The sequence below is a fragment of the Callithrix jacchus genome, chromosome 20 (genome assembly GCF_049354715.1).
Source record: "Callithrix jacchus isolate 240 chromosome 20, calJac240_pri, whole genome shotgun sequence".
NCBI classification, from domain to species: Eukaryota; Metazoa; Chordata; class Mammalia; order Primates; family Cebidae; genus Callithrix; species Callithrix jacchus.
Genome location: NC_133521.1, coordinates 621,299 through 693,387, shown reverse-complemented (window position 1 = coordinate 693,387; position 72,089 = coordinate 621,299). Strand labels below are relative to the sequence as shown.

At 42.7% G+C, this 72,089-nt stretch overlaps 1 long non-coding RNA gene and 3 other non-coding genes across 4 annotated transcripts; 1 reads left to right on the top strand and 3 right to left on the bottom strand.

Annotated features, from left to right (window-relative positions):
• The first annotated feature begins 7,648 nt into the window (after positions 1 to 7,648).
• Positions 7,649 to 12,758, top strand: LOC144580603 (uncharacterized). The gene is made up of 3 exons (XR_013530526.1): positions 7,649 to 8,792; positions 11,920 to 12,209; positions 12,290 to 12,758. It is a non-coding gene; the product is annotated as an uncharacterized LOC144580603 (long non-coding RNA).
• A 23,471-nt stretch (positions 12,759 to 36,229) lies between these two features.
• On the bottom strand, positions 36,230 to 36,336 carry LOC118151304 (U6 spliceosomal RNA). The gene has a single exon (XR_004739471.2). It is a non-coding gene; the product is annotated as a U6 spliceosomal RNA (small nuclear RNA).
• A 714-nt stretch (positions 36,337 to 37,050) lies between these two features.
• Positions 37,051 to 37,158, bottom strand: LOC118151305 (U6 spliceosomal RNA). Its single transcript, XR_004739472.1, has one exon. It is a non-coding gene; the product is annotated as a U6 spliceosomal RNA (small nuclear RNA).
• Positions 37,159 to 38,370: 1,212 nt separating this feature from the next.
• On the bottom strand, positions 38,371 to 38,477 carry LOC144580619 (U6 spliceosomal RNA). Its single transcript, XR_013530532.1, has one exon. It is a non-coding gene; the product is annotated as a U6 spliceosomal RNA (small nuclear RNA).
• Between the last annotated feature and the right edge of the window lie 33,612 nt (positions 38,478 to 72,089).

Genomic DNA, 72,089 nt, shown 5'->3' with positions numbered 1-72,089 from the left:
GCAATTTAAAGTGTACCGTTCTCCAGTATTTATTTGTTTTTGAGATGACGTCTTGCTCTACCACCCAGGCTGAAGTATATGGTGTAATCTCGGTTCACTGCAACCTGTGCCTCCCAGATTCAAGGCATTCTCCCACGTCAGGCTCTCAAGTAGCTGGGGTTAAAGGCACTCTCCATCATGCCTGGCTAATTTTTGTATTTTTAGTAGAGACAAGGTTTCACCATGTTGACCAGGCTGGTCTCTAACTCCAGACCTCAGGTGATCTGCCCACCTTGGCCTCCCAAAGTGCTGGGATTGCAGGCCTGAGCCACTGCACCAACCTTATGTTCTCAGTTATTCATGGTTTCACCAAAGAAATAGGAAGCCCGCATATTATTTATCTACTTAGTTAATGAGCTTTCTTATAACTAATGTCTCTGTAGATATCTTTTTTCATCCTGTTGTTTTCATCTTAGCTGTGTTTTTGTAATTAAAGGGTGCCTCTTCTACACATTAGATAGGTGGGTCATGTTTTTATTTATGTTTCTTAAAATTCAGTCTCACTATCTGTTTCATTCATTTGGAGTGTTTAGTTCACTTACAGTTCAATGGAATTTCTAACCTATACCATTTGTGTGTGTGTGTGTGTGTGTGTGTGTGTGTGTGTGTGTGTGTGTGTTTGAGACAGTATTGTTTTGTCACTCAGACTGGAGAGCACTTTGGGAGGGATTTGAGACATGTCTCAGCTCACTACAATCTCCGCCTCTCAGATCCAAGTGATTCTCCCACCTCGGCCTCCCGAGTGGCTGGGATTACGGGTGTGTGCCATTGTGCCTTGTTATTATTATTATTATTTTTTTTTGGTATTTTTAGTAGTGAACCAGCATGCCTGGCCTATTTCTCTTTTGTTTTTTGTTCCTCCTTTCCTGCCTTCTTTTGGATAAATGGAGTGATTCTTCACATATCCTTTCATCTCTAGTGGCTTCTTGGCTGTCTTGTTGCTCTGTTTTTAGCTATAGATCCTTTCTTTAGCAACGGTTCTAGGGATTACAACACACACCCTGACTTTTCACAGGCTACCTGCAGAGCTTATGACACCACTTGGGCAATAAGGCAGTGAAAAGGAATGAAGCACAGACATGGGCCACATGTGGGTGAGCCTGACACTTTATGCCAAGTCCAAGCAGCCAGTCACCAAGGGCCACATACAGTATCATCCCATTTATATAAAATGCCCAGAGAGACAGGGAGCAGATAACTGGTTACCTAGTGCTGGGGGTGGAAGGAAGAATTGAAAGGGGTGATGATGAAAGATAACAGGGTTCCTTGTTGGGGAAATAAAAATGTTATAAAATCGATGGTGGTTATGGATGCACCATTCTGTGAGTATGCAAAGAGCCACTGATATTGACACTTTATTTATATTTATTTGTTTGGAGACAGTCTCACTGAGTTGCCCAAGGTGGAGTCCTGTGGCATGATCTTGACTCACTACAACCTACACCTCCCAAGTTCAAGTGATTCTTCTGCCTCAGCCACCTGAGTACCTGGGATTACAGGCATGTGCCACTGCACCTAACTGTTTTTTGTTTTTTTGAGACAGAGTTTGTGCTCTGTCATTGAGGCTGCAGTGCAGTGATGTAATCTCAGCTCACTGCAACCTCTGCCTTCCAGTTTCAAGCGAGTCTTCTGTCTCAGCCTCCTATGTAGCTGGGGTTAAAGGCGCCCGACACCACATTGGGCTACTTTTTCGTATTTTTTTTTTAAAAGACGGGGTTTCACCATATTGGCCAAGTTTGGTCTCAAACTCCTGACTTCAGGTGATCTACTTGCCTTGGCCTCCTAAAATGCTGGGATTACAGGCCTGAGCCACTACATCCGACTCCGTAAGGTCAATTTATATTTACCTTTTAAGAAACTGGCAAACTGTCTTTTGGAGTGGCCATGCTGTCTTATGTTCCACCAGCATGTGTGAAGGCTCCATTTCCACACACCCCCACTTGATATTGATAGTGACATCTTTTTGTTTGTTTTTTGAGATGGAGCCTCACTCTGTCATCCAGGCTGAAGTGCAGTCACGCAGTCTCAGCTCACTGCAATCTCTGCTTGCGGGATCTAACAATTCTCCTTCCTCAGCTCTTGAGTAGCTGGAACTCCAGATGCAGGTCACCATGCCCGGCTAATTTTTTTGTATTTTTAGTAGAGACAGGGTTTCACTATGCTGTTCAGGCTGGTCTCGAACTCCTGACCTCGTGATCCACCCACCTTGGGCTTCCAAAGTGCTGGGATTACAGATGTGAGCCACCACATCTGGCCGTGACATCTTTTTAAGGTTGAACCTTTCTGGATAACATGTGCTGCGTGGCTTTCTTTGCATTCAAAGTGTTTCATTGAACGATTTCTTGATATGGATTGTGTGTGCATATTTTCGCATGTTTATTTCTGAGAGTTTTGTTTTTTTGGGGTGCGCTATTGCAAATGGGATGTTTTCTTTTTTCTAACTGCTTGTTTGTACATAGGAAGATTGTCTGAGGCCAGGCTTGGTGGCTGAGGCCTGGAATCCTAGCACTTTAGGAGACTGAGGCAGATGGATTGCTTGAGCCAAGGAGTTTGAGACCAGCCTGGGCAACCTAAGATGACCCCATCTCTATTTATTTATTTTTTTGAGACAGGGTCTTGCTCTGTCACCCAGGCTGGAGTGCCGTAGTGCAGTTCCAGCTCACTACAACCTCCACCTCCCAGGTTCAAGCAATTCTCATGCCTCAGCCTCCTGACTACCTGGTATGACAGGAGTGTTTCACCACACCTGGCTAATTTTTGTATTATTAGTAGAGTCAGGTTTTGCCATGTTGGCCAGTCTGGTATGAAACTCCTGGCCTCAAGCAGTCTGCCTGCCTTGGTCTCCCAAAGTGCTGGGATTACAGGCATGAGCTGTGCCCAGCCTCATCTCTGTAGTTTAACAACTAAGAAAAAGAAAGGCTGTTTAGTATGTTCCTTTTGTACCTAACTCTTTAGCAGAATCTGTCTGCCTCATTTTTCAGAGTAAATATGACTATTTCACCTTCTGCCTTTTTCTTTAATATCTTACTTTGCTCCTTGCCTAGTTGCATCAGCTAGGGCTTCCAAAATAATAGTGGTAACAGAGGGCATTCTTTTGTTCCAAAAGTTGATGGAAGATTCTATTGCTTCCATCCCTTACAAATGATGCTGGGCTTTGCCTTGATGGGTGTGTGTCTGGGTGTAATTTCCTTTATTGTGTGTAATCTAAGGAAGTATTCCTTTTCTTAATTTGATAAGTTTCTTTTATAAATTTTGTAGTCAAATGCCTTTTGAACTTCTATGGTGAGTATAATTTTCAACATACTAATATAAATGAAAAGAGAAGATGTTCTAATTTTGAGCCATCCTTTCACACTGTACAAGTCTCCCTTGGTTTAGGTAAGTTTTTTTTTTTAGCCCCAGTGGGGTTTATTTGCTAATATATTATTTTGGATTTTCATACGTTGATTTTTATGTAACTGTCTTATCTTGTTTGTTTTAGAGATACGGCTTTGCTCTGATGCCCAGGCTGGAGTGCAGTGATGTGATCACACTTTACTGTAATTTTAAACTCCTGGGCTAAAGTGATCCTCCTGCCTCAGCCTCCTGGGTAGCTGACATTACAGGCACGTGCCACCACACCTGGCTTAATTTTTAAATTTTTGTAGAGACAGAGCCTTGATATGTTGTCTAAGCGGCAGTTCAGTGTACACTGTAGATGTGAACATTTACTGGTCTTTCTGCTGGAATCATTCCCTCTCCCATCTGTTTGTCTTTAAATTCTGGGCATGCGCACACACTCCACCTGCACATCCTAACTGCAAAATACTGATGTTGTCCAACCTGCCTTGGAAAGGGAGAACTGTTTTTCCCTCTTTGTATCTCTGCTGGTGTTCAGTCCACTGCTGTGTTTTTGGTAAATACTTGACCCATAGAGTTTGGGAGGCAGGAAGGGAAGGCTTCTGCATTTCCTTTGTGGACCTGACATCATGAATCCATTAAGCATATTGGGAAATTAGCAGGTCAGGTGGCTGCACACTCTAGTTGCCTCTGACTCTGAATTGCTGAGGGCCCCCTGCATGCCAGTGACTTGCTTTTCTTTGTGAGTTATCTCTTCACTCATATTCCTAGGATGAGTTCCCCAAACAGTGGCTAGCACAGCACCTGTAACAGTTGTGGGTGCATATCTGATCTTGCATGACCTGACTTACAGGGTGATTTGAACAGGTGCTACCTGTTATGGCTTGGGCTATGGCTAAAGTTTACTTGACTTCCTTTCATAAAGTAACTGGTAGAGTATGTGGCATAAGGCTATTATTGCAAAAGCAGAAGTGGTGGGGGGTGATTGAGCTTGGGCAGCATTGGGAGGCAGACAGACTGGCATCAGCACCGTCCTGGCCATTTGTAGGTTATATGACCTTGGGGGAATCCCCTCAACTCTCTGAGTCTTTGTTTCTTCCCTCATTAAGGAGATCATCCATTCCTCATTGGACTATTTTAAGGCTTAAGATCAAACGTCTTTCAAGGCACTCGGAGCAGTGCTGGACTCTGGGTCTTTAGGCTGTAACCATAGCAAACACTTAGATCCCCGCCACCCTCCCTTCTCTTCCCTCCAGTGTGGGGATGTGGAGAACCAACCTTCTCATTTCCATTTACCCTGGAGTTGTTTCTTTTGAACTTCATCTAGTACCTGCTGTGCACCAGGAATTCATGGGTGAGGAGGACAGGGACAGCCAAGTCTGGCATCTGGCCTTCAGCTTGCTTCAGTCCCTGTGGCTGACACCTGGCCCTTTGCTCTGGAATCTGGACCCTACAATCTACTACCAAATTCTCAGCCCAAAGAGGACGCCCCCTATCAGTGAGAAGAATGCATAACTGCCCACGTCTCCCCATCTCCTGAGCTGATGATCAGCCCCAGCAATCCAGAGACACATTCTTGGATTCTGCTAGGTTTATTCTTCAGTTGAAAACTCAAAGGAAAATGTTATGTTCCAAAAGAAAGTAAAAAAAAACTTCGAATGCTGTAGCCTGGGAGGCTCAATTCACAGGTGCCCCTACCAAAACAGGCCTTCAAAAGCCTTCTGTCCCCGTGTGTCTACCCCAGAGAGCAGCTCTCTATCGGGCTTCTGAAGAGCTATCAGTTCCCCTCAAAGAAGCTCCTGCCTCAAGAGATCCCCGGATCAGGCAGGGAAAGCCAGGACTGGGCAGCTGAGAAGCTGACTTCATGTCCTCCTGTGCACAGTCAGCGTTCTGAAGTGGTGGCTTCCCACATGGCTGTTGAATAAGTTAATAAATACCTTGGGCATGAATAGGAGCTGGTAGAGCTCTCTCTGCAGGGCCAGGACTCGCTGGCTACGCTGTCTCTTGGTTTACAGTGGAGGTGTGGAGGAAGGGGGAGAATTAACCAGACCAGTGGGAGAGTTTCGTGTCCTCACAAGTATTTTGAATGCAATGGCAAGCAGCTCATCTTCTCTGCATTTGAAGCATGTGTGGTTCTGAGTTTCCCAGCATTCCATGCTGGTTAGTCTGTCCCAGCCAAGAATCTTGCCCTTGTCAAGGAGCTGGAATTAGAGTAGAAGGTGGAGGAGTTTGAAGTCTTTGGCAGCCTAGTGCTAGCTTAGATGAAATTTCAAACTGAAAAGAAGAGAGAAGAGAGAAGTAAGGCCAGGCTATTGGCCCCAGAGGAGAGGGGGCCTGGCTGTTTTCTGAAATAAATTATGCCAGGGCCCCTAGTACAGCCCCTGGCCCTCCTTATCGAAAGGACAGCTCTCCATCCACTCCTACCCATCTCCCTCTCCCCTTTCTGTAAGAGCATCAGGGATGGGTCGATGAGTCCCGACACCTGCCAGGCCTTTGCAAGCAGTGGTGTTAGGCCCAGCCTGCTGAGTTCCTGGAAAATTGAACAAGCATCTATGGAGCCCTCACTCCATGTCGGGCTCTGCCACCAGCACCCTGAAGACAGAAGACCAAGACATACTTCCCAGCCCAGGGGAGGGCGGAACCTTAGCCCACAATGCATTGAGAGCTCAGGATGCATCCAACCCAAAGTGCAAGCTAAAGGGAACTCTCACTGTGTGGGTAGGATCTTGAGTACAGTTTGCAGTGGAGGCTGCTCAACTGTTTCCCTATCAAGTGTGGTGGTCAAGGGCACAGACTGGACACTCAGGGCTACCAGGGTAAAGAAGCGCTCTTGTAACCCTCATCTGCTAGGAGAATGGTTTAAAAGATGGGCGTTATCTAACTTCTTTGAGATGGAGTCTAGCCCTCTCACCCAGGCTGGAGTACAGTGGCTCACTGCAACCTCTGCCTGCCAGGATCAACCAATTCTGCCTCAGCCTCCTGAGCAGCTGAGATTACAGATGCCTGCCACCACACCCAGCTAATTTTTCTATTTTTATTAGAATATGGGGTATGGTCAGGCTGGTCTCAACTCTTGACCTCAGTGATCCACCTGCCTCAGCCTCCCAAAGTGCTGGGATTACAGGCATGAGCCACCACACCCTGCTATTTATTTTTTTTGAGATGGAGTCTTGCTCTGTTGCCCAGGCTGGAGTGCAGTGGCACAGTATCAGCTCACTGCAACCTCTGCCTGCTGGGTTCATGTGACTCCCCTGCCTCAGCCTCCTGAGGAGCTGGGACTAAAGGCATGAGCCACCACACCTGGCTAGGAAGTGCCCTTCTGTCCCTCATCTGCTAAGAGCAATGTCTAAAAGATGGGCTTTAGGTGGCCTTTCTGCCATCTCTCTCTACTACATTCTGGTTCTTTTTCAGTATGTAGTTTTCAGTAATTAGTAAATTAGCTGATTGCCTAAATTACTAAACTATAAATTTAGTGATTAGTAATTTAAATAATTTCTGGTTTCCTGCTGAAGTCTATGATCTCTGTCTAATAAGCCTACTATCTGAGTCTTGTGGGTTTGTCTATTATTGTCTGTCTGTGCTAGTTTTTACACTGAGAATTGTACCTCTCTAAGTGTGTTTTTTATTACTACAGTGTTGATAATCGTATCATCATGCCCAGCACGGAGGTGCTCAATAAATATACATTTCCAATATCAAAAATATTCAATGTGGTAAAACACAAAAAATTTACAACGACCATTTAAAGTACCCACTTCAGTGTAAGTACAATTATATTTTTGTGCAGCCAAACAAACTCTGGAACTCACTAAATCCTGCCAAACTTAAACTCTGTCCCCATTCAATACGTCCTTACTGGCTCTCCCTGCTCCTGGTTGCCACCACTCTACTTTCTGCCTCTGTGAATCTGATTACTCTAGGTCCTTCCCATCAGTGGAATCATACAGCATTTCTCTTTTTGTGACTGCCTTATTTCACTTTGCATAACGTCCTAAAGGTTGATCCATGTCTTAGCATATGTTGGAATTTCCTTCCTTTTTAAGGCTGGATTATGTTTGACTGTATGGAGAGACCACATTTGTTTATCTCTCGGCGGGCACTTGGATTGCAGCTATTTTTCAGCTCCTATGAACAATGCTGTGGCGAGACCAGCTCAGCCTCAGAGACCCCAACTCATGCGGCACTGAAGGAATTAAGAAACAGACACCGACATAGCAAAAGGTGGTTCAGAGTGGGGCACCAGGGGTCTCACAGCACTTCCAGCTGAGATTCCAGAGCAGACTCTAACCTATATATTTATTCTTTACGTTCCAGTGACAAGTTTTACAAGAAGATGCTCTGTGTTCTTTCATTGGTTAAAGGTAAACTTACCAGGCAGCTAGTGTGTGTTTACTACAAGTTAAAGACAAACTAGAAAGCGCTCTTTACAAGGGAACAAAGAAAGGATTACCCATCCTGTGTTCAAAGAACTGATTCATCTGGTGTGAGACATAATTATATTGAATACTATTTTATAGTGCTCTGAGCAGTTTGCTGCTTTGGGGGCAGTTTTCCGCTTTGGGAGGCGGACTAAATTTCCCTTGCCACCTCTCTCAATAGGATTTCTCAGCAAACAATATGATTTCTCACTCAACAACGGTGCTATGAACATCAGTGTATAAATGTGTAAGGCCCTTTGAATTGTAGAGAGTACACACCCAGAAGCGGAAATGCTGGATTATATGGTAATCCTTGTGTAGAGACAGAGTATCGCTCTGTCACCCAGGCTGGAATGCAGTGGTGCAATCCTGGCTGACTGCAACCTCTGCCTCCTGGGTTCAAGCAATTCTTAACCCTCAGCCTCCCGAGTAGCTGGGATTATAGGCCTGCACCGCCACGCGTGGCTTGTTTTTGTGTTTTTAGTAGAGATGGATTTCACCACCTTGGCCAGACTGGTCTTGACCTCCTAGCCTCAAGTGATTCACCTGCCACGGCCTCACAAAGTGCTGGGATTACCAGTTTGTGCCACCATGCCTGGCCTGTTTTACACTTTTTGATGAAAAGTTTAAACACTGTTTTCCATAGTTAAGCTCCATTTTATATTCCCAGTAAGAGTACATACGGCTTCCAGCTGCTCAGCATTCTCGCTAAGACTTTATTTTCTGTATGGATTACAGCCATCCTAATGAGTCTGAGGTGGCCTCTCCATGTAGGTCTTCTTTTTTTGAGATGGAGTCTCACTCTGTCACCCCGGTTACTGTACAGTGGTGCAATCTTGGCTCACTGCAATCTCCCCCTCCCAGGTTCAAGCAATTCTCCTGCCTCAGCCTCCTGAGCGTCTGGGAATTCATCAGCCAAGCTGGTCTCAAACTCCTGACCTCAAGTGATCCGCCCATCTCGGCCTTTCAGAGTGCTGGGACTCCAGGCGTGAGCCAGTAAGTCCAGCTTCTCCGTGGTTTTGGTTTGTTTCCCTAATAGTGATGGTGAGCATCTTTTTATGTGCTGATTGGCCATTTGCATCTCTTATTTGGTAGACTGTCTATTCACATCCTTTGCACATTTCTGAACCGCGTTAGTGGGGTTTTTGTTGTTGCATTGTGAGAGTGCTTTATCTGTTCTAGATGGGAACCCTTTGACATGTAATTTGTACATCTGTCATTCCGTAGGTTGCCTTTTCAGTCTGTTAATAGTATCCTTCGATGCAATCCAATCTGTCTACTTTTCCTTTTGTTGTTTGGGCCTTTGGTGTCATATCTAAGAAATCATGGCCAAAGGAAGCTATCCTTCTATGTTTTAGAAGTTGTCAGCTGGGAACAGTGGCTCCTACCTATAATCCCAGCACATTGGGAGGCCGAAGTGGGTGAATCATGAGGTCAGGAGTTCAAGATCAGCCTGACCAAGATGCCCTGTCTCTACTAAACATACAAAAATTAGCTAGGCGTGGTGATGGGCTCCTGTAATCCCAGCTACTTGGGAGGCTGAGGCAGAGAGTTGCTTGAACCTGGGAGTCGGAGGTGGCAGTGAGTCGAGATCACGTCACTGCACTCCAGCCTCAGTGTCAGAGTGAGAGTCTGTCTCAAAAAAAAAAATGAGTTGTATGGCTTCAGATCTTACACTTGGTTCTTTGATTCATTATTGAGGGTTTTTTTTAAAAAAAAAAACATGATATAAGGTAACGCTTTAACTTTATTCTTTTGCCTGTGGACATCTAGTTTTCCAACACCATTTGTTGAAAGACTGTTCCTTCCCTGATTGAAGTCTTGGCATCCTTATTGAACTCATTTGACCATATGTGTAAGAGTTTTATTCTGCACTCTGTATTCCATTCCACTGGTCTCTCTATATGTCTTTATTGCCGTACCACACTTTTGATCACTGCAGCTTTTTTTTTTTTTTTTAAAGATAGAGTCTTGCTCTGTTACCTGGCTGGAGTGCAGTGGCACAATCTCAGCTCACTGCAACCTCTGCCTCCTGGGCTCAAGGGATTCTTCTGCCTCAGCCTCCCGAGTAGCTTGGACCACAGGCGTGTGCCACCACACCTGGCTAATTTTTGTATTTTTAGTAGAGATGAGGTTTCATCATGTGGGCCAAGATGGTCTTGATCTCTTGACCTCATGATCTGCCCACCTCAGCCTCCCAAAGTGCTGGGATTACAGGCTTGAGCCACCATGCCCAGCCCTCTGTGGCTTTCAATAATACATTTTGAAACTGAGAAGTAAAACACTTCCAGCTTTGTTACTTTTTCAAGATTGCTTTGGCCATTTGGAATCTCTTGAAATTGCATATAAACTTTACACAATTTATAAGGATAGATTTTTCTGTAATTGAAGAAAAAATGTCACTGATATTTTGAGAGCAATTAAACTAAACCTGTAGATCACTTTGAGTCGTATTGACATCTTAATGAAACTAAGCCTTTTAATACATAAATATGAGATGCCTTTACATTTGTTACACAGTCGGTCTCTGGAACTGAAAACCCTGCGAGAGTCTGCCTCCTGGTTGAGTTTATTCCTGTTTTATTCTTTTTGATGCTATTGTAAACTGACTTTTTTTTTCCCAGATAATGTCTCACTATGTTGCCCAGGCTGGGGTACACTGGCTATTTACAGGCATAATTATTATAAAAACTGACAGCATTGACCTGCCAGGCTCAAGCGATTCTCCTACCTCAGCCTCCCAAGTAGCTGGGAATATAGGCATCCACAACCAAGCCAGAAGAAACTATTTTCTTAATTTCCTTCTGGGATTGTTGACTGTTAGTGCGTAGAAATGCAACTGACTTCTGTATATTGATTTCATAATCCTAAAACTTGGACAAATTATTAGTCCTAACAGTTTATTTTGTGCAGTCTTCAAGATTTTCTACAAAGAAGATCATGTAGTTTGTTAACAGAGAAAATTTTACTTCTTCCTTTCCAATTTCGATGCCTTTTCTTTTTCCTTTCTTTCTTAATAGCTCTGGCTAGGATTTCCAGTATTATGAAAGCATGCATCATTGTTTAACTCATCTTGGAAAACTTTATCTCATCATTGAGAACGATACTAGCTGAATGTTGTTCATATGACCTTTATTACGTTGAGGTTGTTTTGATTTCTAGTCAATTTGTTTTTAATCATGAAAGGATATTAAACTTCATGAAATGCTTTTTTTGTACTAATTGAAACAAATTATGTGTTAATTTCTCTGGTCAGGTGCTAGGGGGAAGGATGACATGAAGTCAGGAGTTTGAGACCAGCCTGGCCAACATGGTAAAACCCTGTCTCTACTAAAAATACAAAAACATGGTGGTGGACGCCTGTAATCCCAACTACTTGGGAGGCTGCACCACTGTACTCCAGCCTGAAGGACAGAGCAAGATCGTATCTCAAAAACATAATAAAAAGTGTCTTAATATTTCTTTTTTTTTATGAGAGTTCATAAGATGCCTTTATTTTGTAACTTACAATCACCTTTAAATTTGTCCTTCAAGTGTTAACTCTAACTGGTGACTGTTTTTTTTAAATACTTCACTGGCATTCAAGAGAGAAAAAGAATTTAGCCCTTGATTTAAAATAAATAAACCTGGCCAGACACGGTGGCTCACACCTGTAATCCCAGCACTGTAGGAGGCCGAAGCAGACAGATCATGAGATCCGATGTTTGAGACCATCCTGGCCAACATGGTGCACCCCCATCTCCACTAAAAACACAAAAAAACTAGCGGGGCATGGTGGCACATGCCTATAATCCCAGCTCCTCAGAAGATTGAGGCAGGAGAATTGCTGGAACCCAGGAGGAGAAGGTTGCAGTGAGCTGAGAATGCTCCACTTCACTTCAGCCTGGGTGACTGAGCAAGACTCCGTCTAAATAAAGAAATCAATCAATCAATCAATCAAACCCACCCACCCACCCTAAGAGGAAGACAGAGGACCTTAACTGCAGATAGTACTCCATTGTTACCCTGTGGCTATATATCTTCTGAGATGCCTGTCGTCTCAGATGTTCTGTTGATGGCTGTAGTCGCTGAAAGTTTTGTATTTACATGGTCAGAACATTGAGTGCTTCTGTTTGATTCCCAGATTCTCCAACCTTCCCATGGAGTCACACCACCTCCTGTCTTGGCACTTCATGAGTCCAGTGGTCTTTCCCAAGAGGATCTGGTTGGCAGACCGTGACCTTGGTTCCTGCTTCTATCCGTAGGTTTATTCTTAGCAGCCACCACCTTTTTGGTACTAGAACAGTGCGTTTTTTATAGTGCGTTCATCGGTGGATGCTGAGACCACAACCCGGTCAGTTGGATGTTCAACTAATGCTTTATGACGCAGTCCCTGCAACTCACCAACCCGTGCCAGAACTCACTGGAGCTCAGGTGTGTAGCACTACCTTGTTTCTCTATGGCTGCGAGTGCAAACATGGTTGATGTGTTTATTTCCCATTTTTACTTTGCAGGTTTTGTTTTGTGAGACAAGCTCTTACTCCATCATGCAGCCAGAAGTGTAGTCATGGTTCATTGCAGCCTTGACCACCCAGATTCAAGCCATCTTTCCTCAGCCTTCCAAAGTGCTAGGAATACAAGTGTGGCCTACATTTGAGCTTTGAGTTCATTATGTATTCTAGAAATGAGTCTCTGGAGATGAGTCCTTCATCTGATAGTTGGTTTGTAAAAGTTTTTCCCAAACTGTAGCTTATCTGTGGAAATAATAATGTTATTCTTTTTTTTATACATTAGGCAATAGCTCTAGTTACACCTCTGCCATATTAACAAAAATGTCATCCTCACACCCTTGACATTAGAATTGAAAGCATAGGGGGGTTTCACCCCTTGCAATATTTAATTCAGTATAATTGTTATCTGGTTTACATTAGTGACCATATCAGAGCATGGTGTACACCTCTTGCCATATTCCGAGTATTTCCCTATGGGCAGCAACATTTTCCTCTCCTTCTCTGGATATTAGGAACAATATTTCAGGACGGTCAACCAGTCCCAGTCACATCGTAAGTAATGTCATCTGTAATCCCCTAGTTATTAGGAACAGTATCACCGGGGCTTGTGTGATTTCTAAGATATTTGGAGTAATATCCTTTAACTTTTTGAATATTACCAACAACACTACAGTAGTGGTGTATGCTTCCTGCGATATTCAGGCTATGGTCATCCTTTGTCCCCAAGATATTGTTAACTGCACCACAGAAGTGTTTTAATTTGCCTGTGATATTGGAACAATCACAAAGTGTACACGTGCTTTCACAATGAGAGTAATGCCTACTTAGGATACGATGCATAATATCACGAAATGGACACATATGTGTGTATACCCACTTTGATTTTAGAAGTCATTTTTATCTAATATATTAAAAATCATATCCCAGAATATACTCATGTTGTGTGCACTTATTGGGATATTACAAACAATGCACAGAATATGTACCATATGTATATTGACTGTGATGGGAGTATGTGTACACAAAAGAGATGTACATTAAATGTACATAATCTGTAAAATATGTAGAATTATATATACACAATATGTACACAATAGGTATGTAAATAATGTGTACAGTATGTACATTTATTATAATACCACAATGATATCATATAATCACAAAAGCTTATAAAATCCCAATACACAGGTAATACATAATATAAATATACATATTGCACACATTATGTACATTTACATTTATTGTGATATGTACACATGTACATCATGTACCCATTATGTAGAGATGTATAATATATGCACGTGTATATTGTGCACAGTATGTACATATGGACACTATGCACACATATGTACATATAATGTAGATATGTATATTTTGTACATGAGTACATATTATGCACAGTATGTACATGTATAAACTATGTACACACATGCGTGTACACCCACTTGGGTAACTGAAGTAATTTCTAATATGCTAAAAGAAATATCAAAGAATATACTCATAATGTGTACATTTACTGGCATATCAAAATAAATGTATGAAATAGGCACTGTCTGTATATTTATTCTGCTGTACATGTGTGCACCCAATATTCAAGTTGAAAAATGTACAAAATCTGTAAAATATGTTCCTTCATATTTCTATCATGTGTACACAATGTATAGGTACATGTTTGCTATATGTACATCTACTGCAATATCACAATGATATCATATCCCAACAGCATATATAATCACAATAAATGTGTAACACATAACAATATAATTGTACATATGCAAACATTATGTACATTTACATTTATTGTTAAATGATGATGTGTATGCATGTACATAATGTACCCATTATGTAGAGATGTACAATATATGCACATGTACATATGTGTGCACGGTATGTACATATGTACAGATATGTACATACAGTGTAGACATGTACATTGTGTACAAGAGTACATAATATGCACAGTATGTACACGTGTAAACCATGTAAACACCTGGGTGTACATCCACTTTGGTCACTGTAGTAATTTCTATCTAATATGCAAAAAATTATATCCCAGAATGTACTCATAATATATACATGTAATGGCATATTGCAAGAAATGCATATAATAGGTACAGTCTGTACATTTACTCTGATGTACATATGTGTACACAATACAGATGTACAATAAATGTACATAATATGTACAATATGTATATTATATGTACATAATGTGTACACAATACGTATGTACATAATGTGTACAATATGTCCATTTATTGTAATATCACAATGATATATAATCACAACAGCATATAAAATCACAATGCACATGTAATACATAATATCAATATAAATGTACAGATTGCAAACATTATGTACATTTACATTTATTGTAATATTACGATATGTACACATGAACATGTATACATTATGTTCACATGTACACCCTGTACCCAGTATGTACACATGTACATCATGTACCCATAATGCACGAATGTACAATATATGCATGTGTATATATGTGTGCACAGTTTGTATATATGTATGCTATGTACACATACATACATATAACGTACATATGTACCTTCTGTACACGAGTGCATAATATGCAAAGTATGTACATGTATAAGCAATGTACACACATGCGTGTACACCCACTTGGGTAACCAAAGTAATTTCTATCTAATATGTTAAAAGTAATATCCCAGAATGTATTCATAATGTGTACATTTATTGGCATATAACAATAAATGCATAATATAGGTATAGTCTGTATATTTGTTCTGCTGTACATATGTGCACCCAATACACAAGTAGAAAAAATCTACATAATCTGTAAAATATGTACCTATAGATTTCTATAATGTGTACAAAATGCATAGGTACATAATGTGTGCACTATGCAAATTTCTTAGAATATCTGTGATAAAATATAATCACAATAAGATATAATCACAGTAATATATACATATCTTATATCACAAAGAGTACATGTTGCACACATTTGGTATGCATTAGGTACACATGTATTGTGCACATACTATGTACATATATAATGATTGTGATAACACCATATGTACACGTGTACAAATATGTGCCCACTATTTAAACTATGTACACATGTAGAAATAGGTGCAAACTATGTACCTATGCAGAGCATGCTGTTACCACAGCCCTTCTTGTAGCAGCCCCCAGGTCCACCCTGGCTACTTAAGGACACCCTGGCTAGGGGGTTGTGCCCACAGCCCCTGCCAGAGGGCCCATAACAGCTCCCAGGCCCACCCTGGCTTCTTACAAACCCCCTGGATAGAAAGCTGTGCCCACAGCCCTGCCAGAGGTCCCATAGCAGCCCCCAGGCCCACCCTGGAGCCTTTGGGACCCCTGGCTATGGGATCCCCTGTTGCAGCTCTTGGGGAAATACTCTGAATACAGCAAGACGTGTACACCATGCTCCGATATGGTCACTAATGCAAACAAAAAAACAAGTATACTGAATTAAACATTGCAAGGGGTGAAACCCCCCTATGCTTTCACTTCTAATGTCAAGGGGGTGAGGATGACATTTTTGTCAATATGACAGAGGTGTAACTAGAGCTATTGCCTACTATATGAAAAAACAGAATAACATTATCATTTCTATATGATATGGTCTCCAGTATCATATTACACCACATTTTCAAAATAGCTGGTCCCCAGCAGCTGTGGGCATAGCGGCCAAGTGAGGGGGTCCCTAGGCAACCACTGCCTGCCTGTGGCCTGCTACAGGACCTTTGGTGGGGGCTGTGGGCACAGTGCCATAGCCAGGGGGTTCCTAAGCAGCCGTGGTGGGCCTGGGGTGTACTACAAGCCCTCTGGGGGTGGCTGTGGGTACAGTCACCTAGGCAGGGTGTTCCTAAGTAGCAGGGTGAACCTAAGGGCAGCTACTTGCCCTCTGTCAGGGCCTTGGACACAGCCCCATAGCCAGGGGTCCCAAAGACACCAGGGTGGGCCTGGGGGCTGCTACGGAACCTCTGGCAAAGCTGTGGGCACAGCTTTATAACCGGGGGCTCCGTAAGAAGCCAGGGTGGGCCTGGGAGCTGTTACCGGTCCTCTGGCAGGAGCTGTGGGCACAGCCCCCTAGCCAGGGTGTCCTTTAGCAGCCAAAGTGGGCCTGCGGGCTGCTAAAAAGGGGCTGTGGTAATAGCGTGCTGTGCATAGGTACATAGTTTTCACCTATTTCTACATGTGTACATAGTTTAAATAGTGAGCACATATTTGTACACATCTACATATGGTGTTATCACGATAAATGTACATGTACATAACACGTGCACAATACATATGTACCTAATGCATACCTAATGTGTGCAATATGTACTCTTTGTGATACTACATGGTATGTATATATTACTGTGATTATACATCTTATTGTGATTAAATATATTTTATCATTGGTATTTTTAAAAATGTGCATAGTGCACATATTATGTACCTATGCATTGTGCACATATTATAGAAATAGTTACATATTTTACAGATTACATTTTTTTGTACATATGCATTGTGTACACATAGGTACAGCAGAGTAAATTTTCAGACCTTAAGTATTTAATACATTTATTGTGATATGCCAATAAATGTGCACATTATGAGTAAAATCTGGGATATTATTTTTAGCATATTACAAATTCCTTCGGTTACCAAAGAGGGTGTACACCCAGGTGTGTACATGGTTTATACATGTACATATTGTGCATATTATGTACTCGTGTACAGAATGTACATGTCTACATTATATGTACATATGTGTGCATGGTGTGTACATATGTACACGTGCATATATTGTACATCTGTACAACATGGGTACATGTGTACGTACTGGATACATGCTGTACATGTGAACATAATGTGTATGTGATGTTCATGTTTATATATGGTAATGTTACAATAAATGTAAATGTACATAATGTTTGCAATCTGTACATTTATATTGATATGTATTACATGTGCCTTGTGATTTTATATGCTGTTGTGGTTATATGATAATGTGATATTACAATAAATGAACATTGTACACATGTACATACCTATTGTTTACACATTATGTACATATAATATACATATTGTACATATTATGTACATTTATTGTACATCTGTATTGTGTACACATATGTACAGCAGAGTAAATGTACAGACTATACCTATTTTATACATTTATTTCAATATGCCAATAAATGTACACATTATGAGTACATTCTGGGATATAATTTTTTGCATATTAGCTAGTAATTACTCCGGTGACCAAAGTGGGTGTACATTTAGGTGAGTAAATGGTTTATACGTGAACATATTGTGCATATAATGTACTCGTGTACACAATGTACATGTCGACATTATATGTACATGTGTACAGATGTACATACTGTGCACACATATGTACACGTGCATATATTGTACATCTGTACATAATGGGTACATGATGTACATGTGTACACATATTACAGTAAATGTAAATGTACATAAGCTTTGCAATACATTTATATTGATATTATGTATTACATGTTTATTGTTGATTATATATGCTGTTGTGATAAGATATTGTGATATTACAATAAATGTACATATTGTACACATTATGTACCTATGCATTGTGTACATATTACAGAAATATAAAAAAACATATTTTACAGATTATGTACATGTTTTCTACTTGCGTATTGGGTGCACTTATGTACGGAAGAGTAAACGTACAAACTGTACCTATTTTATGCATTTATTGTGATATGCCAATAAATGTACACATGAATACATTCTGAAATATTTTAGCATATTAGATAGAAATTACTTTAAGTGGGGGTACATGCATGTGTGTACATAGTTTATACATGTATATACTGTGCATATTATGTACTTGTGTACATAAGATACATGTCTACATTATATATACGTATGTGTACATAGTGTACATATGTACATACTGTGCCCACATATATTCACGTTTATATATTGTACATCCGTACATAATGGGTACATGATGTACATGTGTACATATAATATCAAAATAAATGTAAATGTATAAAATGTGTGCAATATGTACATTAATATTACGTATTGCCTGTGTATTGTGATTTAATAGGCTGTTGTGATTGTATGATATTGTGATATTACAATAAATGTACATATTGTACACATGTACATACCTACTGTGTACACATTGTTTACATATAATTGTACATATTTTTTATTGCATTTTAGGTTTTGGGGTACATGTGCAGAACGTGCAAGACAGTTGCATAGGTACACACATGGCAGTGTGTTTTGCTTCCTTTCTCCCCTTCAGCCACATTTGTCATTTTTCCCCAGGCTATTCCTCCCCACCTCCCCCCCGCTGGCCCTCCCCTTTTCCCCCTATAGACCCCAGTGTTCAGTACTCCCCTCCCTGTGTCCATGTGTTCTCATTTTTCATCACCCTCCTATGAGTGAGAATATGCGGTGTTTCATTTTCTGTTCTTGTGTCAGTTTGCTGAGGATGATGTTCTCCAGATTCATCCATGTCCCTACAAATGACACAAACTCATCATTTCTGATTGCTGCATAATATTCCATGGTGTATATGTGCCACATTTTTCCAATCCAGTCTATCATCAATGGGCATTTGGGTTGGTTCCAGGTCTTCACTATTGTAAACAGTGCTGCTATGAACATTCGTGTGCATGTGTCCTTATAATAGAACAATTTATAGTCCTTTGGATATATACCCAGTAATGGAATTGCTGGGTCAAATGGAATTTCTATTTCTAAGGCCTTGAGAAATCGCCACACTGTCTTCCACAATGGTTGAACTAATTTGCACTCCCACCAACAGTGTAAAAGTTTTCTTTTTTCTCCACATCCTCTCCAGCATCTGTTGTCTCCAGATTTTTTAATGATCGCCATTCTAACTGGCGCGAGATGGTATCTCAATGTGGTTTTGATTTGCATCTCTCTAATGACCAGTGATGATGAGCATTTTTTGATATGATTGTTGGCCTCATATATGTCTTCTTTCGTAAAGTATCTGTTCATATCCTTTGCCCATTTTTGAATGGGCTTGTTTGTTTTTTTCCTGTAAATCTGTTTGAGTTCTTTGTAAATTCTGGATATCAGCCCTTTGTCAGATGGGTAAACTGCAAAAATTTTTTCCCATTCTGTTGGTTGCCGATTCACTCTAGTGACTGTTTCTTTTGCCGTGCAGAAGCTGTGGAGTTTCATTAGGTCCCATTTGTCTATTTTGGCTTTTGTTGCCAATGCTTTTGGTGTTTTGTTCATGAAGTCCTTGCCTACTCCTATGCCCTGAATGGTTTTGCCTAAATTTTCTTCTAGGATTTTGATGGTGCCAGGTCTTATGCTTAAGTCTTTAATCCATCTGGAGTTAATTTTGGTGTAAGGTGTCAGGATGGGGTCCAGTTTCTGCTTTCTGTACATGGGTAGCCAGTTTTGCCAACACCATTTATTAAACAGGGAATCCTTTCCCCATTGCTTGTTTTTGTCAGGTTTATCAAAGATTGTATTGTTGCAGATATGTTGTGTTACCTCCAATGCCTCTGTTCTGTTCCATTGGTCTATATCTCTGTTTTGGTACCAGTACCATGCTGTTTCGATTACTGTAGCCTTGTAGTATAGTTTGAAATCCGGTAGTGTGATGCCCCCCACTGTGTTCTCTTTGCGTAGAATTGACTTGGCTATGCGGGCTCTCTTTTGGTTCCATATAAAGTTCGTGGTGGTTTTTTCCAGTTCTGTGAAGAATAATTGTACATATTGTACAGATTATGTACATTTATTGTTCATCTCTATTGTGTACACATATGTCCATCACAGTCAATGTACATATGGTACATATTCTGTGAATTGTTTGTAATATCCCAATAAGTGTACACATCATGATTATGTTCTGGGATATGATTTTTAGTATATTAGATAAAAATGACTTCCAATATCAAAGTGGGTATACACAAATGTGTGTCCATTTCATGATATTATGCATCGTATCCTAAGTAGGTATTACTGTCATTGTGAAAGCAAGAGTACACTCTGTGATTGTTCTAATATCACAGGCAAAGTAAAACGCTTCTGTGATGGCAGTTAATAATATCCTGGGGACAAAGGATGACCATAGCCTGAATATCGCAGGAAGTGTACACCACCACTGTTGTATTGTTTCTAAAATTCAAAAACTTAAAGAATATAATTCCAAAAATCTCAGAAAGTGCACAAGCCCCTGGTGATATTGTTCCTAATAACCAGGGGATTACAGATGACATTACTCACGATGTGACTGGGGCTGTATGCCGGTCCTGGGATATTGTTTCTAATATCAGGAGAAGGAGAGGAAAATGTTGCTGCCCATAGGGAAATACTCTGAATACGGCAAGAGGTGTACACCATGCTCTGATATGGTCACTAATGTAAACAAGAAAACAATTATACTGAATTAAACATTGCAAGGGGTGGAAACCCCCCTATGCTTTCAATTCTAATGTCAAGGGAATGAGGATGACATTTTTGTCAGTATGGCAGAAGTGTAACTAGAGCTATTGCCTAATATATAAAAAAAATGGAGTAACATTATCATTTCCGTATGATATGGTCGCCAGTATCATATTAAACCACATTTTAAAAATATCTGGGCCCCAGCAGCTGTAGGCATAGCAGGCAAGTGAGGGAATCCCTAAGCAACCACTGCATTCCTGGGTCCTGCTGCGGGCACTTTGGTGGGGGCTGTGGGCACAGCACCCTAGCCAGAAAATCTTTAAGCCACCATGGTGAGCCTTTGGGCTGCTACACGCAGTCTGGTGGTGGCTGTGGGTACTGCCACCTAGACAGGGTGTCCCTAAGCAGCCATGGTGGGCCTGGGGTCTACTATGGGCTTTCTGGGGGTGGCTGTGGGCACAGTCACCTAGTCAGGGTGTCCCTAAGCAGCAGGGTGGGCCTAAGGGCAGCTACTTGCCCTCTTGCAGAGCCTTGGACATAGCCCCATAGCCAGGGGTCCCAAAGAGGCCAGGGTGGGCCTGGGGGCTGCTATAAGACCTCTGGTGGGGCTGTGGGCACAGCTTTATAGCAAGCCGGTCCATAATAAGCCAGGGTGGGACTGAGAGCTGTTACAAGCCCTCTGGTAAGGGCTGTGGGAAAATCCCTTTAGCCAGAGTGTTTTTAAGCAGCCAGGGTGGACCTGGGGGCTGCTACGAGGGGGGCTGTGGTAATAGCATGCTCTGCATAGGCACATAGTTTGCACCTATTTCTACATGTGTACATAGTTTAAATAGTTGGCACATATATGTACATGTGTACATATGGTGTTATCACAATCATTATATATGTACATAATGTGTGCACAATACATGTGTACCTAATGCATACCTAATATGTGCAATATGTACTCTTTGTGATACTACATGATATGTATATATAACTGTTATATATCTTATTGTGATTATATATATTTTATCACTCATATTCTAGTAAATTTGCATAGTGCACACATGTACCTATGCATTGTGTATACATTATAGAAATATATAGGTACATATTTTACAGATTATGTACATTTTTTGTACATGTGCATTGTGTACACATGTGTACAGCAGAGTAAATGTAAAGAATTTACCTATTTTATATATTTATTGTGATATGAAAATAAATGTACACATTATGAGTACAATCTGGGATATTTTTAGCATATTAGAAATTCTTCTCATTACGAAAGTGGGTTTACACCCATGTGTGTACATATTTTGTAAGTGTACATATTGTGAATATTATATACTCATGTACAGAATGTACACATGTACATTATATGTACATATGTGTACGTAGTGTACATATGTACATACTGCACACATAGGTACATGTGCATATATTGTACATCTGTACATCATGGGCACATGATGCACATTTGTAGGTAATGGGTACATGATGTACATGTGTACGTACTGGGTACGTGATGAACAGGTGTACATACTGGTTACATGATGTTCATGTGTACATATCGTAATATTACAATAAATGTAAATGTACATAATGTTTGCCATCTGTACCTTTATTTTGATATTATGTATTACATGTTCATTGTGACTTTATATGCTTTTGTGATTATATGATATTGTGATATTACAATAAATGGACCTATTGTACACATTATGTACATACCTATTGTGTACACATTATTTACTTATAATAAATGTACATATTGTACAGATTATGTACATTTATTGTACATCTGTATTGTGTACACATATGTACACCAGAGTAAACGTACAAACTGTACCTTTTATACATTTCTTGCAATATGCCAATAAAAGTACACATCATGGGTCCATTCTGAAATATAATTTTTTGCATATTAGATAGAAATTACTCCAATGACCAAAGTGGGTGTACACTTAGGTGTGTACATGGTTTATATGTTTACATGTTGTGCATATAATATACTCATGTACACAATGTACATGTCTACTATATATTTACATTATGTGTACATATGTACATACTGTGCACACATATGTACACGCCCATATATTGTACATCTGTACATAATGAGTACATGATGTACATGCATACACATCATCATTTAACTAAGTGTAAATGTACATAACGTTTGCAATATGTATGTTTATATTGATATGTGTTACACGTTTATTGTGATTATATATGCTGTTGTGATGATATTGTGATATTAGAATAAATGTACATATTGTACAGATGTACCTATGCATTGTGTACACATTATAGAAATATAAAGAAACATATTTTACAGATTATGTACATTTTTTCAACTTGCATATCGGGTGCACATATGTACAGCAGAGTAAATGTACAGACTGTACCTATTTTATACATTTATTGTGATATGCCAGTAAATGTAAACATTATGAGTACATTCTGAAATATTTGTTTTAGCATACTAGATAGAAATTACTTTGGCTAGCAACATGGGTGTACACGCATGTGTGTACATAGTTTATACATGTACATACTGTGCATATTATGTACTCGTGTACAGAAAGTACATATCTACATTATATGTAGGTATTTTTACATAGTGTACATATGTACATACTGTGCAGACATATATACATGTGCATATATTGTACATGTGTACATAATGGGTACATGATGTACATGTGTACGTACTGGGTACATGGTGTTCATGTGAAAATGTGTACATGATGTTCATGTGTACATATAATATTACAATAAGTCTGAATGTACATAATGTTTGCAATCTGTACATTTATATTGATATTATGTATTACATGTGCATTGTGATTTTATATGTTGTGATTATATGATATCATTGTGATATAAAATAAATGGACCTATTGTACATATTATGTACATACCTATTGTGTACACATTATGAACATATAATATACATAATGTACAGATTATGTACATTTATTGCACATTTTTATTGTGTACACATATGTACACCAGAGTAAATGTACAGACTGTACCTATTTTATACATTTCTTGTGATATGCCAATAAATGTACACATTATTAGTATATTCTGGGATAAAATGTTTTGCATATTAGATAGAAATTACTTCACTACCAAAGTGGGTGTACACCCAGGTGTGTACATGTTTTATACTTGTACAGATTATACATATTATGTATTTGCGTACAGAATGTCTACATTATATGTACATATGTGTACATAGTGTCTATATGTACATACTGTGCACACATATGTACACATGCATATATTCTACACCTGTACATAATGGGTACATGATGTACATGGATACACATCATCATTTAACAGTAAATGTTAATGTACATAATGTTTGCAATATGTACATTTATATTAATATGTATTACATGTTTATTGTGATTATATATGCTGTTGTGATATATCATTGTGATATTACAATAAATATGCATATTGTACACATTTTGTACCTATGCATTGTGTACACATTATAAAAATATAAAACATATTACAGATTATGTACATTTTTTTAACTTTTGTGTTGTGTGCACATATATATAGCAGACTAAATGTACAGACTATATCTTATATACATTTATTGCAATATGCCAATACATGTACACATGAGTACATTCTGGGATATTTCTTTTAGCATATTAGATAGAAATTACTTTGGTTACCCAAGTGGGTGTACACGCATGTGTGTACATAGTATGTACTTATGCACAGAAGGTACATATCTACATTACATGTATGTATGTGGACATAGTGTGCATATGTACATACTTTGTACACATATATACATGTGCATATATTGTACATCCATATGTAATGGGTACATGATGTATATGTGTACGTATCAGAATATCACAATAAATGTAAATGTACATAATGTGTGCAATATGTTTATTTATATTATATATTATTAGTGTATTGTGATTTTATAAGCTGTTGTGATTATATCATTGCAGTGTTACAATAAATGAATATATTGTACACATTATGTATATACCTATTGTGTATATATTGTGTACATATACTTGTACATATTGTACAGATTATGTACATTTATTATACATTTGTATTGTGTACACATATGCCCAAAAGTCAATGTACATATGGTACGTATTCTGTGCATTGTTTGTAATATTCCAATAAGTGTACATATCGAGTATATTCTGGGATATGATTTCTAATATATTAGATAAAAATGACTTTTGATATCAAAGTGGGTATACCCACATGTTTGTGCATTTTTTGATATTATGCATCATATTTTAAGTAGGTATTACTGTCATTGTGATAGCAAGTGTACACTATGAGATTGTTTCAATATCACAGTCAAAGTAAAACACTTCTGTGATGCAGTTAATATCCTGGGGACAAAGGATGACTATAGATTGAATATTGCAGAAAGTGTACACCACCACTGTAGTATTGTTTCTAATATTTAACAACTGAAAGATATTACTCCAAATATCTTAGAAAGTGCACAAACCCCCCATGATGTTGTTCCTAATAACCAGGGGATTACAGATGACATTACTCACGACATGACTGGGGCTGAACGCTGGTCTTGGGATATTGTTTCTAATATCCAGAGAAGGAGAGGAAAATGTTCCCACCTATAGGGAATACTCTGAATATGGCAAGAGGTGTACACCATGCTCTGATATGGTCACTAATGTAAACAAGAAAACAATTATATTGAATTAAACATTGCAAGGGGTGAAACCCCCCTATGCTCTCAATTCTAATATAAGGGGGGTGAGGATGACATTTTTGTCAATATGGCAGAGGTGTGACTAGAGCTATTGCCTAATATATAAAAAAAAATTTTTCATTTCTGTATGATATGGTCACCAGTATCATATTACACCACATTTTCAAAATAGCTGGTCCCCAGAAGCTGTGGGCATAGTGGCCAAGTGAGGGGGTCCCTAAGCAACCACTATATGCCTGGTGCCTGCTATGGGCCCTTTAATGGGGGCTGTGGGCACAGTGCCCTTGCCATGGGGTCCCTAAGCAGCCATGGTGGGCCTTTGAGCTGCTACAGGCAGTCTGGCACTGGCTGTGGGTACTGCCACATATCCAGGGTGTTTCTAAGAAGCCATGGTAAGACTGGGGTCTACTATAGGCTTTCTGGGGGTGGCTGTGGGCACAGTCACCTAGTCAGGGTGTCCCTAAGCAGCAGGGTGGGTCTGGGGGCTGCTACATGCCCTCTGGCAGGGCCTTGGACAAAGCCCCTAGCCAGGGGGTGTCTAAGACACCAGGGTGGGCCTGGCACTTGCTATGGGACCTTTGGCAAGGCTGTGGGCACAGCTTTATAGCCAGGAGGTTTTTAAAAATTCAGGGTGGGCCTGGGAGTTTTACAGGCTTTCTGGCAAGGGCTGTGGGCACAGCTCCCTAGCCAGGGTGTTTTTAAGCAGCCAGGTTGGGCCTGGGGGCCGCTGCAGGACTTCTGGTGGGGCTGTGGGCTCAGCTTTCTAACCAGCAATTCTGTAAAAAGCCAGGGTTGTCCTGGGAGCTCTTACGGGCCCTCTGGTAAAAGCTGTGAGTAAAGCCCCCTAGCCAGGTTGTCCTTAAGCAGCCAGGGTGGACTTGGGGGCTGCTAAAAGGGGGGCTCTGGTGATAGCATGCTCTGCATAGGTACATAGTTTGCACCTATATCTACATGTGTACATAGTTTAGTGGGCACATATTTGTACATGTGTACATATGGTGTTATCCCAATCATTATATATGTACATAATGTGTGCACAATACATGAGTACCTATTGCACACATTAGGTATGCATTCTTGTTGATGTGTGGATTTAGCTCTCAAAATTGACCATGTGGTTTGACTGGAAATTTTGAAAACACTTTCTTTGTAAAATTCAGGAGAAAGAATTTCAGAGCCCACTGAGTCCTACGGTTATAACAAAATATCCCAGAATCAAAACTAAAATAAGTACGGTGAAAATTCTTGTTGATGTGTAGATTCAGCTCACAGAATTAAACATGTGGTTTGACTTGAAATTTTGAAAACACTTTCTTTGTAAAATTCAGGAGAAATAATTTCGGAGACCTTTGAGTTTTATAGTTAAACCAAAATGTCCCAGGATAAAAACTAATAAAATATATGGTGAATATCCTTGTTGATGTGTGGATTCAGCTCACAAAATTGAAAATTATGTTTGCCTTGAAATTTTAAAAACACTCTTTGTAAAATTCAGGAGAAAAAATTTCAGAGCCCATTGAGTCCTATAGTTAAAACAATATCCCAGAATGAAAACTAAAGAACTGTACATTAGAAATTCTTGTTGATCTGTGGATTCAGCTCACCAAATGAAACATGTTAGATTTGAAATTTTAAAAACACTTTCTTTGTGAAATTCAGGAGAAAGGATTTCAGAGACCATTGAGTCATGTAGTTAAAACAATATATCCCAGAATGAAAAAAAAAAAGCTGTATGATGAAAATTCTTGTTAATTAGTGGATTCATCTCAGAGAATTTAACATTTTGTTTGACTTGAAATTTTGAAAACATTTTCTGTGTAAAATTCAGGAAAAAGGATTTGAGCCCATTGAGTCCTACAGTTAAAACAAAATATCCCAGAATGAAAACTAAAAAAAATCTGGTGAAAATTCTTTTTGATGTGTGGATTCAGCTTACAGAATTGAACATGTGGTTTTACTTGAAATTTTGAAAACTCTTTTTTTGCAAATTTCAGGAGAAAGAATTTCTGAGCCCATTGAGTCCTGTAGTTAAAACAATATATCACAGAATGAAAACGAAAAAGCTGTATAATGAAAATTCTTGTTAATGTGTGGATTCAGCTCAGAGAATTTACCATTTGGTTTGACTTGTAATTTTGAAAACACTTTCTTAGTAAAATTCAGGAGAAAGAATTTCAGAGCCCATTGAGTTTTATAGTTAAAACAATATATCCCCAAATGAAAACTAAAGAAAATGCAGAGAAAGTGCTTGTTGGTGTGTGGATTCAGCTCACAAAATTGAACATGTGGTTTGACTTGAAATTTTGAAAACCCTTTCTTTGTAAAATTCAGGAGAAATAATTTCAGAGCCCTTTGAGTCCTATAGTTAAACCAAAATGTCCCAGAATGAAAACTAAAAAGCTGTACGATAAAAATTTTTCTTGATGTATGGATTCATCTCATAGAATTTAACGTTAGGTTTGACTTGAAATTTTGAAAACACTTTCTTTGTAAAATTCAGAAGATAGAATTTCAGAACCCATTCAGTCCTACAGTTAAAACAAAATATTCCAGAATGAAAATTAAAAAAATATACGGTGATAATTCTTGTTGATGTGTGGATTCAGCTCCCAGAATTGAACATATGCTTTGCCTTGAAATTTTGAAAACACTTTCTTTGTAAAATTCAGGAGAAAGAATTTCAGAGCTCATTGAGTCCTATAGTTAAAACGAAAAAATCTCAGAATAAAATCTAAAAAACTGTACGGTGAAAATTCTTGTTGATCTGTGGATTCAGCTCACAGAATTGAACATGTGGTTTAACTTGAAATTTTGAAAAAACTTTGTGGAATTGAGGAGAAAAATTTCAAAACCTACTGAGTCCTAAAGTTCAAAAGAAATATCCCAGAATGAAAACTAAAAAAAATGTATGTTGAAAATTTTTGTTGATGTGTGGATTCAGCTCTCAAAATTGACTATGTTGTTTCACTTGAAATTTTGGAAACACTTTCTTTGTACAATTCAGGAGATAAAATTTCAGAGGCCATTGAGTCCTACACTTAAAATATCCCAGAATGAAAACTATAAAAAAGTATGGTGAAAATTCTTGTTGATGTGTGTATTCATCTCCCAGAATTGAACATGTAGTTTGGCTTGAAACTTTAAAAACACTTTCTTTACAAAATTCAGGAGAAAAAATTTCAGTGTGCATTGAGTCCTGTAGTTAAAACAAAATATCCCAGAAGGAAAACTAAAAAAAATAGGGTGAAAATTCTTGTTGATGTGTGGATTCAGGTCACGAAATTGAATATTTGGTTTGACTTCAAATTTTGAAAACACTTGCTTTGTAAAACTCAGGAGAAAGGATTTCAGAGCCCATTGAGTCCTATAGTTTAAACAAACTATTTCAGAATGAAATCTAAAAAACTGTACGGTGAAAATTATTCTTGATGTGGGGATTCAGCTCACAGAATTGAACATGTGGTTTAAGTTGAAATTTTGAAAAAACTTTCTTTGTAAAATTCAGGAGAAAAATTTCAAAGCCTATTGAGTCCTAAAGTTGACAAAATATCGCAGAATGAAAACTAAAATAATGTATTGTAAAAATTCTTGTTGATGTGTGGATTCAGCTTCCGAAATTAAACATGTAGTTTGGCTTGAAATTTTGAAACACTTTTTTTGTAAAATTCAGGAGAAAGAATTTCAGAGCCCATTGAGTCCTAAAGTTAAAACAAAATATCCCAGAATAAAAACTAAAAAAAATCTACAATGAAAATACTTCGTGATGTGTGGATTCATCTCAGAGAATTTAACATTTAATTTGACTTGGAATTTTGAAAACACTTTCTTTGTGAAATTCAGGAGTAAGAATTTCAGAGCCCATTTCATACTAGAGTTAAAACAATATATCCCAGAATGAAAACTAAAAAAATGTACGGTGAAAATACGTCTTGATGTGTGGACTCAACTCTTAAAATTAACCATGTCGTTTGACTTGAAATTTTGAAAACACTTTCTTTGTCAAATTCAGGAGAAAGAATTTCAGAGCTTATTGAGTCCTATAGTTAAAACAAAATATCCCAGAAGGAAAACAAAAAAACTGTATGGTAAAAATTCTTGTTGATGTGTGGATTCAGCTCACAAAATTGAACATGTGGTTTGACTTCGAATTTTGAAAAAACTTTGTAAAATTCAGGAGAAAGAATATCAGAGCCCATTGAGTCCCATATTTAAAACAAAATATCCCAGAATGAAAACTAAAAAAATATGGTGAAAATTTTTGTTGATGTGTGGATTCAGCTCACAGAATTGAACATGTGATTTGATTTGAAATTTTGAAAACACTTTCTTTGTAAAATTCAGGAGAAAGTATTTCAGAGCCCATTGAGTTTTACAGTTAAAACAATATATCCCAGAATGAAAACCAAAAAAAAAAAAAATATGGAGAAAATGCTTGCTGATGTTTGAATTGAGCTTACAGAATTGAACACGTGGTTTGACTTGAAATTTTGAAACCCTTTCTTTGTAACATTCAGGAGAAAGGATTTCAGAGCCCATTGTGTCCTATAGTTAAAACAAAATATTCCAGAATAAAAACTAAAAAAATGTACGATGAAAATCCTTGTAGATGTGTGGATTCAGCTCACAGAATTGAATTTGTGGTTTGATTTGAAATTTTGAAAACGCATTCTTTGTAAAATTAAGGAGAAAGTATTTCAGAGCCCATTGATTTCTATAGTTTAAACAAAATATCCCAGAATGAAAACTAAAGAAATATACAATGAAAATTCTTGTTTATGTGTGGATTCAGCTTACAGAATTGAACATGTGGTTAGACTTGAAATTTTATATACACTTTCTTTGTAAAATTCAGGAAAAAGAATTTCAGAGCCCTTTGAGTCCTATAGTTAAACCAAAAGTCCCATAATGAAAACTAATAAAATGTATGGTGAATATCCTTGTTGATGTGTGGATTCAGCTCACAGAATTAAAAATGTTTGCCTTAAAATTTTGAAAGCACTTCCTTTGCAAAATTCAGGAGAAAAAATTTCAGAGCCCATTGAGTTATATAGTTTAAACAAAATATCCCAGAATGAAAACTAAAAAAATATATGGTGAAAATTCTTGTTTATGTGTGGATTAAGCTCCCAGAATGGAACATATGGTTTGACTTGAAATTTTGAAAACACTTCCTTTGCAAAATTCAGGAGAATAAATTTCAGAGGACATTGAGTCCTGTAGTTAAAACAAAATATCCCAGAATGAAAACTAAACAAATATAACGTGAAAATTCTTGTTGATGTGTGGATTCAGCTCACAGAATTGAACATGTGGTTTTCCTTGAAATTTTAAAAACACTTTCTTTGTAAAATTTAGAAGAATTTTAGAGCTCATGGGGTCCTATAATTAAAACAAAAGATATCAAAATGAAAACTACAAAAATGTACAAAGAAAATTCTTGTTGATGTGTGGATTCAGCTCTCAAAATTGACCATGTGGTTTCACTTGAAATTTTGAAAACACTTTCTTTGTAAAATTCAGGAGAAAGAATTTCAGAGCACATTGAGTCCTATAGTTAAAACAAAATATCTCAGAATGAAAACTAAAGAACTGTATGGTGAAAATTCTTGTTGATGTGTGGATTCATCTCACAGAATTGAACATGTGGTTTGTCTTGAAATTTTGAAAACAGTTTTGTTGTAAAATGGAGGAGAAAAAATTTAAGAGCCCATTGAGTCCTATAGTTAAAACAAAACATACTTTGATGAAAATTAAACAAATATACAATGAATGTTCATGTTGATATGTGGATTCAGCTCACAGAATTGAACATGTGGTTTCACTTGTAATTTTACAAAGAAAACACTTTCTTTGTAAAATGCAGGAGACAAAAATTCAGAGCCCATTGAGTCCTATATATAAAACAAAATATCCCAGAATGGAAACTAAAAAAAAACCGTGAATTTTTTTTAAGAATTTTTAATTTTCATTATGGTATGACAAATGTGTTTTCAAAATTGCAAGTCAAATTACATGCTAAATTTTGTGAGCTGAATCGACACACCGAAAAAGAACATTCACCATTTTTAAATTTTCATTATGGTATATTTTGTTTTAACTATAGGATTGAAGAATGGGCTCTGAAATTCTTTCTTTTGCATTTTACAAAGAAATTGTTTTCAAAATTTCAAGTCAAACCACATGTTCAATTCTGTGAGATGAATCCACACATCAACAAAAATTTTCACCTTACATTTTTTAAATTTTTATTCTGAGATATTTTGTTTTAACTATAGGACTAACTGGGCTCTTAAATTCTTTCTTTTGAATTTTACAAAGAAAGGGTCTTCAAAATTTCAAGGCGATCCACATGTTCAGTTCTGGGAGCTGAATCCACACATCAAAAAGAATTTACACAATACTTTTTTAAAGTTTTTATTCAGGGACATTTTATTTTAACTGTAGGACTCAATGGGCTCTAAAATTCTTTCTCCTGATTTTTACAAAGAAAGTGTTTTCAAAATTTCAAGTCAAACCACACGGTCAATTTTGAAAGCTTAATCCACACATTAAGAAGTATTTTCTGGCCGGGCGCGGTGGCTCAAGCCTGTAATCCCAGCACTTTGGGAGGCCGAGGCGGGTGGATCACGAGGTCAAGAGATCGAGACCATCCTGGTCAATATGGTGAAACCCCGTCTCTACTAAAAATCCAAAAAATTAGCTGGGCATGGTGGCGTGTGCCTGTAATCCCAGCTACTCAGGAGGCTGAGGCAGGAGAATTGCCTGAACCCAGGAGGCGGAGGTTGCGGTGAGCCGAGATTGCGCCATTGCACTCCAGCCTGGGTAACAAGCGAAAACTCTGTCTCAAAAAAAAAAAAAAAAAAAAAAAAAAAAAAAAAAAAGTATTTTCTGTTGTTTTTTTTTTTTAAAGTTTCGCTCTTGTTACCCATGCTGGAGTGCAATGGCACGATCTCAGCTCACTGCGACCTCCGCCTCCTGGGTTCAGGCAATTCTCCTGCTTCGGCATTCTGAGTAGCTGGGATTACAGGCACGCGCCACCATGCCCAGCTAATTTTTTGTATTTCTAGTAGAGACGGGGTTTTACCATGTTGACCAGGATGGTCTCGATCTCTTGACCTTGTGATCCACCTGCCTCAGCCTCCCAAAGTGCTGGGATTACAGGCTTGAGCCACCGCGCCCAACCTAAGAAGTATTTTCAACGTAATTTATTTGTTTTCATTTTGGGATATTTTGTTTCAAATTTAGGACTCAATGGGCTCTGAAATTCTTTCTCCTGAGTTTTACAAAGAAAGTGTTTTCAAAATTTTAGGTCAAACTACATGTGCAATTTTGGGAGCTGAATCCAAACATCAACAAGAGAAGAGTTTTTATCATACAGCTTTTTAGTTTTCATTCTGAGGTATTTTGTTTAAACTATATGACTCAATGGGCTCTGAAATTTGTTCTCCTGAATTTTACAAAGAAAGTGTTTTCAGAATTTGAAGTCAAACCACATATTCAATTTCGTGAGCTGAATCCACACATCAACAAGAATTTTCACCATCTATTATTTTAGTTATTATTTTGAGATATTTTGTTTTAACTATAGGACCCAATGGGCTCTTAAATTCTTTCTCCTGAATTTTACAAAGAAAGGGTTTTCAAAATTTCAAGTCAAACCACATGTTCAATTTTGTGAGGTAAACCCACATATCAACAAGAATTTTCACCTTATATTTTTTTGGTTTTCATTCTGGGATACTTTATATTAACTGTAGAATTCAATGTGCTCTGAAATTGTTCCTCCTGAATTTTACAAAGCAGTGTTTTCAAAATTTCAAGTCAAACAACATGGTCAATTTTGAGAGTTGAATCCACACATCAACAAAAATTTACATCGTACATTTTTTTAGTTTTCATTCTGGGATACTTCGTTTGATCTTTTGGACTCAATAAGCTTTGAAATTTTTTCTCCTGAATTTTACAAAGAAAATGTTTTCAAAATTTCAAGTCAAACCACATGTTCAAATTTGTGAGCTGAACCCACACATCAACAAGAATTTTTATTGTACAGTTTTTAGTTTTCATTCTGGGATATTTTGTTGTAAATGTAAGACTCAATGGGCTTTGAAAATCATTCTATTGAATATTACAAAAAAAGTGCTGTTACAATTTCTTGTCAAATGACATGTTCAATTTTGTGAGCTGAATCCACACATCAACAGGCATTTTCACTGTACATATATCTAGTTTTCATTCTGGGATTTTTTTTCAACTATAGGACTTAATGAGCTCTGAAACTTTTTCTTCTAAATTTTACAAAGAAAGTGTTTTCAAAATTTTAAGTCAAACCACATGATCAATTCTGTGAGCTGAATCCACACATCAACAGGCATTTTCACCATACATATGTCTAGTTTTCATTCTGGGATTTTTTTTTAACTATAGGACGTAATGGGCTCTGAAAGTTTTTCTTCTGAATTTTACAAAGAAAGTGTTTTCAAAATATTAAGTCAAACCACATGTTCAATTCTGTGAGCTGAATTCACACATTAAAAACCATTTTCACCGTACAGTTTTTTTCGTTTTCTTTCTGGGATATTTGGTGTCTAACTATAGGACTCAATGCTCTCTGAAATTCTTTCTCCTGTATTTCACAAGGAAAGTGATTCCAAAATTTTAAGTCAAACCACATTTTCAATTCTGTGAGCTGAATCCACACATCAAGAAGTATTTTTATGGTACTTATTTTTTTTTTAGTTCTGGGACATTTTGCTTTTAAAGATACGACTCAATAGGCTCTGAAATTCTTTCTCCTGAAATTTACAAGAAAGTGTTTCCAAAATTTCAATTCAAACCACATGTTCAATTTTGTGAGCTGAATCCATACATCAAAAAGCATTTTCACGGTAAATTTTTTATTTTTCATTCTGGGATATTTAGTTTTTAACTACAGGACTCAATGGGGTCTGAATTTCTTTCTCCTGAATTTACAAAGAACGTGTTTTCAAAATTACAACTCAAACCACATGTAAAATTCTGTGAGCTGAATTTGCGCATCAAAAAGCATTTTGACGGTACTTTTTTTTAGTTTTTATTCTGTGATATTTTGTTTAACTATAGGTTTCAATGTGCTCTGAAATTCTTTCTTTTGAATTTTACCAGAAAAGTGTTCCCAAAATTCCATGTCAAACCACATGTTAAATTCTGTGAGCTGAATCTGCACATCAAAAAGCATTTTCACCATACAGTGTTTTAGCTTTCATTCTGGGATTTTTTTTTTTTTTTTTTTTTTTTTTTTTTTTTTTTACGTATAGGAATCAAAGTGCTCTGAAATTCTTTCTCCTGAATTTTTCAAAGAAGGTGTTTCCAAAATTCCAAGTCAAACCACATTTTCAATTCTATGAGCTGAATCCACACATCAAAAACCATTTTCACCATAGATTGTTTTAGTTTTCATTCTGGGATATTTTGTTTGTAACTATAGGATTCAATGTGCTCTACAATTCTTTCTGCTGAATTTCTCAAAGAAAATGTTTCCAAAATTCCAAGTGAAACCACATTTTCCATTCTGTGAGCTGAATCTACACATCAAAAAGCATTTTCACTGTGCTTTTTTTTTTTTTTTTTTTTTTGGTTTTCATTCTGGGATATTTTGTTTTTAAAGATAGGATTCATTGGGCTCTGAAATTCTTTCTCCTGAATTTTACAAGAAAGTGTTTCCAAAATTCCAAGTCAAACAACATGTTAAATTCTGTGAGCTGATTCCACACATCAAAAACATTTTGACCGTACATTTTTTTATTTTTCATTAGGGAATATTTTGTTCTTAACTATGAGATTTAATGGGCTCTGAAATTCTTTCTCCTGAATTTTACAAAGCAACTGTATCCAAAATTCAAAGTCAAACCACATTTTGAATTCTGTGAGCTGAATCCGCACATCAGAAAGCATTTTAACCATACAATTTTAGTTTTCATTCTGGGATATTTTTTTTTAACTATATGACTCAATGAGCTCTGAAATTCTTTCTGCTGGATTTTACAAATGAAGTGTTTCCAAAATTTCAAGTCAAAGCACATGTTCAATTCTGTGAGCTGAATCCACACATCAAAAAGCATTTTCACTGAACATTTCTTATTTTTCATTCTGGTATATTTTGTTTATAGCTATAGGACTCAATGGGCTCTGAAATTCCTTCTGAATTCTACAAAGAATGTGTTTCCAAAATTCCAAGTCAAACCACATGTTCAATTTTGTGAGCTGAATCCACATATCAAAAAGCATTTTCACCGTATATTTTATGAGTTTTGATTCTGGGAAATTTTGTTTTTACTATACGTCTCAAGAGACTGTGCTGGGTGCTGTGACTCTTGCCAGCAATCCAAGCACTTTGGGAGGCCAAAGTGGGCGGGTCACCTGATGTCACAAGTTCGAGATCAGCCTGCGCATCCTGGTGAATACCCGTCTCATTTAAAAAAAGAAAAAAGAAAAAGAAAAGAAATCAGACAGAGCAGTGTGTACAATTCTAAAAAAAAAACAAGGTGCCAGAGAAATCCACCCACCTCCCCGCCTTTCTTTATGATGTACTCTTTCCATCTTGTCACCTAGGCTGGAGTGCAATGGTGCTATCTTGGCTTATTGTAGCACCTGCCTCCTGGGTACAAGCGATTGTCCTGCCACAGCCTCTCTAGTAGCTGGAATTGCAAGTGTCCACACCACCAGGTCCAGCTAACTTTCTGTGTTTTTATTTGTATATCCAATCTATCTGTATTTCATTTCTAGAAAACAGCCACAATGGCAAAAAAAAAATTACAGAACACTGCACACCTTTGCATGTCATCCTTCCGCTGCGGCCATGCCGGCCTTCTGTGTAGCATCCCAATTTTAGGGTAGGTGCTGCCGAAGTGAGCACATGCCATGCCCAGCTCAGCTTTTTACTTTTTTTCTATTTTTATGTTTTTTGTAAGGAGCAAATTGCTCTGTGTCGTTCGAGGCCAGTCTCGAATCTGTGACCTTAGGATTGGCCCGTCTCGGCCTTCCAAAGAGCTGAAATTACAAGCATGAGCCACCGAGCTCAACCCAAGTTTTGTTTTTGTTTTAAAGACAGGGTTTCACCACGTTGGTTGGGACAGTCTCGAACCCACAACCTCATGTGATCCGCCCGCCTTGGTCTTCGCAGCTCCTGGATGACAGGCTCCCTTGAGCCACCGTGGCCAGCCGGCTGACTTTATTATTAAAAAAGAAGTCAGAGAGACTGGGCTGAGCGCTGTGACTCACTCCAGCAATCCTAGCACTTTGGGAAGCCGAGGTGAGTGGGTCACCTTATGTCACAAGTTCGAGATCAGCCTGCGAATCCCAGTGAAAATCCACCTCATTTAAAAAAAGAAAAAAAAAGAAATCTGACACATCAGTGTGTACAATTGTAAAAAAAAAAACGAGGTGCCGGATGACTCCACCCCCTGCCCTGCCTTTCTTTATGCCATACTGTTTCCCTCTTGTCACCCAGGCTGGAGCGCAATGCTGCGATCTTGGCTTATTGCAACACCTGACTGCCGGGCAGGTTTTTTTTTTGTACCTCTAATCTATTTATATTTGATTTCTACAAAACAGCCACAACAGCAAAAAAAAAAAATTACAGAACGCTGCACATTTTGCGTGTCATCCTTGGGCTGTGGCCACGCTGGCATTCTTTGTAGCATCCAAATTTCAGTGTAGGTGCTGCCGAAGTGAGCACATGCCATGCCCGGCTCAGCTTTCTTATTTTTTGTTTAACTGTTTTTTATACGAAGCAAGTTGCACTGTGTCATTCTAGGCCTGTCTCGAACCTGGGACCCCAGGATTGGCTCATCTTGGCCTTCCAAAGTGCTGAAATTACAGACGTGAGCCGCCGAGCCCAACCCAAGTTTTCTTTTCGTTTTTAAGATGGGGTTTTACCATGTTGGTCGGGCCAGTCTAGAACCTGCAACCTGGCATAATCTGCCCACCTTGGTCTTCGTAGTGCCTTGATGACAGGCTCCCATGAGCCACCATGCCTGGCCGGCTGATTTTACTGTTAAAAAAAAATCCGAGAGATTGGGCCGGACGGTGTGACTCACTCCAGCAATTTTAGCACTTTGGGAGGCCGAAGTGGGTGGGTCACCTGAGGTCACAAGTTCGAGGTCAGCCTGGACATACCAATGAAAACCCACCTCACTTAAAAAAGGAGAAAAAGAAAAAAAAATGAGACTCATCAGTGTGTACAATTGTAACAAAACGAGGTACCATGTGACTCCACCACACTCCTCGCCTTTCTTTATGATGTATTGTTTCCCTTTTGTCACCCAGGCTGGAGTACAATGGTGTGATGTTGGCTTATTGCAATGCCTGCCTCCTGGGTTTAAGTGATTGTCCTGCGGCAGCCTCCCAAGTAGTTGGGGGTGCAAGTGTCCACACCACCACATCCATCTAACTTTCTGTTTTTTTTTCTTTGTACCTCCAATCTATCTGTATTTGATACAGTAAGGCACTGTGACTCATGCAATGAATCCCAGCACTTTGGGAGGCCAAGGTGGATGGGTCACCTGAGGTCAAGAGTTCAAGGTCAGCCTGGGCATTTCGGTAAAAACCAACCTCACTTGAAAAAGGAGAAAAAGAAAAAGAAATCAGACAGATTAGTGTGCACAGTCAAAACAACAGGAGGTGTCGGGTGACTCCACCCCCCGCCCCAACTTTCTTTAAGACGTACTGTTCCCCTCTGGTCACCGGCTGGAGTGACACAGTGTGATCTTGGCTTATTGCAACACCTGCCTCCTGCATTCAAGGAATTGTCCTGCCAATGCCTCCCAAGTAGCTGGGGTTGCAAGTGTCCGCAGCACCACGTCCAGCTAACTTTGTATTTTTTTTTTTTTTTTGCACCTCAAATCTATCTGTATTTGATTTCTACAAAACAGACACAACGGCAAAAAAAAAAATTACAGAACGCTTCACTCCTTCATGTGTCATCCTTGTGCTTCGGCCATGGTGGCCTTCTGCGTAGCGTCCCAATTTTAGTGTGGGTGCTGCCAAAGTGAGCACATGCCATGCCAGGCTCAGGTTTTTTATTTTTTTCTGTTTTTATGTTTTTTTATAGGGAGCGGGTTGCGCTGTGTCATTTGAGGCCAGTCTCGAACCTGTGACCTTACAATCGGCCCGCCTTGGCATTCCAAAGTGCTGGGATTGCAGGCGTGAGCCGCTGAGCCCAACCCAAGTTTATTTTTATTTTAAAGACGGAGTTTCACCATGTCAGTCGGGCTGGTCTCGAACCCGCAACCTCGCATGATCCGCCCAGCTTGGTCTTCGAAGCGCCTGGATGACTGTTTCCCTTGAGCCACCGTGCCCGGCCTGCCAACTTTATTGTCAAAAAAAGAAATCTGAGAAACTGTGCCAGGCGCTGTGATTCACGCTAGCAGTCCCAGACATTGGGAGGCCAAGATGGGCGGGTCACTTGAGGTCACGAGTTCGAGGTCAGCCTGGGCAGCCCGGTGAAAACCCGCCACTCTTAAAAAAGGAGAAAAAGAAAACTTAAAGTAGTCCAAAACATCAGTGTGTACGATCGTAACAATATGAGGGGTCGAGTGACTCCACCCCCTGCCCCGCCTTTCTTTATGACGTATAGTTTCCCTCTTGTCACCCAGGCTGGAGTGCAACAGTGCGATCTTGGCTTATTGCAACACCTCCCCCCGAGTTCAAACTATTTTCCTGATGATTACTCCCAAGTAGCTGGGGTTGCAGGTGTCCTCACCACCATGTCCAGCTAACTTTCTATATTCTTCTTTTTTTTGTACCTCAAATCTACCTGTATTTTATTTCTACAAACAAGCCACAACGGCAAAAAAAAATTACGCACCACTGCACACCTTTGCTGTCATCGTTGGGCTACAGCCATGGCTTCCTTCTGTGTAGCATCCCAATTTTTGTGTAGGTGCTGCTGAAGCGAGCACATGCCATGCCCAACTCAGCTTTTTTATTTTTTTCTGTTTTAATGTTGTTTTTTTTCATAGGGAGCGGGTTGCGCTGTGTCGTTCGAGGCCAGTCTCCACCCTGTGACCTCACGATCGGCCCGCCTCGGCATTTTAAAGTGCTGGAATTACAGGCGTGAGCCGCTGAGCCCAACCCAAATTTTATTTTATTTTTTTAAAGAGGAGGATTCACCATTTCAGTAGGGCCTGTGTCGAACTGGCAACCTTGCGTTATCCACCCCCCTTGGTTTTCGAAGCACCTGGATGATAGGTTCCTGTGGGCCTCTGTGCCTGGCCTGCCGACTTTATTGTCAAGAGAAAAAATAAGAGACTGGGCCAGGCACTGAGACTGACGCCAGCAATCCCAGCACTTTGGGAGGCCGAGGTTGATGTGTCACCTGAGGACACGAGTTCGAGGTCAGCCTGGGCAGCCTGGTGAAAACCCACCACTCTTAACAAAGGAGAAAAAGAAAACTTATAGTCCGAAACATCAATGTGTACAATTGTAACAAAACGAGGTGTCGGGTGACTCCAAGCCCCGCCCCGCCTTTCTTTATGACCTACAGTTTCCCTTTTGTCATCCAGGCTGGAATGCAACAGTACGATCTTGGCTTATTGCAACAACTCCCTCCTGGGTTCAAACTATTGTCCTGATAATGCCTCCCAAGTAGCTGGGGTTGCAGATGTCCACACCACCACGTCCAGCTAAATTTCAATTTTTCTTTTTTTTTTTGCACCTCAAATCTACCTGTATTTTATTTCTACAAAACAGCCACAATGGCAACAACAACAAAAAATACGAACCACTTGCACACCTTTGCATGTCATCGTTGGGCTGTGGCCACAGTGGCCTTCTATGTAGAGTCCCAATTTCAGTGTAGGTGCTGCCGAAACAAGCACATGCATGCCCAGCTTAGGTTTTAATTTTTTTGTTTTTTTTTTTATAGAAAGCAGGTTGTGCTGTGTCGTTTGAGGCCAGTCTTGAACCTGTGACCTCACGATCAGCCTCCCTTGGAATTTCAAAGTGCTGGGATTACAGGCTTGAGCTGCTGAGCCCAACCCAAGTTTTGTTTTTGTTTTAAAGACAGGGTTTCACCATGTCGATCGGGCTGGTCTCGAACCTGCAACCTTGCGTGTTCTGCCTGCCCTGGTCTTCGAAGCGCCAGAATGACAGGCTCTTGTGAGCCACCATGCCTGGCCCGCCGACATTATTGTAAAAAAAGGAATCGGAGAGACTGGGCGGGGTGCTGTGACAAACGCCAGCAATCCCAGCACTTTGGGAGGCCGAGGTGGGCGGGTCAGCTGAGGTCACAAGTTCGAGGTCAGCCTGGGTAGCCCAGTGATAACCCACCTCACTTAAAAAAAAGAAAAAGAAAACAAAGTAGTTTGACACATCTGTGTGTACAATTGCAACAAAACGAGGTGTCGAGTGACTCCACCCCTTGCCCCGTCTTCCTTTATGACGTACAGTTTCCCTCTTGTCACCCAGGCTGGAGTGCAACAGTGCGATCTTGGCTTATTGCAACACCTCCCTCCTGGGTTGAAGCTATTTTCCTGATATTGCCACCCAAGTAGTTGGTGTTGCAGGTGTCCACACCACCATGCCCAGCTTTCTATTTTTTTTTATACCTCAAATCTACCTGTATTTTATTTTTATAAAACAGCCGCAATGGCAAAAAAAAAAAAAAAAAAAAAAAAATACAGACCGCTGCACACCTTTGCGTGTCATCGTTGGGCTGTGGCCACGACGGCATTCTGTGTAGCATCCCAATTTTGGTGTAGGTGCTGACGAAGTGAGCACATGCCATACCCGGCTCAGCTTTTTAATTTTTTTCTGTTTTAATGTTTAATAGGGAGTGGGTTGCACTGTGTCGTTCCGGGCCAGTCTCGAACCTGTGACCTAATGATAGGCCCGCCTCAGCATACTAAAGTGCTGAAGTACAGGCATGAGCTGCCGAGCCCAACCAAAGTTTTGTTTTTGTTTTAAAGACGGGGTTTAATCATGTTGGTCAGGCCGGTCTCGAACACACAACCTCGCATGATTCGCCCACCTTGGTCTTCGAAGCACCTCATGACAGGCTCCTGTGAGCCTCTGTGCTTGGCCCGCCGACTTAATTGTCAAAGAATAAATCCGAGAGACTGGGCCAGGCGCTGTGACTCACGCCAGCAATCCCAGCCCTTTGGGAGGCCGAGGCGGGAGGGGCACCTGAGGTCACGAGTTCGAGGTCAGCCTGGGCAGTGAAAACCCACCTCACTTAAAAAAGGAGAAAAAGAAAAGGAAAAGTAGTCTGACACAGCAACATGTAAAATTGTAACAAAACGAGGTGTCGGGTGACTCACCCCTTGCCCCGCCTTCCTTTATGACGTACAGTTTTCCTCTTGTCACCCAGGCTGGAGTGCAACAGTGCGATCTTGGCTTCCTGCAACACCTCCTTCCTGGTTTCAAGCTATTGTCCTGATAACGCCACCCAAGTAGCTGGGGTTGCAGGTGTCCACACCACCACGTCCAGCTAACTTTCTATTTCCCTTTCTTTTTTGTACCTCAAATCTCCCTGTGTTATTTCTACAGAATGTCCACAACGGCAAGAAGGAAAAAAAAGAAAATGTACGGACCGCTGCACACCTTTTTGTGTCAGCGTTAGGCTGCGGCCACGGCGGCCTTCTGCATGGCGTCCCAATTTATTGTAGGTGCTGCCGAAGTGAATGCACGCCATGCCCAACTGAGCTTTTTAATTTTCGTTCTGTTTTTTTTTTTTTTTTACATTTTTTTTATAGGGAGTGGGCTGCGCTGTCATTCGAGGCAAGTCTCGAACCTGTGACCTAATGATAGGTCCGCCTTGGCATTCCAAAGTGCTGGGATTACAGGCGTGAGCTGCTGCAAAGCCCGATCCAAGCTTTGTTTTCATTTTAAAGACACAGTTTCACCATGATGGTCAGGCCGGGCTCGAACCCGCAACCTCGCGTGATCCACCCACCTTGGTCTTCGAAGTGACTGGAGGACAGGCTTCCATGAGTCTCCGTGCCCAGCCCACCGACTTTATGGTCAGAAAATGAATCCGAGGGACTCGGCCGGGAGCTTTTACTCACGCCAGCAATCCCAGCCCTTTGGGAGGCCGAGGCGGGCGGGCCACCTGAGGTCACGAGTTCGAGTTTAGCCTGGGCAGCCTGGTGAAAATTCACCTCACTTAAACAAAAGGAAAAAAAAAACGAATAGTCCGACACAGCAGCGTGTACAATTGTAAGAAAAGGAGGTGTCAGGTGACTCCGTCCCCCGCCCCACCTTTCTTTATGACGTACCGTAAGTCTCCCTTTTGTCACCCAGGCTGGAGTGCAACACCAACCTCCTAAGTTCAAGCTATTGTCCTGATAAGGCCTCCCCAGTAGCTGGAGTTGCAGGTGTCCACACCACCACGTCCAGCAAACTTTCTATTCTTTTTTTCGTTTTTGTACCTCAAATCTCCCTTTATGTTATTTCTACAGAATTGCCACCATGGCAAACAAAGAAAATATACAGAGCACTGCACCTTTCCGTGTCATCGTTGGGCCGCGGCCACGGCGGCCTTCTGCATGGCATTTCGATTTTAGTGTAGGTGCTGCCAAAGCAAGCGCATGCCATGCCCAGCTAAGCTTTTTAATTTTCGTTCGTTTTTTTTTTAAACGTTATTTTATATAGAGAGGGCTGCGCTGTGTCGTTCGAGGCCAGTCTCGAACCTGTGACCTCACGATCGACCCACCTCGGCATTCCAAAGTGCTGGAATCATAGGAGTGAGCCTCCGCCGAGTCCGACCCAAGCTTTGTTTTCCTTTTACAGACGGGGCTTCCCCATGACGGTCGGACCGGTCTTGAACCTGCAACCTCGTGTGATCCACCCGCCTTGGTCTTCGAAGTGCCTGGAGGACGGGCTCCCGAAAGCCTTTGTGCCCGGCCTGCGGACTTTATGGTTAGAAAAGAAATCTGAAGAACTGGGCCGGGTGCTGTGACTCATGCCAGCAATCCCAGCCCTTTGGGAGGCCGAGGCGGGCGGGTCACCTGAGGTCACGCGTTCGTGGTGAGCCTGGGCAGCCTGGTGTAAACCCACCTCACTTAAAACAGGAGAAAAAGAAAAAGAAATGTAGTCTGACACAGCAGCGTGTACAATTGTAACTAAACAAGGGGTCAGGTGACTCCACCGCCCACCCCGCCTTTCTTTATGACGTACAGTCACAGTCTCCCTCTTGTACCCTGGCTGGAGTGCAACCCTGCGATCTTGGCTTCTTGTAACACCTCCCTCCTGGGTTAAAGCTATTGTCCTGATAACGCCTCCCCAGTAGCTGGGATTGCAGGTGTTCACAATACCACGTCCAGCTAAGTTTCTATTTTTCTTTCGTTTTTGTACCTAAAATCTCCCTCTATGTTATTTCTCCAGAACGGCCACAATGGCAAGAAAAAAAGGAAAATGTACAAACCGCTGCACATATTTGAGTATCATCGTAGGGCCGTCGCCATGGCGGCCTTCTGCATGGAGTCCCAATTTTAGTGTAGGTTCTGCTGAAGCGAGCACATGCCATTTCCGGCTCAGCGTTTTAATTTTCGTTTTTTTTTTTTTTTACATTTATTTATAGGGCATGGGCTGAGCCATCTTGTTTGAGGCCAGTCTCGGACTTGTGTCCTCACGATCGGACCACCTCGGCATTCCAAAGTGCTAAGATCACAGGCGTTAGCTGCCGCCAAGCCCAACCCAAGCTTCGTATACATTTTAAAGACGGGATTTCACCATGATGGTCGGGCCGGTCTCGAACCCTCATCCTCACGTGATCCGCCCGCCTTGGTCTTTGAAACGCCTGGAGGACAGGTTCCCAAAAGCCTTTGTGCCTGGCCCGCCGACTTTATGGTCAGAAAAGGTGTCCAAGTAACTGAGCTGGGTGCTGTGACTCATGCCAGCTATCCCAGCCCTTTGGGAGGCCGAGGTGGGTGGGTCACCTGAAGTCACGAGTTCGAGGTGAGCCTGGGCAGCCCGGTGAAAACCCACCTCACTGAAAAAAGGAGAAACAGAAAACGAAAAGTAGTCCAACACAGCAGCGTGTACAATTGTAAGAAAACGAGGAGTCGGGTGACTCCACCCCCTGCCACGCCTTTCATTATGACGTACAGTCAGTCTCCCTCTCGTCACTTAGGCTGGAGTGCAACACCTGTCTCCTGGGTTGTTCAGCGACCCTTTCACACCTCTTCGGATCTCAGGGCTCCACCTATTGCTACTGCTGCTGCAGCCATCGCTTGAGAACCGTCTTTTTGCACACAGGCCAGGCATACCTGACCACTCTGACATCAACCAGACCCGCACGGGGCCGACCACCACCGGTCACGAAGCCAAGGCACACACTACTGGTATGCGGACATTAGTTTATGGTTGCTGGGGTTGACACCCCACAAGGCTGAGCCTGCTTGGGTTCGATACTGGGCCTCGCCAGCATGGCCAAAGAGCATTTCACATGGGAAGGATCTGCAGGTGGCAGCGGGGAAGGAGCACACATGCAAGGCCAGTGCTCACCAGGGCAGGGGCACGCATCTCAGCCAAGAGCTCAGGCAGAAATCTCTGGCACAGCTGGGTCACCTAGAAAATACGACCGCAGCATCCCACTGCCAAAGACACAATGGCGGTCCCACGTTCTTTTGCCGGGAATGCCGGCCGGCCCTTGGCAACACTGCAGAGCTTCCTCATGGGACCCTGAGCCCACCACTGGGGGCCCCGAAGAGACTCCAGCCACAAACCCTACACCAGGGCAACATGCCCAGAATCTTATCTATCCCTGACTCGGTCTCACTTTGGGTGACTGACACACCCCACAATGGGGACATTTCCCTGGGCCCAGGCGGCCCGACCTGTTGCCCTGCACACATCACAGTCATTGGCACTGGCCACGGCTAGGCACGGGAGGAAGCAGAGGGCCGGCTCGCAGTGGAAGTGGGTCACGAGCCAGATGGAGCACCACGTGCACCCAGCGTTCAAGCGACGACCTCCCTAACAGCTAGGACGCAGGGCCAGGCCTGTTGGGACCCTCCCCCCACCCAGAGGGGAACGGTGCGGGCCACAATAGGAGATGAGCAGCGCTCGGTCCTGAGCACAGGGACCAGCACACCCTTCTACTCCCAGTCACCAAGAGGGAACTCTGCTTCACATAAATGAATCCAATCACTATGGTAGCGCTACCACAACAGAAGCAGCAGGCAAGGGGGAGTTTGGTATCCCAAGGCACACCTCTCGGATTGCTAGAAAAGACTTTTTCACCGAGTGCGGGTCACACTCCCCTACCCATCAGTCTCCCCTTATTGGGCCGCCCACGAAAGCACTCAGGGACACCTGGTGAAGGGAGAGGTGCAGTCTACGGTGAGAGGGGGAAAACCCGAGGCAAATTTGACCACACGTGGGAGGGGTGCACCCCTCTCAACCACCTCCATGACACCCCCTGATAAGCTGAGCTTTTCCTTAGGACCCACAGGCAGACCCCGATGCAGCAACCAAAGGAGCAGGCCCCGGTTGCGGGGACAACACCGCTCCACCTGGGACACCTGAGGGACAACCCAGAGCGCTCCTGGAGAACCTCAAAAGCCCAAGAGGAGCCAACACTCGCACAACCCCAACAAGGGCAACATGACACGCCAGCAGGTAAGCCTCCATCGCCGTGGAGAGGGGCCACTGATGCAGGGCAACAATCACAGGAAGCGACAGCGAGGGATGCCTTCTGCATCAGAGAACTCCGCTGCCTTCACCAGGTAGAGGGTGGGATAGCACAGCGAAGTCGGGCCAGATCCCGTACCCCGACACCTCCTGACACAATCCCCAAAGGAGGGGAGAGAAGAAGCAAGGGGCCCCCACAGGCAGGACAAGAACAGTACCATCCCCTGTGAATATCCGTCACTGGCCCACCATGAATCGTTTGCGGCCCAGGAGAGCATGACATCACCACATCGATCGAAAAAAGACCCAGAGCAGAGCAATGGGGGTCAGCCTCACCAAAACCACCGAGCTGACCAGCCTGCAGTTGGCCAGCCCCACTCTGCGGAAGAGACGGTGAACAACCCCAGGGGAGAGGAGAACGCCTGACACACATGGCACAGAGCCAACAGGGTGGGGTTGTCACCACTGCCCTGGGTGCCCGCAGCAGGGAGCGCACACACAAGCAGTGGGGAGCCCGCCAGCCTCGACCTTTCCCTGCCACACCTAGTTGGGTCAGAGAAGACCCCAGCCCAGGGTGCCCCCAGGGAGTCAGAACACTCAGGCAGACGCACAGGAGGCTAGGCACACGGGCCCCAACTGGCGGCTCAAGCGAGAGCAGGGTGGGTTACCCAGGTTACCAGTAGACCAGAGACCCCCCCCAGGCATTTAGACGCCCAACTTCTCCAGCGACAGGTCGCCAGAGGACAGTGTGTCAGCAATAACCCGGTGGCCCAAAATGCCAACTCAGAGTGAAAGATATACCCCACCCAGGGGGCAGGGGTTTGAGTCACTTGCCACATCACTGACTCAGAAATGTGCGACCCAGACATCCGTCCCCAAAAAGTCCACCATCGCAGCCAGACACGAAGCATCCAGGGGTGTCTGGTCAACCCCAAGACACACTGGAGCATCCGTGGTGCCAGGGATGCCCTCCGGGCCACTGGTGCCATGCAGGGACCAGCCCGTGCCTCCAGAGCAAGACTCTTTCGTCCGTCCCCTAACACGCGAGGGGAACACAAGAGGCTCAAGGTACTCAGGGACCACTCTCTGACTACGAACGCGGACTTGGAAGAAAAGTGTCACAGCAGAGGGACCACTGCCGGGCGCAGAACCCTGAGAGGATGGAGCAGGATAGCCACTGACTCCCCGTGGGGACTTGGAAAAGAAATTTGGTGGGTGCCTTAGGTGGCCAGGGCCCACACAGGCCCGTGATAGCGCCGGGGAAGGGATCCCCGGTTACTAGCGCCATGCCCAGAGGGTCGCCGCGGGTCGCGGGTGGAGCCTCGGGAGCTACTGCATGCTGGTCGAACAGCCTGGGCAGCCCTCACACAGCTCTCAGGCCTGGAAACTCAGCAAAAGCCTGCCCCTGTAATAGCCTGCACACCCAAGCTCTGACTCTCAAGTGACTCGCCAGAGCTCTGGTGCCAGAGGGACAGCACTCCTGATGACCGCAGGCTTTCTGGAGCACTGCCTAGCTCACAGCGGGAATGGTCCCCTCCCTCGGCAGCTGCCAACGAAGGTCCAGAAGCCAAGAGAACTATATAAAAGTGGCTGCCAGTTGGAGACCAACAATCGGTGACAACCATTTCCAAACCTGTCACAAAGATAGATCCGGATGGCAAGGCAGCTGGCGGACGGCAAAACCGAAAGTCTTCCCACGGCCGAAAATGCAGCCCTCCACCCCAACTCCACAGAAACCGTCCTCCAAACGTGTCTCTGCGTAGACTGAGACAGGCTCAAAAGACAAGCCAATGATGTGTGGGTGTTTAGACAGGCATCTCGGAGGGAGAAAGAACACACAGGACTCGGTCGCGAGTCATTCAGGTGACAGAGAGACACAGAATGAGGACACTTTCACAATCCACAAGGTAGGGGAATGGAGGGAGGGAGGGGATAGAAAAAAGACACATGGAGGAAGGAGGGAGGGAAGAAAGAAAGCAGGGAAGGTGGAGGAAGGAGATGGAGAAAACAGAGAGACAGAATTTTTAAAACCTGGAGAAAATATATGATGCAAGAGAGGTGGAAAATGAAGAAAGATGAAAAAGAGAAGAAATGAGGAAAGAGATGAAGGAAAGAAGGGCGAAAGAGAGGAAAAAAGATAGTATAAAAGACAAAGAAAGAAAGAAAAAAGGAAAGAAGGAAGGAAGGGAGGAAGGAAGGAAAGAAAAAGATACGAGAAGAAAGAAAGAAGAGGCTAATGTTCTTTTTGGTGTTAGCCCACCTGTATCCGGGTAAAAAGAAAAAAAAAGAAAAGGAAGGAACAAAACGACAGAAAATAGAGAAAATAAAACTCTGTACTCAACGTAATTTGGCCTGGCAACAGAACAAGGCTCCGTCTAGAAAGAAAGACAGAGAGACAGAGAGAATGAAAGAGCAAAAGAGAAAGAAAGACAGAAAGAAAAAAAGAAAGAGTGAGAAAGAGAGAGAGAAAAAGAAAGAAAGAGAGAGGCCGGGCAAGGTGGCTCATGCCTGTCATCCCAGCACTTTGGGAGGCCAAGTTGTGTGGATCTCAGGGTCAGGAGTTCTAGACCAGCCTGGCAAAAATGTTGAAACCCTGTCTCTACTAAAGGTACAAAAATTAGCTGGGCGCGGTGGCAGGCGCCTGTAATCCCGGACACTCAGGAGGCTGAGGCAGGAGAATCGCTTGAACCCGGGAGGCGGAGGTTGCGGTGAGCCGAGATCTCGCCATTGCACTCCAGCCTCAGTGACAGAGTGAGACTCTGTCTCAAAAAAAAAAAAAAAGACTATGAGGGCCCGGGCCAGGGTGGTTGAGTGAGTTTACCTAGGGAAGGAAGGAGGGGTGGTAAGTGGGGGGGAGGGGGGAGAGAGAGAAAGAGGGGGGAGGGGAATGTGCCTGAGTGGAAGGAGAGAAACCAAGGGGAGCAGGAGGGGACAGAAAGAGGAAGGAGAAAAGACGGAGGCACAGTAGGTTATTCTAAAATGTATTCAAGACTGGGGTGGGGGTGGGCACGGAGGGCAACTCAGGAAACAAGCCGACTCCAGCAATGACACCTAATTCATGATTGCTGGCATCGCTGCCTTGAAAGGGGGGCACCGCATGTTTCTTCCTCCACACTCATTCGATGATTTCTGGGAAACGACATTTACGAGCACACTCTGGACATCTACCTGCTTTCACTACATCTGGGGAGAATCGGGAAAGTCCCCACTAACGACAAGGCCTAAAGTGGAGCTGTCATCCACAAAACCCAGGCAGAAGGGTCCATATGGGTTAAGAAAGACACCAAGAAAGAAAGGGAAACAACGGATCAAAGAGAAGAACAATCGGGCCCGGCCAGGGTCTCCAGGGGGCGTCTGGGCAACGAGGGAGTCGGGGGTGGGGGTGGGGGTGGGGGACGAATGGACTAAGGGAGGGCGGGCCTCTAAGTGGGGGGAGGTGGGGGGCGGGTGGCAGAGAGAAGCCACAATCTCTCCTGACGGTGGGCGGGCGGCCAGAGCGTCCCGTCACGCCGCCTAGACTTCGGAGAACCGGTGACCGCTAGGTGACGCCCGATGACAACATATGCAAGTGTCAGCCCGGCACCCTCCCAGGCATTTCCCCCACAACTAATGGAGCGGAGACCCTGAGGGGGAAGGAAGCACCGTGACTCGGCAATACGCGCAGAAACACACGCACCTACGTACGTGCGTAGGTACGTACGTACGCACGCACGCACGCATGCACGGACGTACCCACGCACGCACTCACACGCACGGCGTATCCCACAGAATAGCAGAGTGTATACCGTGATAGCGAGAGGGCCCACGCCATTTTCTTCTCTAGTAACAAAAGAAAAAGCAGGCCGAGGCCCGGCGGCCCACGCCCCTCACCCCAGCACGCCGGTAGTCAGAGGCAGAGGCGGGCGGGTCACCCGGGGTCAGGAGTTCCAAACCATCCCCGTCAACATGGCGAAACCCCCGCCTCCAGGCCCTCGAAAGGCCGGGCAGGGGCAGGAGAATCGCTGGAACTCGGGAGGTGGAGGTCGCAGTGAGCCAAGATCTCACCACCGACCGCACTTCAGCCTGGGCGACAGAGCGAGACTCCGGGGGCGGGGGGGTGGTGGGGGGGATTCGCTTCCCTCTTTAGGTGACCACGCACCGTGACACGTACACAGAGAGCTCGGAAGGTACACAGGCTCTGACCTCCTCTGTGGTTTTGAGTCGGTCTGGCGATATTTTCCAGGCCTTCCGTTTCCCCGTAAGCAGTCACAGAAATGAAAACTCCCTCCTTTCCCAATTCGTCTTCAGCTCATCATCAGGCCGCAAGAATAAGCAGCCCGACCCGACCCGACCCGACCCTCCTGCTGGGTCCGGGAGCAATTGCACTCCAGCCCGGGCGACAGAGCGAGCGAGTGAGCGGGACCTCTGTCGCAGAAGAAAACAATTAAAAAGAAGGAAGATAGATAGATCATCAGCCGGCCATTTTGTGTCGTGCTGCGTCCTGGCACCCGCCCGGGCCGGTAGGCCCAGCTCCTCAGGAGGCTGAGGCAGGGGAGGATCTCTCTAAGCCCACCAGTCAGTTCAAGGTCACAGTGACCTACGATCGGCCTGGGCGACACAGGGAGACCCCATCTCTAAAAAAGTACATGGAAGCATGGACGGTCGTAGAAGACATACAAGGAGGTGGCGGAGCACGGGAAGGCTCCGCTCGTTCCTAAAGACCAGAGCAGATAAACAGGACCATCCTCTTGAGGTGGCCACCATTCCAACTCACAGCGGAGGCCTCGAGGATTTCAGAGCAAAACCCTGCGGTTATCTGAGGCACCCCACCTCGCCTGTAAGTATTTCCGAAAACCGACTCGTTCGTCCATTCATTCATTCATTCATTCATTCATTTTATAGGCCCACGCTGACAGCCCCAGCTGAGACTTCATCTCAAATAAACAAACACATAAGTAAATAAATTAACATCAAAAGAAAAATGCAAGGAAACGGTGCAGTATGGGGAAGCTCCACCTTTTTCTAAACACCAGAGCGGATACACGGTACCATCAGGAACAGACACAGGCCCTTTGGAATCTGTCGTCACCGTGCCAAATCGGCACCAAAAAAGCTCACGTTTCCGAGCCATCGCCACTATCGCCAAGTATAAGAGCAGAGTCATGACCACATAGAGGTCTCCCAACGCACCGGCCGTGTTTGTACTCTTACGAGCCTAGTCGGAAGAACAAGCGGGACATTCAGCAAAGCACTCATCTTACGTTCCTGGGTCTCCTATGTCTCTCGTGAAACCTACCAAAGTCCGAGTTCTTTCTCTGTTCCCCCCCCAACTTTCGACGGTCGACAGAGTACCAAAATAAAAAAACAGTGACCACATTTTATGTAACAAGGAGGAAAAACTTGCACCCACCATTTTCAACGATTCCGGAGGTGTCAGTTACAGATTTTAGTAAGAGTATGCCATCTGATATGTGCACCTCAGTCATTGTTACCAGACTGGATGAATCTGTTCTCAGCCCATGCAGTAGTTTCCAGTGTGGCGGAGGGATAAGGCAGAATCAAAGAGGCAAAAGCCAAGCAAAGATGCCATCTTTACTTCAGCAACCATCGACAAGGCACTTTGGAAAGCCGGAGAATGAGGATGGGAGCCTCCCAATGACCCGATAGCCCCAGATGGGCTCTGAAAAGAGAGACAGACTGCATGCTCCAGGGCTCCAGGTACAGTGGATGTAAACAGGTTTGCAGGGATGTCTCCGGGGCAAAAGGAGGGAGAATGAAAGGCAGAGCAGCACAGCTAACTTACACTGATCATGCCACATCTCCAGGTTCAGGCTGAGTTTCAGTAGATTGCAGTGAGGCAGCTGCTCTGCTCCATAGAAAATTCTGACTCAGGGCCCATCGTGGTGACTCAGTCCTGTAATACCAGCACTTTGCGAGGCCGAGGCAGACGGATCACCGGCAGTCACAAAAGCCAAACAGCCTGGGAAACATGGGGAAACTAACAATACAAAAATTAGCCTGGTGTGGTGAGCACCTGTAATCTCAGCTACTTAGTGGGCTGTGGCAGGAGAATCACTTGAACCCGGGAGGTGGAGGTTACAGTGCACTAAGTTTGCCCTACTGAACTTCAGCCTGGGTGACAAAGGAAGACTCCGTATAAAAAGAAAAGTAGATAAATAAATTAGCCAGGCATGGTAGTGCATGCGTGTAATCCCATCTACTCAGGAGGCTGAGGCAGGAGAATTGCTTAAACCCGGGAAGTGGTGGTTGTAGTGAGCTGAGATCATGCCACTGCACTCAGTGAGAATAAGACCTCATCTCAAAAAAGAAAAATGAAAAAAGAAAACGCTGACCCCTGAAGCAGGGCATCCAAAAATAGTTTAACATCAGGCTTCCCACAATCTCATTATGTGATGGCCCATGGAATGACCGTCTTCCTGGTCACACCTCATTTCCCAGGAGGAGGGCTCTCCGAAATGGACCCCAGTCCCAGTGATGCCTGTGGTGGACCGGCCCGCTGAGGAGATGAAAGAGACCCTCTATCTGAGACCAATTGAGGCTCTGCGGCTGCCCTATAGTTCTGCCTAGGAGGAATTCTGACTTAGAGGCATCAATAATAATCTCACAGAGGGTAGCTTTGCCCCATTTACTACTCAGCCAAGCACATACACCAAACCTCTGAATCTGCGGTTTCTAGTGTACTGTGGCAACACATAGGTAACAACACATGGGGCACAGATACAGTGAAACTAACCTGTCTCACACGTCTAACCATGATGATTTCCAAGCATATGCACTGCTCTGGGGTGAATCTATTCCAGTCTGCCTTGCCCTTCAAAAAAAAAAGATAACTCACCGGGCGCGGTGGCTCAAGCCTGTAATCCGAGCCTGGAAAACACGACAAAACCCCACTTTACTAAAAATACAAAAAAGCCGGGCGCGATGGTGAGGGCCAGTAATCCCAGCTACTCAGAAGGCTGAGGTAAGAGATCCCTAGAACCCAGGAGGTGGAGGTTGCAGTGAGCCAAGGTCACGCCATTGTACTGGAGAAAAAAGAAAAGAGAACTCTCTCCAGGGCTCCCATCTGCTTTTGCAGGATCTGAAATGTGATTGGGGCAAAGGTTGAGAGGAGGGCCCAGGGGACAAAGTGGGGAGGAGCAAAGGCTGGAGGCACCTTAGCTCACTCTGGAATGTTTCCAACCTGGGTGGGGATGACTCAAGGAAAAAGCTGACTCTGGAAATGACAAATAATTCAGTGTTATCGCTTTTTTAAAAGGTGGGAGGTTCATTGTTTTTTCCCAACATGCATTCATTTACTTCCAGGAAGTGCCATTTAGTTTCATTTAGTTTACAAATACCCGGCTTCGCTGCATCTGTAGAGATTTAGGATCGTTCTTGTTCATGATAACTCCAAGTATGGAGCTACAATGCACTTATCATTGTGAACCTCGAACACCTGAGACAGGTCTCACTTATTTTAGAAAATTTACTTTGCCAAGGTAGGAGAATCGCTTGAACCCAGGAGGTGGGTGTTATAGTGAGCCCAGACGGCACCATTGCACTCCAACCTTTTGCAACAAAAGCAAAACCCAGTCTCAAAAAAAAAAAAGAAAGAAAAGAAAAGAAAAAAAAATGAAAAAGAAACAAAACAAAGAAAGATAAATAACGATAGAACAATGGAGCCCAGCCAGTGTGGAGGTTTCCTAGACAACAAGGCCTCGTGGGAAGGGAGGAAAGGAGTGCCTCTGAGTTCAGGGTGGGTGGGGCTCCAGAGAAAACACGGCTTTACCTGATTGTTTTCGGGCAGCCAGAAGTTTTGCCTACAAATTTAACACCTACGTTTTCAATAAAAGTGACCGGTAGGTGACGCCAGATGACAAGCGAATGACATGTCATCCAGGAATTGGGATCCCTGGTTTAGGAGTGAGCGATGAAGGGGAAGGATATGAAGGCACATGGGGTCGCCAGTCTTCTGATTTCTTTTCATTATGTTACTGGCCAAGAGCACCCTCCCAGACACTCCCCACTGGGAGCTCTTCAACAAATGCCCCTAGGTAAAAGAATACCATTTCTTAGAAAACAGACACGGAGGAACGCTCACATGAGCACACAATATGTATAAAACTTTGTATCATAATAGTGAACTTTCTTTGCTAAATGCCTTCGTGATGGATTTCACTAAAAGTATTGTTGAAAATATCAAATTATAGGAATGGGCACAGTGGCTCATGCCTGTAATTCTAACACTTCTACAGACCAAGGTGGAAGAATGGCTAGAGGCCAGGAGTCTGAGACTAACCTGGGAAACACAACGAGAGAGATTAGCACTACTTAAAAAAATTGCCGAGCATTGTGGAACATGCCTATATTCTCAGCAACGCAGGAAGCTGAGGCAGGAGAAGTGCTTAAGCACAGAAGTTCACTGTTGCAGTGAGTGTGCTGTGTGCAGGCGACCGGAGCTTTTTCTGTTCTGTGCTTCTTAAATTTTCTTCTCTTTCTCTATTTTTTATTCTTTATTTTTTTGAGACAGAGGCTTTGTTGCCCAGGCTGGAGGGAAATGGCAACATGTTGGCTCACTGCAACTTCTGTCTCCAGTGTTCGAGCAATTCTCCTGCCTTAGCGTCCTGAGTAGCTGGGATTACAGGCACCTGCCCCCACGCCTGGCTAATTTTTGTATTTTTAGTAGACACGGGTTTTCATTATATTGGCCAGGCTGGTCATGAGCGCTGCTTAAATTTTCAATATTGGCCGCCGCTAGGTGACACCCAACGACAACCAAAACAAATGTCATCCTGGAATAAGTTGGATCCCTGATGGAAGGGTAAGCGACGAAGTGCAGGGGACACAGGCACAGGCAGTCGAACGTTTTCTCGTGATTTCCCTTGGCCATTGTTTCGGAATGCAGGACATCCTCCCAGACGGTTCCAAAAACAATTCAACCAGAGCCCCTAGGAATGATAGTCGGATCATTGGGAACTTCCATTTATCCAGAGAGAAGAGTCTCCATTGGTGTGTGGCACAGGTACGGATAGAGGCAGGAGCTACCTCAGACAGAAGGCCAGTCTTCAGGGTTTCACAGTGGACCACAGCTTCAATCTCTCACCGACTCAGAGTAGCAATATGCATCACCATAGAATGAAGTGAATAAAAAGCGTGCTCTGAGCAAAGCCTTTCACAGATAAGACGGTGTGAACACTCACTGTTGTCCATGGCCAGTTGTTTCTTCCACAGTGCTTGTTACTTAATCGTGTTTCACAACGTTCACTCTCTTGTGAATCAGTTAGGAATCTTGTTCCATGAATCCTGGAAGTTCAAAATCTACTGATGCTAAAGACTCAGTAGAATCATCAATAGCTGCTTGGAATTGTGAGGTCAGTCGGGCTAAGGCCAGGTGAGAGAGGACTAGTGCCCCTCCCCCTAATCCTGCTGCAAGTGCTGAACCAGCAAGGGAGACTCCAACGGCAATGGGTAGGAAGGCAGCTCGTCAGGTGCGGCGATGGGGAGTTTGCAGCATCTGGAATTCGGCTGGGGAATATATAGTGAGTCGAGGGACTAGGGTTACTGGGAGGCATAAAAGAGATGAGGAAAGACCGATGTAGAGAGTTTTTGTTAAGGTCCTGTTACACCAAAAAAAACCGTTCCTCGTGGGGCTGTTATATTAGTGGTTACCAGTATAGTTCTGTTACAGCTAGGGAAGTTTCGGCCTAGGGAATAGCACACAGGTAGCTGTTCAAAATCAGCTGGAGTGTAGAGATCAACTTCCCTGACGGGGGAGAAGGAAGAAGTTGAGGCTGAAAGGTTGAGAGGGATGGGGTAAGGGACTGCAACGAAGGGAGTCTGTCCTAAGAAGGCACACATGAGGCATGAGGTTAGGTCAGTTAGTCCTGAGAGGTTAGCTAACTTGATTCCTTCTTGGAGAAAAGTTAACCAGGAAAACGGAGGCAAATGTGGTTGCAATTGGTCATTCAGAGATTTTTCTTGTAGGCTAATATCAGAGTGGACTTGGTGGACTGTACGTACGTATGCCCGCCAGATGTACAGGTGGGAAGAGGGATATTTGGTATCTATGTGGTCATACATGGCAGCTTTCTGGGGGCTTTTCCACCGGTTGTCCCAGGGGTCAGGTATGAGAAGGGAATACCGTGTAGAACCGATAATGGTGTTTCCTTCTCCATCTATGTCTGGGATGATTTTGAGCTGAGATCAGGCAGGTACTGTGGACTTGACGGCTATATGTAGTCGACAGTTCATCCAAGTACATCCCATGCAGGAGCGCCAAGGAGTATTATTGCATGCTCCTGATGGTTGGTCATGGTTGAAGCACATGAGAGGTATATTAGTATGGACGTTGCGGAATTTGGTGAAGTTCATATATATGGCACTTTGGCATCTGGCTGCGGGGCAGTCGGAAGTTTCAAGAAGATGGTTGCGGCTGTATGGGGGGGTATTACAGATGAAGGTGGTTTTGGTATAGTTTTCAGTTAGGAAGAATCTCCATCTGTAGGGAGTGTGGCTGCTAGGCCCTGGTAAGTTTGACAGATAAAGGGCCAGTAGGAACAGCCTTCCAGCATAGGGAGGGTCCATGAGGGGCCTTTTTTACCCGAGACAGGTGGACCCAAGATGGGATTTTAGCAACTCTTATAGCTGATGGAGTGGTAAGGAGGACTGTGTATAGTCCTTCCCACTTGGGGGCGAGGGGCTTTGGGGAGAGGGACCTGATAAGAACTGAGTCCCCGGGGGAGACTTTCTGTGTATTTTCAGATGGCTGGGTGGGTTGGGGAAGAGAAGCGTTGGTGTGTTCTCTGAGAAGGCTGCGAAGGAGAGTAAAGTAGGGGAGGTAGCTGTCTAGAGGAGTGGTCTCTGGAGGTGGGGGAGTTGAAAGTAGGAAGGGGCGACCATACAGCAGCTCGAACGGGCTAAGCTGTGATGGGCCCTGGGGGCTTGCTCTTACCCTGGTGAAGGCGATAGGAAGTAAGGTTACCCAGGATTGGCAGAGCTCAAGCATGAGCTTGGTCAGATGCTCCTTTATTAGGTCATTGGCCCGTTCCACCTTACCAGAGGACTGAGGATGGTAGGCAGCGTGTAGCTTCTACTGAATTCCTAGAGAGGTAGAAACAGCATTAGTGACTTTGGAGATAAAGGCTGGGCCGTTGTCTGACTGTATGGTGGCTGGGAGTCTAAAGCGTGGGATGATGTCTTGAATGAGATGAGTGGCTACTGTCCCGGCAGACTCAGAGGCTGTGGGGTAAGCTTCAATCCAGCCTGAAAAAGTGTCAACAATGGTTAGCAGATACCGGTACTGTTTGTGCTTTGGCATATGGGTGAAATCAATTTGCCAGTCTTGGCCAGGTAGGAACCCACGTAGCTGATGAAGCTGGCGCCGAGGATGACAGGAACCCTGGGAATTAGTTTTCACGCAGACAGTACATGAGGACTGGACTTCCTGTATGGTACTGAGGAGATGGTGAGGGTGAAAAAGTGGGTTGAGGAACCGGTATAAGGCTTTAGGCCCAATGTGGAGTGAATTGTGGATGTCTTGGATTATCTGGTACTTTTGCTTTTCGGGGAGGATGAGGAGGATATGCTTGAAGGCCCAGTCATCCTTGAACCGTACCCTGGGGGTAGACTGGAGGGCCTGGAGTTCTGAGGCAGAGTATTGAGGGCTAGGAGAAAGAGGCTGTGTGGGCTGGTGGTGGGGAAGGTTATGACGGCCTTCAGCTTTGAAAGGATGTCTCGCCCCAGAAGGGGAACTGGGCAGGTGGGGATTACTAAAAACAGTGGGTAAATGGAGTGGAGTTATATGAGCACATGAGTGGTGGGGTTTGGTAGGGGATACTCGGGGTCCCATCGATTCCCATGACCGAGACCTGGGAAGGGGTGAGACGGCCAGAATAGGAAGGAAGAGCGGAGTAGGTAGCCCCCATGTCTTGTGACCCTAGGCTCGGCGAGGGTAACCGGAGTCAGAAAGCCAGGGCCCCACTAGTCGTCTAGCAGCCTAATAGACTGGGGAATGGAGCTCCCTCAGAGGTCGGTTCCTGGCAAGCAGGCTCCTCCCTACTGAGGTTGACCGCCGGCTGCGTAACGCCAGTGTGTCTGTTTTGAGGAACCGGCACCCTGGGGAAGCTGGGGCAGTCTGACTTCCAGTGTCCCGGGAGCCGACAGATAGGGCAAGGCTTAGTTGGTGGCCGTGGTTGTGGACAGGCTTGGGACCAGTGTCCTTCCTTTCCACATTTGAAACATGCTCCCGGAGGGGCATGGGTTTCGGCCTTGGGCTTCTGGTTCCCTGCCGGCCTTAGAGCCGCCACTAGGGCTTGGGTCTGGAGGGCAGCCTTCTGCTTCATGCGAGTTTGGCGGGCAGCCTCAGCCGCATCCTCCCTGGCATTGAATACTTTAAAGGCCATTTTTACCAGGTCTTGGATGGGAGTCTCTGGCCCCTCTTCTGCTTTCTTTAGTTTCTTTCTTATGTCGGGTGCTGATTGGGAGATAAAATGGGAGGCTAATACAGTGGCCCCGTTTTGGGAGGCTGGATCTAACCGAGTGTACCGGACTAGGGCTTCTTGCAAGTGGGCGAGAAAGAGGGCGGGGTTCTCATCAGGTAGTTGGGTGATTTCTCTCAGTTTATCATAGTTTACAACTTTGTTAGATACAGCATCCATTCCCCTGAGGAGGTATCTAATCATGCGGTCCCTCTTGGGTATATCAGACCCTCGATTAGCCTGATAGTCCCATTGGGGGTCTTCACCTGGGATTGCTTCGGGGCCTAGGGGGATCTGGTTATCTATAGCATGGTCTTTATCTGCTTGGTTTCTGGCTGCAGCGAGGATGCGCTCTTGCTCCTCCACTGTGAGGGTGGAGGAACAGATAACGCGAATATCATGCCAAGTGAGGCTGTAGGCTTGAGTGAGGTATTGGAGTTCCTTAATATAGGTGGACGGGTCAGCTGAGAAGGATCCTAAACGTTTCTCAATTTGGGACAGGTCTTGGAGTGAGAAAGGAACATGGACCCTGACTAAACCTTCCACGCCTGCTACTTCTCGGAGTGGGGCCAGGATAGCTGGCTGGTGAAAGCGGGTGTGGGCCGCCACTGGAGAGGCAAGAGGAAGTGCAGCCTCTGAGGGAGGGTCTCGGAGGGAGTAGAGGAAGAGCAAGGCATGGCCTCTGAGGTAGGAGGTGGAGAGGGAGTGGGGGAAGGGTGTGCCATTGATGGCAACTGGTTGCTGAGATTGGCAGGAGAGGACAGATGTTCAGGCAGATCCTCCGGTGAGGAGTAGGGAGGGGGAGAGGTAGTGGAGGAAGATTTGCGAGGGGTTCGAGCTAAGAGGATTTGGTAGGTGGAGCAGGAAGAACATAGGTCGGGGTGGGTACGGAGGTCCCAAAAAGCCTGGACGTAAGGAATTTTATTGTCCTTGCCCACGCGGCGACAAAAATCGTTGAGATCTCAGAGGGTGTTGAGATCAAATGTGCCAGTCGGGGGCCAATGTGACTGGTTACCGAGTTTGTATTGGGGCCAAGCCACCTGGGACAGGAAGATAAGCTTTTTCTTTCTGACGGTTTGGGAATATCCCAATTTGGTAAAATTTCGCAGCAAGCACCCAAGGGGGGTGCTCAGAGGTATTTTGGACTCCGAATTTCCCATGGTAGGCGCAGCTACAGACTCTCCGGTGCGGATGGGCAGATGCAACGAAAAGGCATCCCCGTTCACTGCAAATTCCCCAGAGTACAATTAAGTATATATAGGGAAGTGGTCAGAGGGGCGTCCCCCGTCTGGCGGCTGTCCCTCAGAAGGCTCCTGGAGCCGGAACAGAAGACTACCTTGGCTCGGCCGAGACTAGGCAAGGAGTCCGTGCGGAACGCTGGAGAGGGAGCAACTGCACCATGCCGTAGGAAGAGGAGACGGGAAGCGGGGGAAGGCAAAGCAAGATAAAAACTTGGCTTACCTTAATTGGAGCGTGGTGGCAGGGCCAGTGTTGGGTAGGTCGGGGAGGGGGGCCGTGGCTGGACCAACAGCCTCTCCCGTCCCGGGTTTCTGGCACCACTTGTCCGACCTACCCTCTGCGGGAGGACTGGGCTCATTGGGAAAGAAACCGGACCACAGGCTAGAGGAAATTCCTTAAGTTCAGGCTTTATTGAGAGGAAAGAGCCTCCGGGCGGGCCAGCCGGGATGAAAAGGAAAAATGGCTGTGCCGCTCAGAGGGGCAGGGTTGTTTTATAGGAAGCTGAAGGGCTGAAGGAGTGGGGAAGTCGAGGGCTGAGGTGGTGGGCAACTGTTGGTCAGTTTGAACCGCTAGGCGGGAAGCCAGGGGGTGGGAAGCTGGGGAGAGCTGATGAGGCAGAAACCGGGCGGCGGGAAACTGGGGAGTGCTGATGAGGCAGAAGTGGCGGGAGGGGAGCTGGGGAGTGCTGATAAGGCAGAAGCGGCGGAAGGGCTCGGGCCGGTATGTAAAGTGAGAAATAAGGGAGCCTCTTTGTGGGGGAGGGAGAGAGAGAGAGAGCTTTCACGGTAGGGACAGAGTTTTCCAAACAAAAGATATGTATGTTCCATGTGAATGCCCACCATGGGGTGACTGCGTCAGAGTAGGATGTTGATAATAACGTGGACAGAATGACTTGTTCTATGGGTATTGATTTTTCTTATTTTCCTCCCCACTCCCGTCATCACCCCATGGACTTATGAACAAGGTGAACATAGTAGCAGAAATAGAAGCAATGCACAGCCTGAGCAACATGAACTTGGAATCCAAAAGCCCAGTCTCTATACAGCCAACTCTGAGTGTTCAATCTGACAGCACCACAGATCAACATTGAGTTTTTGATATGATGTCGTTTCTGCAGTGATTCTCCAGGTGCCTGATACTACGTTTATTACACTTAATAATTTACATAATATAAGGGGAAATAGTTTGTACTCAATGGAGTAGGCTCTCACCATGGATATAAATTTGTTTACCGTGCATAAAATTCTTCTACCAAAACTGCCATCCATGGACTCACAGAATCCTTTATCCACCCACATGGTATTCCACTCAGCCTTGCTCGGACCAAGAAATCCACTTCACAACCAAAGTGTAGCAATGTGCTCATCTTTACGGAATCCAGTGGACTTACCATGCTTTCCATTATCAAATCAAATCATAACAAATCAAGTCTATATTTTAGAGTCATGAATGGTAAAGAAAAATAATGAAAGAACTCTGAGTTCCTGAATGACTACATAGAGAGGAGGGGCCTTTTCAATCTGGTCACCCAACAGCACTGTTACGTGTGATAAAATATGCTGTTAATCTACTGCAAATTAGAGGGTTGGCATCTGACCCTTCAGCATAAGCTAAAACATGCACTTGAATACTTTAAATTACTGAATTAATTTAAAATGCATTCTTATGACTATTTAGGATGAAAAATGTGAAGTTGGTCTTGCAATTTTCACCCTTCCATTTTTACCATACTATGTTATATAAAAGAACATGAGCCGGGCGCGGTGGCTCACGCCTGTAATCCTAGCACTTTGGGAGGCTAAGGCAGGTGGATCACGAGGTCAAGAAATCGAGACCATCCTGGTCAACATGGTGTAACCCCATCTCTTCTAAAAATACAAAAAATTAACTCGGCATGGTGGTGCGTACCTGTAATCCCAACTACTCAGGTGGCTGAGGCAGGAGAATTGCCTGAACCCAGGGGGCAGAGGTTGCAGTGAGCCGAGATCATGCCATTGCACTCCAGCCTGGGTAACAAGAGTGAAACTTTGTCTCAAGAAACAAAAAAAAAAGAAACTGAACCACACAAAATAATTTTGTTATGGATTTAATAAACAGATAAAATGAAACAATCAAATAAAACAGATTTTATTCATTTGAAAATGTGTTTTCCAGAGCAAAATTAGATAGGACATTTTAACTTCATGAATTTATATTTTTCAAAAATATAATTAATTCAAGTTAACTTGCTCTAATTTTTAATTAAATTGAATTATTTTCATGAGGATCACTACATTGAAATAAAAATTACCTGATTTTTTATATCAAAATTTACAGCTTCTGCTTCTACACATTGTCTATAGGGACCATAATTTCTACAAGTCCACTTTTCTATATCTTCCACTCTCATCCCATTTGAATAAAAAACATCCTTTTTTGGACACACAAGGGTCAGGCAGATGCAGCTACACGGTGGTTCACATCATTTTCTGAGGAGAACTTAAAACTGTTTTTATACACAAGCATTTTGTTGGCCAACTATCAAATAAAAAATTCTGACATTTGTTAAACGTTGGGAAGGAAGACCTTAATACAATTGCAGTAGTTATTATGGCCATTGTAATAGGGCTCAGAAACTGATCATAACTCTGAACACCGACAACTCAGAATTTGTACTCAATAAGTGGAATAAATCAGTGGATAAGAAATTACTGAAAAACATTCGCTAAAATATCAAAGGAAGAAGAATATTTTCTAACAGAATTCTGGCTACAGGCTGGCTGAGGACTTAAATATCAAGAAAGGGGAGTCTGAATCTGAGTGGATGCAGAAGATATGTGCAATATGCTAAGTCATAACACGATTTCTGAAAATGAGCTTCTTAAACCACAAGCCAGGTAATAAATCAAGGTTGGAATAGTCAAAGAAAGGGTTCAGTTAATCTTGACTAACCTTTGGTCATAAAGGACATTTTTATCACAACCAAGACTTTTTCTCATTGGGTCTGAAAAGTAATAAACACCAAAAGAATTTTTGTTTTGAAAATGAACGCCCACTTTATCTGAGAAAAGCTCCATCTTCTCCTGTTTATCTTTAAATTTAGTGTACAAAAAGAGCACTTGTCATTGCCACATTTCTTATTTTTCTTTCATTCTTCAAAACAGAGATTCACTTTTATGCAAACAGCAACTTACCAAACACAAAAGTTGTAGCTCCTGACCACTATTGAAGCTAACAATGACTATAGGACATTTTAGACAACTGGGCATAAATAATCAGAAGTATCGATGGGACTTTGGGAAGACTCCTCAGATGGAGCTGACACAGCTGTGTGAGTCACTTTGACCTTTTATTTTTTCTCTTTCTTGCTCTCTGAAATGCACGTAGTTTTTGGTGCAGGCTGGTGCTCCTACAGTCATCTAGGGCCAGAGACAGCCTACAGGATAAAACCGTCTACCAAAAGATTGTAGCAGGTAATGATGCCAAGAGGGCTGACTAAAAGTAGCTATGGGGTGTGGCTCTCATGGAAAGAAACAAAGGAGGAAAGTAAGTACAACACCTCCAACTGAAACACCCAGGCATTTGCATTGGGACTAATGAAGAATGGAGAAAAGCAAGCCATGGCAACCACTCACCCAGAAGTAACACAAACCCAAGGGAACCTGCCCTGTCCAGGGAAGTGGTGAGCAAATGTGTGACCCTGGGAAGCCACACTTCTCCCATGGATCTCTGCAACCTCAGTTCAGGAGATTTTCTTATGAACCCATTCCACCAGGGCCTTTGGTCTGACACACACAGCTACATGGTCTTGGCAAAACAACTGCTCAGACACAAACAGGATCTCAGGAGCTTTACGTGCTTTGGCTCCGGGATCTCTGGAAAAGATGACTGCAACTCAGACAAGGTGGGAGGTTGGACCTCTGTAAACACCCCTAGAGAGGAAGCTGAATCCATGGGCCTGAGCAGCGTCAGTCTGTGGGCCCCATTTCCATGATGCCCTACATGATAAGACTCATTGGCTTGGAATTCCAGCCAGCCGCCAGCAACAGTGTTGCACCTACTTGGGATGAAACAGAGTTCTCGGAGTCAAGGCAGGCTGCCATGTTTGCTATTTGAATGACTCAGCCATTCTAGCCTGGACTTAGGAAAGTCCAAATAAAATTGACGGCAGATGGAGCGAACCCTCAACACAGCACTGTGGTTCTACCAAAATGTGGCCAGACTGCTTCTTGAAGTGGGACCCTGAGGCATTTTTAATCTAATGGTGGGGCCTTCTGCCAGAGCCTCTGGACAGCCCCTTTCATATTCTCCAGCAGACAGAGTTTTGATTTCTTCATGGATGCAGTGCCCAGTGGAAGGAGTGGTTTCCCATATTTGCTGTTTGGACAACTAAACCATTCCAGCCTGTTGGCTTAGGAGTATCCAAATCATTCAGGAGCAGAAGGGGTACCCCAGCACAGCACAGTGGCTCCAACATAATGTAATCAGCCTGCTTCTTTAAGTGGGACCCTGATATGCTCCTCATCTCCGGGTGAGCCAGATGTTGTCTGGCCAACAGAGGTTTAAAAACTTTCTGAGAGTTCCTAGAGAAAGAGTGGGCTACCATCTATGCTGTTTCAGCAACTTAGCTCTTTCAGTCTTTCAGCTATGGAGAGCCCAATCTGATGAGGGGTAGAAATGGTACCAGCACAGCATGGCTAATCTATGAAAGTGAAGCTAGATGGCTTCTTTAAGTGTGTCTCCAATTCTGTTCCTCTTTGTGGGTGATACCTACCAACCAGGGTCTCCAGGCACCTCCTACAGGTGTATTTAAGCCAGCAACAGGTCTGCACCTCCCCTGGGATGGAGCTCCCAAAGTGGTGGGCTCCTATATTTCTTGTTTTACAGACTTCACTGGTGCTACTTCCAGTTACTGGGAAATGTGAGATGACTGGAGACTGGAGTAGAAGCCCTACAAACTGTAACAGCCCTACACAAAATAGCCAAACTATTAAAAGGGAAACAAACAAATAAACAAAAAAAAAAATTCAAAGGTCAGTAACCTCAAAGATTAAAGGTAGATAAGCACACACATTTGAGAAGTAGTTAGCTCAAGTATACTAAAAACTCAAAAATCACAGTGCCCTCTTTCCCCAAAATGACCACATTTCCAGCAAGCTTTCAGAATAAGGCTGAGGTTGAGATGACTGAAATAACAGAAGTAGATTCCAGTATGTGGATAAAAGTGAACTTCACTGAGCTAAAGGAACATGTTCTAACTCAATGCAAGAAAGTTAAAGATTATAATATATATGACATTTCAGATAAACAAATTAGCCAGAATAGAGAAGAACTTAACCAACCTGATAGTGCTGAAAAACACAATAATTTCATAATGCAATCACAAGTATTAATAGCAGAATAGACCAACCAGAGGAAAGAATCTCAGAGCTCAAAGACTGTGTTTCTGAAATAAGACAGGCAGACAATAGAAAAAAAAGAAATAAACAACATCTCTGAGGAATATGGGATTATGTAAAAAAACCAAATCTATAACTGATTAGTATACCTGAAAGAGTTAGGGAGAGGCTTGGCATAGTGGCTCATGCTTGTAATCCCAGTACTTTGGGAGGCTGAGGTGGGCAGATCACCTGAAATTGGGAGTTTGAGACCAGTCTGACAAACGTGGAGAAACCCCATCTCTACTAAATATACAAAGTTAGCTGGGTGTGGTGGTGCATGCCTGTAATCTCAGCTACTCAAGAGGATGAGGCAGGAGAATTGCTTGAACATGAGAGGCAGAGGGTGTGGTGAGATGAGATCACACCATTGCACTCCAGCCTGGGCAACAAAAGCAAAACTCCATCTCCAAAAAAGAAAAAAAAAAGAGGAAAGAAAGAGCTGGGGAGAACAAAACCAATTTGGAAATAATATTTCACTATATCATCCATGAGAACTTTTTTAACCTTGCTATACAGGCCAATATTAACATCCATAAAATGCAGAGAACTCTAGTAAGATACTCCATGAAAAGATCATACCAAGGACATACAATTATCAGATTCTCCAATGTTGAAATGAAAACTTATTACCAGCCACTACAAACACACACTGAAGTACACGGACCATTGACACTATCAATTAGCAACATGAACAAGTTTGCAAAGTAACCAGCTAGCATAAGATAACAAAATCAAATCTACATATAAAAATAATGTAAGTGGGCTAAATGCCACAATTAAAGCACACAGAGCGGCAAGTAAATAAAAAACCAAGACCCATTGGTATGCTGTCTTCAAGACACCCATCTCACATGAAGTGACACATATAGGCTCAAAATAGAGGGATGGAGAAAAGTTTACCAAGCAAATGAAAAACAGAAAAAGCAAGGGTTGCAACCCTAGTTTCCAACAGAATAGACTTTAAACCAACACAGGAAGAAACAAAACAAACAAAAAAAGACATAGAGAGTCATTATATAACGGCAAAGGATTCAATTCGACAAGAACGAACTATTCTAAATATATGTGCACCCAACACAAGGGTACCCAGGTGCATGTAATAAATCTCTAGAGATGTTTAAAGAGACTTAGACTGCCTCTACACAATAATAGTGGCAGACCACATGTGTGCCTATGCAACTATCTTGCATGTTCTGCACATGTATCCCAAAACCTAAAATGCAATTTAAAAAAAATTATGTTTCTGACCTATAAAAAAAAAGTGGCAGACTTTAACACCCCACTGACCATATTAGACAGATTATTGAGACAGAAAATTAACAAAGATATTCAGGATCCGGACCTAGCTCTGGATCAAATGGATGTGATAAATATTTACAGAACTCTCCACTTCCAAACAGTAGAATGTACATTCTTCTCATCACCACATGGCACTATTTCTGAAATCCGTCACATAGTCTGAAGTGAAACATTCTTCAGAACTGAAATCATAATAAACAGTGTCTCAGACCACAGCACAAATTAGAGCAGAAAATAAAGAAATTTACTAAAAACCATAAAATTAAGCAGGAATCGAATAACCTGCTCCTGAATGACTGTTAGGTTAATAATGAAATTAATGCAAGTATTAAGAAATTTTTTGAAACCAATGAAAGCAAAGACAAAACATACCAGAATCTCTAGGACACAGCTAAAGCAGTGCTAGGAGAAAAATTTATAGCACTAAATGCCCACATTCAAAAGCCAGAAAGTCAAGTTGACAACTTAACATCACAACTGAAATAACTACAGAAATAAGAGCAATGAAATTCTGCAGCTAGTAGAAGACAAGAATTAACAAAATAAGAGCTGAACTGAAGGAGATAGAAATATAACAAATAATTCAAAAGATCAACAAATTCAGAAGCTGGTTTTTTTCTTAAAAACTAATTATATAGACAGACAACCAGATAGACTAATAAGAAAGAAAAGAAAAAATTTAAATAAACACAATCAGAAAGAGTAAGGGTGACCACTGAATTCACAGAAATAAAAACAACCATCAGAAAATACTATAAACAAGTCCATGCCCATAAGCTAAAAAATCTAGTAGAAATGGGTAAATTTCTGAATACATACACCCTCCAAGACTAAACCATGAATAAATTGAATCCCTGAAAACACAAATAACAGGCTCTGAAATTGAGGCAGTAACAAACATTCTACCAACCACAAAAAGCCCAGACCCAACGATTTTACAGCTGAATACTATCAGATTTACAAAGAATAACTGGTACAATTCCTACTAAACCTATTTCAAAAAATTAAAACAGAGGATTTTCTCCCTAACGCTTTTTATAGGACCATATCATCCTGGTACCAAAACCCTGCAGAGACACAAGGGATAAAGAAAACTTCAGGCCAATATTCTTGATGAACATTGATGCAAATATTTTTAACAAAATAGTGGCAAACTTCATCCAGCAGCACATCAAAATAATTATTCATCACAGTCAAGTAGGCTTCATCCATGGGATGTGAGGTTAATTTAACATACACAAATCAATATGATTCATCACATAAACAGAACTAAAGATCAAAACCACATGACATCTGTGAATAGATGCAGAAAAAGCTTCCAACATAATTCAACATGCATTCAGGTTAAAAACTCTCAATAAACTAGGAATTGAAAAAACATCCCTCAAAATTATAAGAACCATATATGACAAAACCACAGACAACATCATGCTGAAAAGGCAGAAGTTGAAAGGATTTTCCTCTAAAATCAGCATAAGACAAGGATGCCCTCTCTCACCACTCCTATTTAAGCCAGTATTGGAAGTACTGGCCAGAGCAATCAGGTAAGAGAAAGAAATAAAAGACATTCAAATCAGAAGAGAGGAAGTTCAACTACAGCTGATAGCAGATGACGTAATTTTATATCTAGAAAACCGATATCGGCTCAGCCCCAAAGCTTCCTAAGCTGATAAATATCTTTGTCAAAGTCTCAGGATACAAAATTAATATGCAAAAATCACTAGCCCTGACATTTTTATACACCAAAAACTATTAAGCCAAGAGCAAAATCATGAATGAACTCTCATTCACAATTGCCGCAAAAAGAATGAAATACCGAGAAATGTATCTAACAGGGGAAGTAAAAGGTCTCCACAAGGAGAACTATAAACCACTATCCAAGGAAATCAGAGCTGACATAAGTGAATGGAAAAACATTACATATTTATTGATAGGAAGAATTACAATTTTTTGAAAAGCCATACTCCCCAAAGAAATTAATAGAGTTGATACTATTTCCATTAAAGTGCCACTGAAATTTTTCACAAAACTAAACAACTCTATTTTAAAACTGTATGGAGCCAAAAGAGTCCTAAACAGTTAAGACAACACAAGTAAAAAGCACAAAGCAGGAGGCATCACTCTACTCAACTTCAAACTGTGCTACAGCTACTGTAACCAAAACAACATGGTACTGGTCCAAGAACAGACACATAGACCAATGACATGGAATAGAGAACCCAGAAATAAGGCTGCACACCTACAGATGTCTGCTCTCTGACAAACCTGACAAAAACAAGCAATGGATAAAGGACTCCATACCTAGTCAATAAGTGGTGCTGGTATAACTACAAGCCACATGCAGAAAATTGCAAGTGAACCCCTTCCTCCATCATCCTCAGCCAACTAACACAGGAACAGAAAACCAAACACTGCATATCCTCACTCATAAATGGGAGTTGAACAATAAGAACACATGGACACTGGGAGGGAAACAACACACACTGTGACTATTCGAGGAGTGAGGGGCAAGGGGAGAAGTGCATTGGGATAAATAGCTGATGCATATGGGCTTAAAGACTGGATGCCGGGTTGATAGGTGCAGCAAACCACAATGGCACACATGCACCTATGTAAAAAATGTACACGCTCTGCACTTGATCTTCAGAACTTAAAATAAAATTTAAAAAAAAGAAAGAAAGCGATATTTTTTCTTACATTATATACAAACATCAACTCAGGAGAATTTAAATGTAAAACCCAAAACCGTAAAAGCTTTGGAAGACAATCTAGACAATACCATTCAGGACATAGGCCCGGACAAGTATTTATAATGAAGATGCCAAAAGCAATTAGAACAAAGAAAACATTGACAAATGAGATCTAATTAAACTGAGGAGCTTCTGCACAGCAAAGAAAACTATAAACAGAGTAAGCAGGCAACGTACAGAATGAGATAAAAGTTTTGCAAACTGTGCATCTGACAAAGATCTAATTTCTAGCATCTATACGGAACATACGTTCACAAAAAAAACTCAGAAATTGGGCAAAGGACATGAAGAAACACCTCTCAAAGAAGACATACATGCAACCAACAGTGTATGAAAAAATAGTTCAACATTACTGATCATTAGAGAAATGCAAATCCAAACCAAAATGGGATACCATTTTATCCCAGTCAAAATGATTATTAAAAAGTCAAAAAATTAAAGATGCTAACAAATTGGGGAGAAAAAGGAATGTTTTTACCCTGTTGGTAGAGTTAAATCATTGTGGAAGACAGTGTGATGATTCCTCAAAGACCTAAAAATAAGAATACCATTTAACCCAGCAATCTTATTACTGAGTGTATACCCAAAATTAAGATGTCATTCTGTCATAAAGACATAGGTATGCACGAGTTTATTGCAGCCCTATTCACAATAGCAAAGACATCAAATCAACCCACACGTTCATCAATAATAGACTGGATGAAGAAAATGTAGCACATCAATGCCATGGAGAATTATGCAGCCACAGAAAGAACAATTATGTCTTCTGTAGTGATGTGGGTGGAGCTGGAGGCCATTATTTTTAGAAAGCTAACACAGGAACAGAAAGCCAAATACCACATGTTCTCACTTATAAGTGGGAGCTAGATTATGAGAACACACAGACACATGTAAGGGAACAACACAAACTGGGATCTATAAGAAGGTGGAGGGCGGGAGGAGAAAGAGAATCAGAAAATATAACTAATGAAGAGTAGGCTTAATACCTGGGTGATAAAGCAATCTGAACAGCCACATTCATGACACACGTTTACATATGTAACAAACCTGCACATCCTACACGTTTACACCTGAACTTAAAAGTTAAAAAAAGAAAGAGAATTTTAGCAAAAGATGCCTTGTTTTTACCTGCCTTCGTGCACAGTTCAGAGTCAGACTGCCCAGCTCTAACATTCTTATTTATGAGAAAGAATTTTCTCCCTTGTCTCTGCTTCTATCATGTACAGTTTTCTTCTATAGGTAGGCAAATGTAATCCTAATCAAAGTGCTAGCTTTGCCATGGAAACCCTGTGTAATCTTGGATAAGACATGCCTCTTTCCTAAGACATTTCATATTTGTAAACTGGTGGAGGCAGCAGGGAGACAGATTTAATTCTAAAGTTCTAGTGTTTTTACATGGCCCACATCCATAGTTCTTTGTACAGTCAATAGCATCTCAAATTCTTTTTGTGGGACTACTCCACCACAAAGGTCCTGTCAGCCCATGTGTTGAGCGAGAATGTCACACTTTTCAGATGCAGAGGACAGGAGATATATTGGTATGCTCCATGGGAAGCTGTTGGGGGATGAAAGTGGGACTCACATGCACACATTGTCCGTGGGTTTTGAAAGATCCTGTGTACATGACACTTCTTGAACAGAATGTTTGTCTGCACAGTGCTAAACCCATCTATTTCTGCCCAAGTGAGGAAGATCTGGGCACACCCTGATCACAGTCCTGCTACACCTAACCTAGTTGGTAGGAAGCTTGGACCATGTGCATGCTGAGCTATGGCTTAAGCACTTTAACATCCAACATATCATTGGATAACTGGAAAACTGAAGTCCTAAGAGAAGCAGAGACTGGCCCAGAGAACATAAAGTGGGCAGAGTCCAGAGGATGAAAGAGCATTCTGACCTAGTCCAGGGCTCAACACTGTCATGGGGTTTGCTTTGGGAATGAGTCCTTGAGATCTGGGCATTTTTGCCAATTTTTTCATTATATGAAGCAAACTCATGTCTGTACCATTAGACTTGCACAGGTTTGTGTGTGCATGCACACACACACACACAGACTTCTCAGGTTAAAGGTCATAAGAGGAGTTAACACTGATGGAGTGACAAGAAGAGAAAAGATAAAGGATGGGGGCAGCTTTGCCATGAGGTAGGGCCACCCCATCTCTTGGTAACACGCTCAGGACACATAAAATGTGGAGGGGAAAAGATAACAGGCTGATGGCTCAGGAGCCTCAAGGCTCCCCTGGATCTGCCTGGGCTCTAGCCAACCCCAGAAAAGCCTTCAGAGGGCAAAATTTTGATTTCTGGATTCACTGCTTTACATAATTAAAATTAGTAAAAATCACCCTACACCCAATATGAAGAGGAATACAGTAGTGAAACCCTCAAAATTTTTCTCTATAAATGTACAGAAGTGACTTGGGTGACTACTACATTTCAAAGGCTTAAACAGGTGGTGGGTTACATTTATAGATTTGCATATGTTGAACCAGACTTGCATCCCAGGGATGAAGCTGACTTGACTGTGATGGATAAACTTTCTGATGTGCTGTGGGATTCGGTTTGCCAGTATTTTATTGAAGATTTTTGCATCAGGAAAACAAAAAACAAAAAACAACTGAGTTGATCTTGCTGTCTGTTAATTACCCACTGTACCCTCAGACCCTTGGAAAGTTCTCTGCATCCTCTGAAGGTGTTTCACAGCAGAAAGTGGCCTGGAAACTTGTGGGATAGAGCACACAAACTACTGTAGAATGTGGCAGAGCTTCAGACCACTGTTCTGAGGTCCAAGGACAAAGTCATCCCTGTCAGAACTTTGGGGTTCTTTTTGGAAAGCGGAGCCAGAGTCATTTTTCAGGCTGGGTTGAGGAGGCC